This window comes from Leiobunum rupestre, chromosome 1, assembly GCF_980474605.1.
Source record: "Leiobunum rupestre chromosome 1, qqLeiRupe1.1.hap1, whole genome shotgun sequence".
Taxonomy (NCBI): Eukaryota; Metazoa; Arthropoda; class Arachnida; order Opiliones; family Sclerosomatidae; genus Leiobunum; species Leiobunum rupestre.
In genome coordinates, this window is record NC_143384.1 from 74,898,613 (window position 1) to 74,970,701 (window position 72,089).

The 72,089-nt window shown below is 37.1% G+C and overlaps 1 protein-coding gene across 1 annotated transcript; it reads right to left on the minus strand.

The window, feature by feature from the left end:
- Positions 1-7,909: 7,909 nt before the first annotated feature.
- On the minus strand, positions 7,910-36,661 carry LOC149966608 (nose resistant to fluoxetine protein 6-like). The gene is made up of 14 exons (XM_090167542.1): positions 36,370-36,661; positions 21,623-21,792; positions 20,873-20,993; positions 20,705-20,813; positions 20,107-20,219; positions 14,348-14,509; positions 14,173-14,266; positions 13,192-13,281; positions 11,975-12,140; positions 10,344-10,423; positions 9,960-10,085; positions 9,626-9,752; positions 9,224-9,553; positions 7,910-8,156 (listed from the first exon to the last, which is right to left on the minus strand). The coding sequence occupies exons 1-14, from the start codon at positions 36,659-36,661 to the stop codon at positions 8,031-8,033; spliced, it is 2,106 nt and encodes a 701-aa protein (XP_090023668.1). The 3' UTR covers positions 7,910-8,030.
- Positions 36,662-72,089: the final 35,428 nt, after the last annotated feature.

The following is a 72,089-nucleotide window of genomic DNA, read 5'->3' on the forward strand; positions in this document are numbered from 1 at the left end:
TATTGCTACTATTCTCTCGTAGCGCGTTATTTGTTTATTCAATAAAGTAGGGTAAAAATGAAATCTTTTGTTTGAAAATTACCACGGTTTCATCATTTCAAGATGGAGGGGGGGGGGGGACGATGTACTTCCAAGTTTTGGGGAGATATTGCCTTCCCTTCCGCTACTCATTTCAGGGGCGTAGGAATGTTTTAGAAAATGGAGTGGGCAAAGAGAAACGAAACGGGAATCAAGGAACTTAGCCCCCGAAGTAGAGTGAGTAATCGGTCGCGAATGTCATTAAGGCATTAACAGTAACAACAGTTATCATACGAAGTGTATTTTAGTCTTTAGAGTCGTTTATGAATTTAATAATAATAATAATAATAATTATAATCAGCTAGGCTAATACCCAAGGCACCACCTTAGGCCTAAGTCATCAAGCGACCTTTGAAGCCTTTAATTCAGGTGACCGGGTTACAATGCGTAGGAGGGTGGTGGCAAGCCCTCATGCCACGCGAGCCCACAGCTCCCTACACTAACTATTACCGGTAACCTCAACAAGTTTTTATGGTAGGGGAAACCGAAGAGCTCGGGGGAAAACCCCTTAAACCAGTGGGGAAAGAACTTGCAAACTCAACGCAGAAGGAGTTGTTCCGAGTTTTCACCAAGTGCCACAAGCTAGGATTGAACCCGGCTCCTCATGTTCCGAGGCGAAAGTGGTAACCACTCCGCCACAAATCCACAATAATAGAATGGTAATGGTTTTGAATTTTTAAAGGAGTGAAGCTTCACCGAATGCATGTGTTACTGTTTGACTACTATGTAAATTGGCGGGAAAAGACACAGTTGAGCTTCTATAAGCTTTATATCCTTTTAAATTGAGAATTTGAGCTTTTGAAGATTTCAACTGACCAAAAAGTTGAAGGGGCAATAACATTAGTTGTCCCTCAAAGCAAAATTCTAGGGAGGGGCATTACTCCCCTGGTTCCTACACCCCTGCCTCGTTCTAAATGGAGTCCATATTATTTCGTCCAATAAGCATTGTCATTTGTGAAATGTACGCAAATGCATAAGTTGAAATTTTAGATTTTCTAGGCAAAAACTACCCAGGCCAGCAATTATATTATGCAAACAAATTAGCCTTACCTTAACAACTTTAAATTCAGAAACAAAACTTAGTTATTAATTTACAAGGTTTAACGATTTGCTATAAAACACGTGTCTCGATACTTTTCAAACTTCAGTATGTTACTTTCATAATGGACGTTGTTTGGATATTTATGCGACAGTTATTGTGGTTGTATTTATAAAGTTTTGGGCGCACCTGTTGAAACATAAAGAAATATTTGAAGCTGACAAGAGAAAAAACTAGACGAGAACTCGAGCGGTTGGACTGTACACAGTCCCATAACCAATTTGGGGGCCCCTCGATGGAAGCCCCCCCCCCCCCGCATTGCAGAATCTACCGGGGCGTTATTTACCCCACTGGATTTTCTGCTGTTTCTCCTCTAAGTCGGTTGCGAAGGGGATCGACAATTATGCCTGCCCATTGCCCCACTAAATAATTGCTCGGAAGGCACACTAGTAGCATTAGATATTGTGGCCTTTGCTACATTTGTGAAATTGTGTCGAGTTTTTCGACTGAAGAAAATTAAACTAAAACTATAGTGGATTTCCGGATTATGCCAGTTTTTAAAGCAAACATTTGGAGGACGAGCCCATTTTCAATTGAGAATAAGTAAGGGTGTGTAATTTAACAGTAGAAACCCACATAGAGTTATCTGAGATAGTATAAAGATGAGCTTATATGAAGAACTAATAGTAAATTACGAAGTTTAATTACTAAATTTCAACATGCGCTAAATGTTGGTAAATAAAGTTATAGAACCGTTTAAAAACCGTTTAAAACAATAAAAAACTCGGTTCCGGTTCCGGTTTCGGTTATCATTTTTTTACAAATATCGGTTCCGGTTCCGGATACTGTTATCAAATTTTTATATTATCGGTTCCGGTTTCGGTTTCGGTTCCTAGAATTTACTCGGTTCTTCTCGGTTCCGGTTCCAGTTATCCGTTGCATCCCTAATACATCCCTATGGTAAAATTTTAAATGGCCAATGGGGAGCGCTGCGGTGCAGAGCAAGAGTACGTACTTAATGATCGGTCCCCGAAAGAGTTTTGTTAAAACCACCAAATATTTAAAATTTGTGGGAGAACATCATATTGATATAAAATGCTTGATAATCAATAAAATATTTTTTGCAAATAAAAATTTTCTTTAGAATCATTTTTTTCTTTGAATAATCCGAAACGTCTCAAGAACTCGATACGTTTGTAATTCTAATGTTGCGGGAACTTGCCGCGTTTGAATCTTAAACGTTTCAAGAACTCGACGCATTTAAATCTTACACGTTTCAAGAACTCGACGCGTTTGAATCTTACACGTTTCACGAACTCGACGCGTTTGAAACTTAAACGTTTCGAGAACTCGACGCGTTTGAAACTTAAACGTTTCAAGAACTCGACGCGTTTGAAACTTAAACGATTGGAGAACTCGACGCGTTTGAAACTTAAACGATTGGAGAACTCGACGCGTTTGAAACTTAAACGATTGGAGAACTCGACGCGTTTGAATCTAACACGTTTCAAAAACTCGACGCGTTTGAAACTTAAACGTTTCGACAACTCGACGCGTTTGATACGTAGGCCTAAACGTTTCCAGATTTCGACGCGTTCGATACGTAAACGTTTCCAGATTTCGACGCGTTTGATACGTAAACGTTTCCAGATTTCGACGCGTTCGATACGTAAACGTTTCCAGATTTCGACACGTTTAAAACTTTAACTTTTCGAGAAAATCTACCAGTTGCAAAATTAAACGTTTCGTCAAATAGACAAGTTTAAATTTTAAGCATTACAAGACCTCAGCACGTATAAACAATCATTTCTAGAACTTAACATGTTTTAAACGAAAACGTTTTGTAATTCGACGCGCAAAAAGACTTAACGTTTCTTCTACTCAACGCGTGTTGGTATAGTATATGTCTGTGAGAGCGTTGCATTTTCCCGTTTAAAAAAACGTCTAGAATTTAAACATTGTTTTTTCTGTGTAGTTCTCGCCCCCCCCCCCCCGCGCCGCGGGGACTGCGAGGGTGCTATTTACGCCACTGCTTTCAAGAGGCCACTCCCAACAATTTGAAATACGTCATTCGGTCGCCGTTCGTTGTGAAGCCAAAGTTACGATCGAATGACGTATTTCAAATCGACTAGGCCTTTCTTGAAAGTCCCTTTAACTTTGTATTGCAATAATCATGACTACATTCTGGAGTCAATATAGAGCCATTTAAATAATTATCAAGCTCTCACATTGGCGTTATATTATCTAATTGTATTACGGAGCTCCAACACTAATCGATATTCCCGATGTACGTGGCTTTAGCCCTTAGCTTCAGTCCAGAAAGTTCGTGGCGCCGGTGTATAAATCTTTCCCGCGCCCATTTTTAATGGCTTTTAGTGTTTTCTATTAACAGTTCTACAGCGCTTCGTTAGCGTGCCAACCCGTATATCATATTCCAATAGAGATAAATTTTGTTTCATTTAATGCCTCTTCCACAAGCCAACATTTGTAGTATTTAAAAAGTCGCCGAGATTTCGCGTGTTAAACGGAAAAGAAATTTACTCGTAACTCTTCAAAATATATCCATTTATGCTAAAAAAGTTAATCATATTCATATTTCTATTTTTTAAGTTCCAAAATGCAATGATACAAAGCTATCGGTTTTTATACTCAGGCAAATAAAATAAGGTTGGTGCCGATAAGCAGAAAACCCCACCCGTTTATACCCACTATTAGAACATGAATATAACATTAGACGGGTTAAGCCAGTACCAGAAATCGTGTAGGGGAATTTGGAGGAGGTGCAGGCTGTACAGTCTGTACACACCAACGTATGTCTACACTCCTACAAGTTAGCGCTATCGGCGTTCGGGCGCTGGCTTAACCTCTCTATTATGGCGTGTTCGTACGAGAAAGGTCGATTCCAAAAGTGAGTGGGTGAAAATTTCTTTCCCCCTATCCTGTGAAGAACACTTCCGCTACGTCACTTCACGCGCTCATTTCGGATTTGGTTTTGGCGGGTTACTAAGAACAATTAAGTCACTTTCCGTGTTCAAAGTCAACTTAATTGTCAGTAAAATAGATTGAAGTGTTTGAAATACAATGAGAGAAATTGATAAAAGGCCATAATATAAGCCTTATCCCATCTCTTTTCCCAGCAGGGGAACAATTTTTAAATGCATAAGTTAAATGTAGCGGGGTGGGTGGGGCCATAATATTAAAATATCTTTTTATAATTAATAGAAATTCAAAATCGTTCAGACTGAAACGACATATCTATTCGAATTAGATATTTCATGTTTGAAATCAACGTGTTTGACACCACACTTGTTTTTCTATCAGTATATTAATTTACAATGCCATACATCAAAGAAAAACTAAGTATGTACCTAAGCTGCACTGTAAATTGCCTTGTATTTACAAATAAATTTATGTATATCATATCATTAATTTGAGGGACGGAAAAACTCCCTTCGATCATTAAAATTAGTGTGGCACTGACGTAGATAGAGGGAAAGAATACCGATAGAACGATACTCCAACTAAATGTCTAGTAAGTGTCGTTAAGAATAAAGACGGTGCGCCACTTACATAGAGGGAATGACCCCGCAACTAAATCTCTGTAAAGTGCCATTGAAGATAATTTCATGTATAGCACTGTCTCATTCGAACCCTAACACGACACAGTTTCATTTAAGCGGACAACCCCCCCCCCCCCCCTCCTTAGGTCATTAAAAATGGCGCGGCACTGACATGGTTTGGTAGAGGGAACTAATACGGATAGACCAAGTGCCGTTACAGAAAATTTAATTTTTAGCGGGGTAACATTCGGAGCTAGCGCTTTATTCACTTACAGCAGCACCACCACCGCCAACGACAGCATTGAGAATAACAGCCTCTTTCTCCTCTGTAACCAAAGGGAATAAGACTTATAAAAACACACATGCAAAGAAATAAAGTTGTTCTTCTCTAAACTAGGACGTCACAAAACCCCAAAGGGTATTTTTGTCGTGCGGCCTACGAAAGTTGGGATTCAAGCATGGATGTGAGGAAATCCTTCAACAGTTTCTGCGTGAAGGAAAATGAATAACAAAATTTGGAAGGCGAAAGGTAATTGTCTAATAAAATTCATATTAGCTATTGTTAACTTACCATATTTCACATAATATTAAATTTTTCTCTTTCCCCTAACTTTTTAGGCGTTTCTTTTGCCACTCTGGAACACCAACAATGCCTTTTAAAACCGTAGGAGTAACGCCTGTTAAAACCGCAGGAGCAACGCCTGTTAAAACCGTTGGAGCAAAAACAAATCGTGCCTCGCCCCAAAACGTTGCTGCCAAAACAAATCCTACCTTCGCTACTCAACCGCCACAAACAACCCCTAACAAAAAAGCAGCCGCTCCACCAGCAAAGTACGTATTATAATTAATTTTAAATAATGAAAATAAACAATTTAAAATTAGTAGTTAATTACCTAAAAACTAATTAAATACCTAATTAAAATATATAAAGAACTAATTAAATACCTAATTAAAATATACGAAGAACTAACTAAAATAAATAATTAAATAACTTATTTACAAATGTAACGATCTACAAATAATTCATTATTTCCTAAGGAGAAACCTTTTGGAGGACCCAGCGTTCGACAGCGACGATGAATTCAACGAAATGGCCAATTTCATTCCAGTTACTTTAATGTCTGGGGAAATAGTTGTAAAATTAGGCAGTAGAGTCATTGAAATTGAAGTTGTGGAAACCATGAATTTCATTTTGGACAGAATTAAATAAAAAAATGCATAAAAAACCGCCTTTCATTCGTCTCATCTGAGCCCTCTCTCCAGCAATGCATAAAAAAGCCTTTCAATCCCCTCCCCTCTTACACACACTTTACGCGCACTGCCAGGTTCTCTATCGAAAGTCGCCTTACACACATGCTATCTAGCGATACTAGTAGACCCAGGCTTCGGACGGTTTCTACTCTCTCGCCTCTTACGCGCGCTGCGCTGCCAGGTTCCCTCTATACGCGCGCTATCTGGCTTCTCTCTCTCCCTTTATACACGCGGTCCCCTTTTGCGCGCGCTTCCAGGTCCACCGGGTGTTCACCGGGCGCCAGGCTTCGGGCGGTTTATAATCTCTCGCCTTTTACGCGCGCTTCGCATAGGTTATTTTGACGGCTTCGGACAATCACAGGACCAGCATTTTTTCCCCATAGCAGTCGTTGCTAAGGGAGCTACGCTCGCTTCGCTCAATTATCTTTAGTTGAAAAAAATATGAAACTGCGTAGTTAAAATAGTTTTTCAAACATAGGTTGAGCAAATACTTCGCTTTTCAGAATTTCGCGTTGGGGAGTGGAGGCCGGATAATGTTTTCTTTGGAGTATCAGGATAATAATTAAAATCGTATCAATAAATTAAAATGGCTTGTATTTGTCTTCAAACTCATTTTACTTCTAAAAGGACATTAATGAACTTTTGCCACTTGTTATTAAAGTTTCTCGCCTCACGGATAAAAAAACAATTGAGAGTTTAATGAAAATTATTTGGTTCAAGGAAGCATATTGTTTGCCAGATTTAAGGCTGTGTCCTTTCTGGGAGCCCATATCTCTGAAACGAAGCACTTTAGGACACATGTTAATAAGACATTTTGTACTCATAGAGACCCATAGAATGCATATAGCAAATTCGGTACTCTTATCCGTATCACCCTGTATAGAGAGAATGTTTATATTCCGTCGACTTTTACCTTCGCTACCGTTGCAGCTCTAGGATAAGAACCTGGCCCCTCCCCTTAATTAATTCAATTAATTCCAGGCGGCGCATTACTGGCTCCCTAAATATGACGTCCCATTGACGCGATTGACATTAGCGTGAGAGACGCGTTAAATAAGAACGCCTCCTTTTTCATTTCCTCCCCCCTTTAGTTGTTTCCATTGGTTCAGGATGCGTCTCGACTGACGGAATATAAACATTCTATCTATATATAAACTAGCCGAGAAGCCCGCCTTACCTCCCCCTTTCCAATGCGGGAATTTCCGTGGTACCCTTTCCCCGCGAAAATAATTCAAACTCGCAGTCATACCAAACCCCCTGTAACCAATGGCTGATGCATAAAGGCCACGGGACTAACGTACGCCGAGAGAGCCACGGGACTTTCCAATCGGAATGACCCCAAATACCCCCGCCCCACCCTGTTTCCGAAACTCACAGGCCTTCTGAAACTACCCCAAACTATCCCTCCCCCCCCCCCCCTCCGAAATTCGTGGCGGGAAGAGAGAAAATTTCGGGTGTATTGCGGGTTGGGACAAACACGGCCCAGCTCTCAGTGACGACAGATTAAGAAAATAGATAGTCGAACCACCTCAGTAACGAAGCGAAAGGCAGTCTCGGTTTCCCTCTGTTCCGCGGGTCGCTTTTTCCTCGCCGCCCCGCCTTTGGCTTCATGACAGACTAAGCACATATTCCTGAAAGCTGGGACGTACGACCAACGTACCAAGCGCTCCTTATAATATAGATAGATCAATTCTGGCTTTAAGAACTTAACAAAGCAGTTCTTTCATTGTTAAAAGAATGCGCGCCATTTGTATTTACCCTTTCTAAGAGAAGTGTAGAATACATTTAAAAAAGTTTGAACAGTGTTGAACACTCTAATTAAAATAAAATACTCTATTGTAAAATATTATTTCTAAAAACTGCCACAAGCTTTTTGACTTCCCAATTGTTGGCTGTAACAAAAAAAATAATATACAAAAGCAAAATTATGTTTTAATAAAACGCAAATTTTTCATAAAAATTTAAATTTAATCTTACGTATTTTTTTTATCAAAATACCACCTTCACCAAAACAAATAAAAACAATCTATTGTTGTGAAATAAAATCATTAGGAGTCATTTTCGCGACTAACTAAAACTCAACAAAGAAACTTTCTTTGTATCTACTTTGGTTGAGTACGTGATTTGATCAGAATCTTTTCTAGTTGAAGAAACGGCGACTCAACGGCTATATTTGCTAGCAGCGCCACCACGTAGGACACGACGATTAAGCCGCAAATAATGACAATCTTGAGGAAAATAGAAAAAGACACGTGGATTAAGTTCTTTGTCAATTGAGCTTAATTAAAAAACCTGGAGAATTCTGTTTCTCGAATCGTCACCATGGAGTGCTCCCAGAAGCAAATGAAGATTTTTGATAAGTCTTAGTCGATAGCTACGCCGCAAAATTTTCGTTTTGAAAACGAAAACATTTGAGAGAGTTGGCCGTTTTCGGTTTATCGAAATATGGCAGCCTTTCCTGCCTTCCGGCCTGTATCTCCATACCGAAAATGGCCGACGATTACGCCGCCGAAAATATTTTACTAAACTGATCAGCGGCGTTTTTTACCGTTATTTTGAATTATCGACTAAGAATATTGAAAGACGATTGTTTAAGGCGCTAGCTAAGTCAGAGCCCTCAATTTCTATGTGTGTAGATTTTTCCATTCAAAGACTTCCCCTCCATGGCGTTTAGAACCGGCGGGTAAGTCACTCTTGGATGACCTGTACACCGAGTACGGATTTTAAAGAATTCACGAACTCTTATTAGCACAGTCAGAGGTACGACAGTGTACACCGAGTTCGCGGAGTGACCAACCCCTCGTTTAGAACAGTATCTTTATAGGACCAATATATAGAGAAAACAGTTTGACAAGTCGTAAAACTGCCCCTTAGGTCTCTCAATCCAAGGAAACTCAATCTTCATTAATTTCTTATCACTATAAATTCGTGTATAAATTAGCATTTAAGTAATTGTGGAAAGATACGTTTGGAGAGCGAAAGTCTGAGTCCGAGGCTTTAGAAATGTACCTTCCTATCTTGCAAGAACCCACTTCTTCTACGTCATAACGTCGTCTTCTAATACCGGAGGGACCCCCTAGGTTTAATGCCCGTTAAGCTAATACCATATTAACGCGTCGACACTCGCCGTCGTGGCGTTTTTGCCTTTAGGACAGGATAATGTTGTGGTAGGTCAAAGAAAATCTCCACCCGCTGACTATTAGAATCAATCTATTCACTCTGACGAAATTTAAACGTTTTGAAAAGAAACGGAATTCTCAAGGAGTCATGGAAAAACTGATAAACTCCAACTTACTGTTAAATATCCTGTAATGATTACAGATTCTCTCAACATACCGCAAGCGGCTATCAGTACCATGGTATGAGTGAGATAAACCATGTACGTTAGTCGTCCAAGTGGGATCAACGGCGTTGATGACAACAGCGAATTAAGGATGCCTGCGTTTCCGGTGGCGCAGGCGACAATGAGCCAGCCAAGCCCAGCCGCCCATACAGTTTTGTTCGTGGCCATGTAGAAGACACGGAAGACTTGACTATTCGAAAGGCCATTGCTCCAACCGTAGGTCCCGAATAGAACCGCGAACGTGGACGCCGCGGACAAGCACCACAGAGCGCTTTTTGAAACCTGATTTGGAGAGAAATCAATACTCGCTTTAAAATCTAAATGCGCGCTCGATATCAACTTCAATTGACATACTCGACTTAAATTCGGCGCTTTCTCTTTCGTTAACAAATAACCCACAAAAATGCCCACACAGTAAGGACCCATTCTACAGTATGGCTTGAAATAGATGTCGTGAATGTAGCGTTTTGTCTCCATGAACCTGAAATAATTAAACGTTTTTATTGAAGCTGACAACTCTTAAACGGTTGTAAAATGTTTTAAGAGCCACAGAATCGTTTAAATTTTGCATTAATTTTTGTTAAGCTAGAAATTTTATTTGAATCAACTACCTGGTGAAAATAAATCAAGGGAATCTTTGGGCCTTTTAACTACTTCGTGGATCTTAAATGTCGTAAATTCAACTCACCCTTCCTTGCTTGGGTTCAGCAGCAAAAGAGTCGCTTCGTAGTTCCCTAAAATACCCAGAACGACTGTAGTTAAGGTTGATGCCAACAGGAAAATAAGGTTGATTGTCAAACCGACTTTCGGTTTCCTGGTAAAAAGAATATAAAAAAAATACAATTTAATTAAAAAATATCATGGTGAATTTAATTTTAAGATATTGCTTTATAAACTTTATATCTATGTTAAACTACAATATAAATTCAAAAAACGTACTTATATAATTTGTTTTTAAGTATATTTTTGTGGTTTTTAGAGGAAGATAAGTTTATTGGACTATCGTTTAATGAAAATTCTGTAGCAAATCAGACATAAAATTTGTAAATTAAGCAGAATTGAAAACACTTACTTCAGGAGGAAATACAGAATTAAAGGTGCGACCAAGTACATCTGCATGTCGGATGACAAATACCAGCCTTGTACCAAACACTGCAATTAATAAAAAAAACTCGTTATTGATATTTCAAAATAGAAATAATTTGAATTATGTGCCTTGGATAATTTCTGGCTTCTGGGAAATCACTTATAGGCGGATTAACTACCATCTGGGACAGTAGATTCAAACTTTATAAGGGCCCCTCCATTGACTAATTAACAATAGGGACGGCCCAGATCTATAACATTTCCCTATAAAGACCCAAAAAAAAAGTGTGAACGCGTTCAGCAGCGTTGCCAGGCAAATATTTTTTATCCTGGTGATTCAAACTTCATAAACTGGAAACTGATTTTTAACGGTTTAAGCGGTTGTGATTTGAATTTTCAGATTGGTGTTTACAAAGGAAACCCCAAACGTGTCTCATAACCATTATGTTATCACGTTAAATAATTATTTTAGTACAATTGGTATAGTTAAATGATACGTTTTCCACCTCCGATTCTAAGATAAATTCGAAATTATCTCGGAAATTATTCATCATAAAAAAAGGTAAACAACTATTAAGCCTTGGTACAATCATTTAAATTTATGAATAATATTATATTATGATAATAATAATTACCGTAACAAATTTGGGAATTGCTTCCAGACGGTAAGCAGAATATTTTACTATAAGCTCGACATTCTAAATTTTTACGACGATTAATTTAAAAGACTAATATAGTAGCACGGCATGGTAATCTCGTGGTTCAACTTTTAAATTCCAAGCATTCCAAGGAAGCTTCTTTCCCTATTTTCTCCCCCCCCCCGCTTATTTTGAATCACCAGCCTATACAAGCATTTCCTGTTATGCCCGCGAGTACCGATAGAGTTCTTGTTCTTTTTACTTTTATCCCGGGCCGGATGTTAAATAGTCCATGGCCCCTCCTACCTTGCTTCCTCTATCATATTGGTTAACTCGCCACTAAACTTATTGCTCTAGCTAAAAGTAAACGTTAAATTCAGAAATCGTCGTAAATTTTTTTCAAACATCGGTTTTTTACATGGCTCGTTGAAAATAAATTCAACAATAACAGGGTCCAAGATATTAACCCTTGACTTTTTCATCAGTCCAATTTCATTTGAAAACGTCATGGTGAAATACAAAAATTTATTTTGGTGATCAACGATCGCTCATTGTAAAGTACTTCTCAACTAGATCACACTCGTCGGAAAAATGTTAATTTCACGATAGTTTTAAAAAATTACGGGAAACCATAGCATCCTGCATTGAACAGTCCACCGTTTTAAACCGACAAATGTAGATTGTAAGGTCATTGTTTTAATAAAATTCATCAGGTGCGCTATTTAATAATCAGCTAGGGTAATACCCAAGGTGCAACCTTAGGCCTAAGTCATCAAGCGACTTTTGAAGCCATTAATTCAGGTGGTAATGGAAAACAATATTAGCACAAATAAGTGGCGTTTATGTTTTCCAACAACTGACTGACATTAGGAATTCTCTAGCGTATTTCAAAAAGGAAAGTCACGTAAAATAATTATTCCCAGTACGGGAAAAATAGGATTCTGATAATTTTGTTTAATTTACTCCTGAAACAACTAACCTGATCACCAACTTTGAAGAAATTGTTTATAAAGAATAACATTTTCCACCAATTGGTTTCGCAGTCAATGTAGCTATTAAGTTCTTTGTCATGCCAGTACGGTCCAGAACCAAGTAACGGGAACAGAAAGGTGAACAAAACCACAAACACCAAAGCAGGAGTCAACCTTAAAATAACATAATGATTAACATCTGAAATAAGGATTACTTTATTAATAGTGTATGGACTTTTTTCAGTCGCTCAACCGAGGACATCGACATTTTAACACAGTTATAACACAAGTAACATAATAACATAAGTACGACAACTAACAAAACTTTTCACGGGTCTCATTCCGCAGTCATTACTCAAGTAGTATTCACCCCAGCACAAAAACCCTTAGCGTCTTAAATATTAACCAGCTGAATTAAAAGGATGATAAAATTAGCAAATAAGTAGATTAGTCCATTAAGAAAAGGGATCAAAAAGCTAAACCCTTAACAAATTTGAAGAAAATTAAATACTTGCAAAAGCTCGTACCGATAGGTCTTCGAGCAAACAAAAAGAATAGGGGAAAGTGGTGGAGAATAGTGTATACGACATGTTAAGTTAAATTGACGAGTCCCAAATAGAACGAAATTGGTCTACCGTTGGAAATTCTGGCTATTTTATTTCACTCGAAGATCTATTTGGTCCGAGTTTCGCGTCTTTTTGTTTGTATTTAATTTTCTTCAAATTTCTTTAGAGTTTAGCTTTTTGATCCCTTTTCTTAATGGACTAATCTACGTATTCGCTTATTTTATAATCCTTTGCATTACAGTCCATAGGTGGTTCCTTTTAGCTGAATTAAAATACCTCCAAGGACGATAATATGCTACTTAGGTCGGTTGCAAGTTTCATTCGGAGCTGAACGAGTGTCAGCTTGGATTAATAATATGTAACATATTATTAATCCAAGGTGTCAGCGCCGGAAAGAGATTCGGTCAAAATATTAGCATTAAAACAATTTGAAGTGTCATACTTGTAATTATAACGTAACGTAAGTTATTCGTAATGAGGGTTTTTGTTTGACTATCAAGACGTACGATGGTGCCATAAAATTTTAAGTATGCTTTATGTTCAAAGAAAGGAAGCCTACCTTGCGGAGGGTGGGGCTATTGTACGTCGAGTTTATGTAAAAATTCAATTTTAATGTTTAGTTTTGTGCTGAAGTCTAAATAATAGTATAATTAACTTACCGCCATAAACGATGGCAATAGAACACCAACCAGTTGATAGGCCCATGTTGTTTGTGAATATTTATTATAACGTATGCAACTAGAAGTCCACTGGAAAAAAAAGATGAAAAATATTAGCTATTAATTGTAGATTTACAATTTATTTTAAAATTGAAATATAAAAATCTTTAGAACTTATTCACTATAAAATTAAGGCAGATAGTAAATTATTATTATAATAATATATGGCATAGAGGGTGACCAAATCAAATTAATCTACGTGTAGTTTACATTATGAAATTTCTGACAGGCAACAATCAGAATAAAATCATTCTCGGAATTCCTGTAGTAGTGAAATTTTACAAGTGGTTCATAAAAGTTTTATTTCTTAGTCCTATTATCTCTAAATAGTGATTTTCACAACGAGAAATCGTTATAACAGAGTTTAAGCAAAACTATGTAGACATTACGAATGGTACTTCAGTATGCTTATTAAAGCTTAAGACTACCAAGTTAGCAACACGAAAGCAAACCTTGACATTCCCATTAATCATGTTGGTCACTCAATCTCTATTTTTCATTACAAAAAAAAATAGAAAAATGAAGTACATTTCTTCAATACAACGACTTTTTTTCGCACAGTATACGTGAAATGTATAAGGCCATTTTTTCTACTCTAAATATGATGAAAATACGGAGAGAGTTCGGACACTCGCAAATTTTACGAATGGGATTTTGAATCTCAAAAGTTATTTCAGAAATCAGAAACTGATTTTGAGATTTCAGAGCACGATTTTAGTTTTGATTTGTTTTTAGGTGAAGTTTGAGATTTTGGAACTCATTTTCGCTCAGATTTCGGGATGTTAAGCAGATTTCACAACTTCTAAGACTCTTTATCTCTAGTTTATTACGAACGGCGTTTGACACAAACGTCTACCTCATTCAAGCTTATGATTTTAAATTTTAAATAAAGTAAATTCGTGTATTAAAAGCAAATATTACCTCATCAGATAGAATGAATCAACGGCGAGACTGCCATTAACAAAAGGTTGGAAGAGAAATAGTAGTTCTACATCGTCGAACCTTTTCTGGTTTCCTATAAATCAGTAATGGGACATTGTCTTTTATAAACTATTTATAAATATGTTTATATAACACCAGCGAAATCTCGACTCACCCAGAAGTGGCGGGGCGAAGAACAGCAAATGTCCCATGTTCACCCAGTTGATGCTGACAAATCGAATTCCGTTGAGAGCTCGCAAATGAGTCGACGTCGTCTCAGTACTGAACAGCTTCAGGGAGTTTGTGTAGATCGAGAAACACAACAGAACTTGATGAACTGTGCAAATACAAAATTTAAACCATGTCAAAGAAATGATTTGTCCAAATGAACATTATGTAAGATATCGGCTTATTGTTGCTCCTAATGATTTATATATAATAACCATGACGTTTTAATGAAAATGAAATCATTTCCTTAATCATGAAAATGTAAATAATATTGCTATAGCGGCTCTGAAGTCCAATATTTGTGACTTTGCAGTAACGACTCTGTGACATTACTTTTAAATCAACGGTGTGAAGAAAGGAAGTGAAACACTTGATGGCTTTTGAAATTAATATCCACCAAAGGCAAAATTTCTGATACTTTACTAAACGAAGAATGCTATAATTTTATAAACTCGCTAAATGATGTATTTCACCATCATCATACAAAGTCGGAAGCCTGCGAAGGAACATATTTCAAGTGAGTAACATTAGCAGGATGGAGAGATGAATTCTTCTCTCGTACACTTCTGATATGCCGTGTTTTCCTATTACGATTGCTATCTGTGTTTCTGAAGAAGACTGCGAATAACTCCCACGTTCCTACAAATCTCCTAAGAGCTTCTGATATAAAATCCACAAATACAAGATTCAAGAATATCGCTCCAAAAGATTTCATACGACAAATCAACAATAAAACACTTCAAACCGATAAATAGACAAGATATTTAATAGTACCAAAGCAAACGACCCATGAACAATGGCTTTAGTCTTTTAAAAACGGTTAATATAGATAATCTGCTCCTAAATTTGGACAAACTGCTTATTAGTGTTAAAAATACATAAAACACAAAGTAATAATAATAAACAGCTAAGCTAATAACCAACGTACCACCTTAGGCCTAAGTCATTGGTGGGCGGGCTCCATTTCAATGTAAAAGGAGTAAAGGTTTTGATATCAAGAATCAAAAACATTAAGTGAATCACAAAACCCGAAAATCGACACCATGGTCACTATTAAAGAAAGCAAATAAAATATAAAGGATTTTCTTGTTCGCGAATTGATTTTCCTGTAGACAAACTATAACAAACTCAACCTATGGCTGTATACTGTTTATTTTTACCCTCAGACTCCTGCCTTGACAAGGCCGCGGGTATATAACTTGACTCTAGTATCCCAGTAACCGTGTTATATGATTCGAAATTAAGAAAATTGAGTGGAAATATAACTTTTCGTAGACGAAATCCGAAATGCTTTCTAACATTTCAAAATTTCAAGTCCAAGTGTCAATTTCATAACGATTAAATTTCGTACGAAATAGATATATAAAAAGATGAATAGATAGAGCCAGATACGGTAGTTGGCACTCAGAAACCGTTCAAACGGAGGTAGGCACTTCGGATGTGACCTGACATTGCCCACGAAGCTGATGGTGCGAACGTTAATTCTTGTGTAAAATTCCCCATAAGCCGTTGGTTTGAATTTTACTTTTGTAATATAAATATAAATCTTTTTCTTAATGCTTAATATTTCTAGTTATTGGCGAGAGCACAATCATTGTTTCCTGGAGTACGATTCTTGGTATTTTATTGTATTGAGAAAAGTAGATTGGAGAGTACCAAAAAAGCAAAACTTCTCTACAACTCCGGAGACCTGTTTAATCATAATTCTACAGTGCAATCTCAATGTCGTTCGTAAACTGATCCCTCAATGAACGGAAACTACCTCGTTGGAGTGGTGGAGGTAAATATTTTTATTTGAAGCTCTCGATGGTATGAAACAATGTTTCTCAACCGTTTTCATAGCGGAACTTCTTACCATGCGAACGAAAATCTGCAGAACTGCAGATGTTGGGGTTGTGGAGGGGGTTCGCGAAGAACGAAACAAAATTTTAGATTAAACTAGAAATGTAAAATAAAAGAACAGATATACACGAGTAAATGTTTACGATTTATCAACACATGGAGTAGTTTTTCAAAATAATTTAGTGAAACCTCAGGAACAAGCAAACGGATCCCCGTGTTACACCACACACAGTTTGGGACCAAGTGGTATACACTCGTACAATTAACAGTGTTGGCATAAATGTATCGAGGTCTGCTTTGGGAGATAAAAAATAATATATTCAACATAACGATAATCTTATTAATTTCCTAAAATCGATTATTTCCAAAAATGAAAACATAACTGGTGTAACGGAACATTTAATTATTTCTGGCGTATAGCCTTTTCAGACGAATACGATAAACCCGCGTTTAGACTCCGTTCACTAACTTGTAAACGTCACATAAATTCTAAAATAACTCAAAACAAGTTTTTCATGATCTGAACGAGCCCGTAAATCGTAACCTATTAAGGTTTTTTTTTAGTGTAAACACTAGAATAAACATGTACGACCTTAGATTCATATGTTACTAGAAAATTTTATCCAGTACTTACGCCTTTACAAACGCTTTCTACAAAATGCACTAAGCCAAAGCAGAAATAAATATTTGAAGAACCAATTATATTTCTAGACAGCTACAATGAAGCTCGTGAATACAGACATCGGTCCTCAACCTGCGGAAGGGAACATGAAATTGCTCTGGAACTACTGCATATTGTCCTTAAATACTTCGTAAGTGAAGTCTTATGCCCTTGCAGTTAAGGTTTATTTAGAGTTTGTATTTACTCAAAATAACATAATATTATAATAAATGATTTTGGCATTTCCTTTAAAGCGAACATCAAACAAACAATAGTTTCAGTTTCAGTAAATATTTATGAAAGAGCTAACAGTAACTTTAGAATGATTTGGAAACATATCCAAGCAAGTTAGCTTTAAGAAACCAACGTCTATGCGTGATTTTCTTTTAGTGAAGATACTAAATAAACCGCTTTTCATTGTCATGTTTCTTTCAGAATCACGGCATTATCACCCGAAGACAAGCAGATTGGTGCAGAAACAGAGAGCGGTTCCTGGACGGGAGTCATGGGGATGCTACAGAGAAATGTAATATTTGTTCCATGCTACTCAGAGTCGTGGGTCCTTCATTATCTGCCACTCTGTGGAAAGAACGCGTAACTATTAATAGCAAAAGTTGTATATGGTGTTATACTTCTCAGATTGTCCACATTGGCTTTGGAAGGATAGTGCAAACAATAGCACGTTCCGAAGTGGCTGCTTTTACCAGCACATTTACTTCCGACCAAAGGAAATTTTTAGTCGGAAGAAAACCACCCATCGACACTGATACCATTTTGATTAACTTCAGCTTCTTAGAAGCTATGGATACCACGGTATATTTAGCCTGTCTTAATTATTACAGTTTTAGCTCCATCTAGTCATTACTCCTCTCTCCAAAGCTCTACCTCGTGTTCTTTGGCACCATACTTTTCCTGATCTTTTTTAGTTGGATTGTAAACTATGGTAGACCGACAGAGAGACCGATACGATGGTATAACCATGTCTGGTTGATCTGGGAAATACTTATGGGCAAAAGTAATAACTTTGAAGCTCGTTAAATATGAATAATTTTAAAGGTTATCGTATTTACTTAAGGTCCTGCCTTTTTGCCGAAAAATTTGGCCAGTCGATGCATGTTCTCGACGTGGATTCTGTGCACCTTGGTCGTTATGAATGTCTACAGCGGAGGTCTCGTCTCTAAATTCAGCTTTAAACCAGCGCAGAATTTTATTTCGACTTTGTCCGATTTCACGAAATACCCCCAAGTATATCCTGTTCTTACGAAAGGGAAAGTGGAAATTGAGCTCCTCAAGGTTTGTCAAGATTCCTTATAACACTATCTATTCACCTTTACCATTTACTTTCATCAGGCAGAATACAATTTCACAATTATCCAAAATTATCTCCGTAATCATGATCAGAGTTATTGCGCAATCATACTTTAGATAATCAGAGCACCCTAGTGGCTAAATTTACCTCACGCGAAGTATAATATTACCAAGAACAATGATATACTACTCCGATCAGTTGCGAGTTCAAGTTGCAGATCGGCGAGAGTGCCAATGTCGAAAAAATGCTCATAGAGAAAATTATCATTAAGATTTGGGAAGTTCCATACTTTCTCCTCTTATTTTACTTATGCTTATATTCATAATTTGGGAAAACTAACACGTTCTTTCTCAATGATGGACACGTTTAGGATTCGAAAAATGTGGTTCTGAAGGAGTTGTGGAGAAGAGTCCAAAAGAAAGCCAAATGGTGCATCAGAAAAGGGGCCGAGATTTACAACGGCTCTTTTACGCGAGAGTTGTTGGAGCAAGTGGAAAATGGCAGAGCCGCGTTCGCATCCAAAGACGACAACTTCAAACAGCTGTTGCTAGCAAAGAGAGGAACCAGTTCTTGCAAATTTAGGACAACCAAATCCTACGCCTATACGTACGCGTCTTTGATGGTCAGCAGAAGCCTTCCAACTTCTCTAATGACATCGTTAAGCTACAGGTACATTTCAGAGGTGCTCTACAACCACAAACTACGATTATCTGAAACGTTTCATTACAGAGTGTCCAGAATCAGTCAAACACTTTTGATGGATCGAATGCCTACAGGGACCAATGACAATTTTCATTATAGAAACTGTTTCAACGAGGAATCCGACGATGAGTCGTATATATTGAGTTTGGACCACTTTTTAGGTGCTGTGTTGATGTGGATGGGTGGCCTAGTGCTGGCGAAAACTGTGTGTTTTCTAGAAATCGTTTTCGCTAGTCTCTCAAGAGTTTACCGCAAATATAGAAGAGCAGAAACTCTCTGGTTGTACAAAGTAGCACGAGGTAGAACTGGTTCCTAACATTTTTAGTAGAGATTTTCGGTTAAGGTCGATACTCTATAAAACCCATTCGGCGATGCGCTGTGAAGTATTAACACATAGGGCCTGGACATGATGCAAGCTACTCCGTGATGGTGAACTTCGTCGTGAAAAATTAGAGTTAGGCCTAACGAAGAATTTGGACGTCGATGAGAAAAAATTGTCTAGGCGTCTAGCGGACATTTTTGTGTCAAGCTTATATTTAGAAAAATAAAAATTATTGACAAGGTGAATGACGAACTTAGTTAACTTGCTAGCAAAGTGAATCTGGTAACTGACCAACCGGAAATGTTTCAGTTAGCGATTCATTTTTTCCACGTTGGAAGGGGAAATAAAAAGGGTTTTTCAACTGAAGTGTCTATTAAGAAACCTTATGTGATACTTAATTACTGGATTACACGAACTAAAATTGAATTGGCAAATACTCTTTAAGTGAATGAATCCCGCAGCCCTAATTATTACTTTCAAATTGCCACAGAATAATTTAATAAATTATGTCTGAATTTCCTTCCCTTTTGCTTTGTAGAGGATCCGTCCAGCCCTGTTTTCGAAAACTATATCTCGGGAAAATTATTAAATTCAACCTTTTTATCAGCCCTTTAACACGTTTTTTACTCATTTTCACAGATATTGATTGGTTCTGGCAATAGGAAATGTTTTGCCTAGTATATTTGTGAACCTAAAGCGACATCGGTTTAGTGACGTCACGCAGATATAAATCAATTAAGAACCCTTATGTGATACTTGAATACTGGATTGCTCGAATTAAACCATTCATTGTATCAGTTCACTTACCTTTTTACCTAAAATACACTTTGAAGGTAAATTCAGCAAATTAATATTAAAAGTATAACTTACTTGTGGTCTTCTTTGCGGATTCCGACCAGTTGTCCTGTAACCAATTCAACCTTGACAAAATGTCGAGTGTTGTTCCCATGAATAACAGAATGCCAAGCATGCCGAAAGCGATTCTGAAAGCGAAATTCAACGTTATCAATGAAGTCCAGCATGGATAGTCGTAAGTAATATTGGGATTTTTCCATAATGAAATTATTTCGAAAGGAAGTTACATAAATTGTGTAAACAAAATAAATATAATTTAATTATTATAATAAAACTGTCTTATGCCTTCAAACGCATGTTATACAATGTATACATTCATAGATGTAAATAATTTCGTAAAACACATGATAAATAGAACAAATAAAGAGTTACTAACGCATTTAAGCGAAATGTTTTTATTTTAAAGTCTATTCTGGCTGTTGCACACCTTTATCAAAATTAAATTTTAAAATATCACAAAATCCTGTAAGCCTAACATTTATGGCAGAAGTAAAAATTGGAGATATGTTGGTTATGAGACTCAATTTAACTAGAAAAGGATCAACAAATGTCATCCACGTGCGCTCCCGTCGGAGCATGAAGGGAAAACTTCAAATGTTTCATTAAAACTTACATTGCAATTTTCTGATTCGTCGAGAAGCTTGTTGGCAGAGTTCGATCCTTGCATTGGTTAACAAAGACTTTCGTTTCCTCGTCGGAAACATTGTTATCGGAATTTCCTGCTAGAAGAAAAAGTTGTCAGAAAAATCTCTCATTTTATTTAACAAATGATAAATTGTACCTTTTAAGTAATTAGATACGGAGATTTCAATGTCAGACTCGTAGCACGTACTCGGTACGCACACGTCCCACCTAAATACCATCTCTTTCTTACTGTGGGAAAAGAAATCTCTGGAAAGAAACTGAAGAACGAAATAATAAGCTTTTTCAGGTTGCATAGAACCACGTGTAACCCAACACGATAAGTTTATAAACTGTTGGATCATCGTCAGCTAGGAAGACGCTGTTTCTCAATCGTTTGCTTAACTGTCGAAAATCCAGTTTGTTGACCACTACGTCGCTGTGTAAGTTACGAAAGTCTACGACTTAAATCTAAAGCTTTTATAATAGATCTTTCGATAAATTAACTTGGCCTTCTTGTTTAATTGTACCTCATACGTCATTGACTCTTACTTTGTGCTATATTTACCAGTAATTACGTTTTTGACTAGTACCTAAGTTAATAAACCTCTATCTTGTGACGTAAGAGCAACATATTATACAACAAATTTTTTCAATTTATTTTATAGACACTGAAGAATTAAAAAATTGTGCTTAAAAATAGAATAGATATAGAATCACAAATTATATTGACAATTCATTGAAGGAAACCAATTTGATTTTACAAAGTTTAATGCAGGCTTTGATTATAATTCATCTATTTGTAGGAAATTTTACGATACCGAATTAAAGAAATTTGTACAGGTTTTTATATTTAAAATACAAATAAAATTGGTTAAATTAAATTTAAAAAGTTAATCGTAGAGCTTACCAGTGACGTGATTTTGGGTCCAGTTTCAAATGTGACACTACAATATTTTCCATGGAACCTGGCGTCCTTTGGGTCAGAGTAGTTGATATCTAAACACTGGTCGAAGGATCCCAAGAATGTAAAATGTCCGTAGCCAACTCCAGCACCGATTTTCCCAGTGGCATCCAAGACTACAATAAAGACAAATTGATAAAACAAATCTATCAAAATGGACTTATCAATTTTGTCTCGAATACGATCACGAACTAAAAATACGTAAAAGATTTATGATAAAAACCAACACGTAAGTACAGTACTTTTTCCGAAATATAGGAATATTTCAAATGTGATATGAACACAACATTGAGATATAGGGACTTGGCAGTACCACGTCACAGATTTTTTTCAATAGTTTTTATCGTGGGGAGAAAAATGTTACGACAATGGCGGCCATGGCCAAAGCTACGGAGTGCCAAGTCTCTATTGATAGTGCCTTATTTCAAATGGTTATTAAAAATGAAACCGATAATAGACGGTAAAATAAACTCCAACGGCTTCCCGACCTCGAAAGGTTTTTGAAAGTTAGGGGTTGGAAAAAACTAGGAGGATGAAAGTGGACTTCTGGAGTGGAAATCGGGGTGCAGCATGAATGACAAACTTAAACTCTTGGACAGTTAAAAACTGACATCTAGCGTCGAAAACTTTCAACTTTTAAAGATTTTCTGCTTCGGTTCTTTTCATCGGGCTGGGAGTCTCGAACACGTGGTAATGTTTATTTGTATTTAATATTTATAAAATATTATTGGAACAGTTACTAAAAGAACAGAACTATAGTTGCTGCTTTGGAAACTTTTTACTACCCATCTTATTAACGATTAATGGATTCTACTTAAACTATTTCAACACTAATATTGAATTCATTTAAACTATTAAAATCCGTTCGCAGTTTTTGCGCGACTAAAATCCGTTACTCCCTGAGAAATTCAAAATTCCAAAGTTCAGAACAACTAGCAGACGAAAAGTAGTTGCTCTGGCTGTCATGTGATGGCGCAAAGATCGTGTGTCCACTGTCCAAAGGTTTGAGTTGCCTTAGAGAGATCGGGGAACCCGTATTGGGTGAATATAATTTTCTATTCCAGGATGCGTAGTCTTCATCTTTCTAGGAGGTCATTTCTGCTGCTTTTCACGTCCATGATGATTAATAATTGGCGTTTTAATTTTTCAAGTTCAAAATTAGAGCTAAATTTCTACTTAAACTAGTATTTTTTTAGCTTTTATAGTCTTTTGTTTTTTCAAAGTTTAAAATATGTTGGTGCATATGGCATCGAGGCCTTCACACCACAACTCCCAAAACCGTGGTTTGTCGAAATATAACGGTCAGTTAAAGGGGCTGGAAAGTGGGGTTTTGAAATCGTCCAGTGACGTAGTATCTCCAAAAAAATCCGGACCCTGCTTTATTTTCTTTATTCCCCGCTTGAGGAATTTGGCTCTGACGGAGATGTTTTGAAAATAGTGAGGAGCGACCCGAGAGAGAGAGGGACTAATGAGAGGTATTCATACGCGAACTAAGATATTCGGGCCTTCGTGGACGTGGTTTTGGTTCTAGTATTTTCATATTTATTTAATTACAATGAACGAGTTTAATTCAAATAAAAAACGGAAACGTGATGATACGAAAATATCTCTTGTTGGTGAATTAGATAAATGGGAAAAGGCAAAAGAACTGTGGTTCAGTTCTAAGGTTTATCAAAATGCTCCAGTGAAACCAAGGCCCATAGAAATTGGCTTCTATTCATCTAGCGTTTTTTTACAAAAATAATTTAAAAAATTACGAACACATTACTACCAAAAGACCTTATCGCCCAAATGAATTTTTCGTTAAACATTTGTTGTTTACTAAAATAAATCTCATTAAAGATTAACGAGTTTTTAAAACTTCCTACGAGCTCAGCTAACCCTAACCAAGACCACGCTGGATTTCGTCATAAAAAATCCCAACACAGCGGTGCCTGTTTACGTCTTCGCGAACTTGAGTAGTTCTACGCGCCAAATTTCGTTAATGACGTCACGGATGACGTATTTCAAAACCCCACTTTCCAGCCCCTTTAACTTAGATGGCGCCACGTGCTCCACGAGGGATAGTGATTTACGCGAGGATTTACGTCTACCACAGATATTTATTCTCGTAAACAGGCAAAAAACGGCCTCTGCGCATGCTCAAATATCAACCAATCCCTCTCGAGATAGCGTCCACGTTTGAGGTTATCGAAAAGGATTTATCAGCCGGGAGTAGTGGCTCACTCCTGTAATCCCAGGCGTCCGGGAGGCAGAGTTTGTGGATGGCCGTGTGAGGACGACCACCAATCCCCTAACGGGTGGTCGGAATACTTCCGCCAAGGGTGTCCCCACCCCTGTCCCCACGTATCCCCCCGTTGGCGTGGCCGTTACACATATCTTGCCCTGATTAATCAGTTATTGTGTGTGCTGGTGTCTAAGGCCTCGGGTCGACACCGATGTGTGTGTATCTCAAAAAAAAAAAAAAAAAAGGATTTATCACTCATAATTTAACAGATAGCCAAACCTTCCTCCCGAAAAACTAAAAAAGTAGAAAGCATAGTATCAGAAGCTCTAAGGAGAACTGTAGAAACGTGGGAGTAATTTTCCAAAATTAGATGAGCTAACATTAATTAGGTTCTGGTGAGTGTTATTAAATAATTAATTTTTCGGGACATTATGAACCATAATGTCCGAATGCAAACCCACGTTAAATAATAGAAGGATTTAGCCCGTCACTGAAAACGTGTAGGGAAACTTTTAGGAGGTGCAAGCTGTTCACAACAAAGCTAAATTGCCAAATAAGAAGAGGAAATGTACGTGAGTTCTTGATATGAAACTATGCTTACGAATGTAGGCCTACTAAGCGAACGCCTGGTCGGGGCAACTCAAGGCTTTTAAAAATCGTGCATGCAGTACTGGGGGCAACTAGAGCCTAGCGCCGCCGATCCAACGCCGCCGCCCAGAGATATTTTCTCTGTCACCGAGCCATTTACTTTTTGGCGCGCCGCCGCCGCCGATAAATTTTGACCCGAAAGCCAAATTGTTTTTGTGATTTTCTATGTACCTTTATTATTTTTCCTTCAAAAACTTTTAGGAATATTTTTTTTCAAATTTTCAAAAGGGCAAAAGGGGTGAGAAACTTGTGCCCCTTCGCGCTGCCGCTGCCGAGGATTTGGTGAAATCGGCGCGCCGCACCGCTGCCGGGTGATTTTCGCTAAACGCCGCCGCCGACCCAAATCAAATCGGTGCTAATGCGCTATGCTCTAGGGGCAACCACCAATTTATCCGACAGTGTATACACTCTTTTCTGCGGTATTTTACTGGGCCCGTCCATGTTTGATTTTCTCGAGCGATGATCGTTTTGTTTGTGCCGCCGCCGCCGCCGCTAAACGATTTTAAACGGCGTGCCGACGACGCTTTATAATCATTTTTAACAGGGCTACCAGATCAAGGTGTGTGGGTCGTCAAACTTAAAATCCATTTGTGGTCAGAAAAATGTCGAAGTGGTATATCCAGGTAACACTATTATTAATCCAAGATGGGTGTTTCCATAATATAAACAATATAAAATTGAAATGTTTTCCTCTTTTTAGAACTTTATTGGCACAAGTGTTTCGTACGTGGACCATAGACATAATAAAGAAATAGACACCTTACGCGGAGTTAGATTTGCCAAAAATATACGGGAGCAATAACTAGCAGACAACCGGCAGTTGTTAGGTATTCCTGGGGTACTACATGTAAAGCGGCACCTAGTGCTTAATAAAATTTATCAGACGCAAACATTTAAGCGGTAAATTTGAAAAACGGGTAGTAGGTTTATGACTTGGGTAACATGTTTTATAATTAAATACCCATGTTTTTGTGATTTTTTAAAAAAAAGTAGTAATAGTGTTTACTACTGAAAATCAAATTTTATTTGGTAATAATGGCTACAATTTGTGCTTTCACAACTTGCAATAGCTTTTCGACAAGATTAAATTATAATGGTATTTAGATAATTATTCATTCTTATTTAAAATATTTATATAACTATGCGTTTCCCTTATCTAAACCTACAATACTTTCACAATGGATAATTGCTGTAAATCGCGAAAACTGGACACCTTCAAATTATGATTTCATTTGTAGTGATCACTTTTTAGAACGGGATATACAAATTGTAAATGGAAAAAGGTGGCGCACGCAAAACGCCATTCCAACTCAGGTTTTGTTTCCACAAAACTAAATCAAGTAAAAATAGACTAAATATTTTTTTGAATGTAAAGAAATTACATCCACTTGAAAGTGAAATAGAAAAAATCGGCGATGCTAAACTTTTAAATTTTGACCACGAGTTACTGAAGCCTTTGACAAAATATCATTTCGTCCATTAGACTTTTATTTATTTTTAATTAAAAGATAATCTGCTACTTTTTATTTGGGTTTCGAAAGAATTAATTGACTTATTTACAACTTAGAATTAAAATTAACCTTATTTTAAATTCTCACGGCCCAAATATTCGCGAATCACGTCAGAGTACCTTAAAGATTACAAACACGAACACATGATGATTTTTTATTTTCTCACCTACTCGACAGGCGTCGCTTAAGCGTAGTACCCCAGGAATACGGAACAACTGCCGGTTGTCTGCTCGTTCTCGCTTCCGTATTAACCGCCCGTAGAATCTGGTGTCTATTTCTCTATTATGTCTATGGCGTGGACTTGTTATTTCAAAATCTTTATCGACTCAAGCGCGCAATCTTCAACAACTTCAGCTAGTGACGTAGAAAAAATATTTACACGTGACCTCCCCTATTTTGTAGAAACCCCTATTTCAATTTAATTATTTTTTCTCTTTATTGAATTTGTGGTTTTCTGAAACCTTTTCCAGTTTATTTAATGAATGCTTTACTTCTACTTTTATATAATCAAAATTTAAATCAAAAGTGAATTAATATTAATTTTCTATTTAATATTTTAGTCTGCTCAAATTACCTTGTAGTGGAATTGTTATAGAACCTAATTGTAACATTTTATAGTCCCGCCGATAGATTAGAAAGGTAAATGAAATTTAAAATGATAGAATACATAACAAATTATATTATTATCTTTAAAACCAAGTTTAAGTCTATTTTAATACCAGTTTTGGTCAATGACATTGAGAGAAACTCGCAATGAAAACTGGTTTCTAGCGAAAGTGTGAAAAATAATGCAGCTTATGAGAGAAGTGTTCGAATTATTATATTACTCTCGCTGACCTTTCAAAATATGTTTCCGCCTGAATACATCGAAAAATAAATTTCCAAAACGAACACGGAAAATTGATTTTCTAAATTATACACTGAAAATAGCTCTTTCTATAAAATAATATATACGCTTACATGTATAAAAAGTGTTCGCTTTGGCGCGTTTCCGGTTCTGACGTCACGATGCTCATCGGTTGCTCACCGAAGTCATCGGCTTCAAGAGGCGGTTTTTCCGATGACTGACGTCATTACTGACGTAAAACTACTGTAAATGCTACGCCATTTTAAAAAACACCGATGACTGAATAAAAGCGTTCAGCAACTTACGACGTCATTATGACGAAAAAGCTCATCGGTGGAAAATATCAAATCCATCGGGTTTTTTTCCGTTGACTGTTACTGAACGTACCCATTAACTGCACGATGAATCGAACTTAAGAGACCCCTGATTGACCCGTGCTCTTGGTGGGCCCATAGGCTTCAACATAGTCAGCCTTATGGATAACTAGCTTTAATACCAGGCTTTGCTCAGGGTCTTTTTGATTTGTACGTAATAAATTACGTGAGGTAATTTTGGCGATTGTTCGACCCCGCTCCCCCCTAAAGCTACGTTCACACTTACCCCTATATTCGCTTCGTCTAGATAACTGGTTCTTAAAACCAACGTGAGAAATCGCTTCGTGTTGGTTCGGGAAGCCACTCGTCCAAGTCGGTTCGCTTAGAATCGCTTTCAAAACGACCAGGCGGGGAAGTAAAATTGCTCGTATTTTCAAATATAATGGGGATAAAATTCTAAATAATGTCAAATAATAATACTATATGTATAGTAAACATGATTAACTAATTTTTTTGGGATACATTTTAGTATTTTCAAAATTCTAGTCATAATTTGAAATGGCGTTAAGCCTTATTGGCTATAAGCGAACCGGGGTGAAGCGATTTCGCACGTGTGAACTAACGAGGAGACTACCCGAGGTGATAATCACCGATTTTGTTGAAACTAGGTGGGTATGTAGACCTTATGGCAACATAAAATTTCACCAAGGGAAAAGTTGCAATGGGCATTAGTTTTGCCATGGCAACCGAAAATGGTTTTGACAACACAGTATGTTTATTTTCCCATTGAAAATAACATGGGAATCTGAGCGCTTCTGAGGGTCCCCCCTGTGAAAATTTTCAAAACCTAAAAAATAGATCAAAATTGACAAATGAAATTAATTTGATGATATTTTGATGAATTTTGGTCAATTTGATCAAAATATGTAAAAATTGATCAGAATCGGTAAAAATGGAGAAAAGCGAAATATAAAAATAAAAAGTTGTAATTACCAACTAATTGCCAAATCGACGGTAATAAATGAATTTTTTCAAAATTAATAAAATATAATTTAGTTGTTTGAATTTGATCAATATTAATAATTTTAATTAAAATTATTATTATTTTTTTTAGAAGTGCTCAGATTCCCATGTTATTTTCAATGGGAAAATATACATACTGTGTTGTTAAAACATTTTCGGTTGCCATGGCAAAACTAATGCCCATTGCAACTTTTCCCTTGGTGAAATTTCATGTTACCATAAGGTCTACATACCCACCTAGTTTCAACAAAATCGGTGATTATCACCTCGGGTAGTCTCCTCGTAAAAACTATCGTAGGCGGTCAAAACTGGCATACAAACCGACCTAAACTGGGTTTTAGGCTCTAGTGTGAACGTGGCTTTAGTGAGATGTCGTGAGATTTGGCTCGTCCCCCTCCCTCCCCTGTAGAGTCTTCCACTGGGATAGTAGATGTCGGAATTGTATTAGACACTACGTTAATTGGGAGAGCTATTCCGACTTTAAATTCAAATGACCGACTGAAAAAAACATTTGAATTCCTTTTACTAATTCTAACTATTTTAAGTAAACTCAACTGTTGATAACTAAACAGGACTTTAATAACGATATTTGTTAAATCGAACGGAGCTCCACTTTTCGGGGGCTTACAAATTCAAATCTAATTGACCTTTCTATAAAGTAACATTGGCCACGAGCCTTTTACGCTAAAATATTAAAGACTGAACTCCAACGTATCTCGTGACGAAAGCGATACGTATAAACAAGTTCGGCAAGCGTAATGACTTTATAGAAAGGCTTATTTAAAACTGAAAATCGTCGGAATTTTATTAACGTCGAAAGAGCGCGCGATCTTAGGGCCCGTTGCAAAAGTTCGTTCGGCTAGGATTCTACGTCACGATTCTAGCTAAATGGCGCGTGTCTAGCCAGTTGGCGATCCTAGCCGAAAAACGCGTTGCTAAAGTATATTTTCAATTTGGCTAGCGAGAATTATTCCTAGCCGATTGGCGACTGCTCCTACGCAGCCGCCGATCGGCTAGAGCGGGAAAAATGGCTGAATTTATCGCGTTGCTTGATTCAAATGAATTGAATAATCGTGGTAATGAAGCTGCAGAACCTAATTTAAGGCGCGAAAGAGTACGGCATGAATGTCCAAATTAATTAGAGCTGTCTGAGAAGGAATTTTTACAAGATTATCGTCTTCCGAACCCGTATTTTTTAAATTGTGGCCTGAGCATGACGTATTGCGCGGTCGGCCACCGTTGCATTCTGCAGCTCAGGAATGTCTTTTTTCTTAATAAACTCGATAGCTTAGAATAAGAGAAGGGTATTTATATTATTGCTTATTGATAATATGTATTGTCTGAGATCTTTTGCACGCGTGTATTGACAATGCCCAGCTAACCGTCATTTTAGGAAAGGCGTTTTCCCAGGACACTTCATCTGAATTTTTTGACCCAAAAGAGTTCATGAACAAATTTGCATTTAGCTACATTAGAAATTTACTGTTTAATTGGTGCAAATAGCTATTTCGATTAAATATTGAAAAATATTAAATTTGACGCGTTTTCCCCCCTCCTAAAAAATCCTTAAACGATGGCCCTGCGTTTGCTGCGTCTGGGTACAGAGCGTTTTGAATTTTCCCACAGATATGGAGGAGTTTGAACCAAGAATGCATTTATTTAAACGCATTTATAAATATAAATAAATACATACATTATCGCGTTGACGGAGTGCGACTAGTTCTGAAATTATGGTAATTTGGAAAATCGGTGAATTACGCGGTAATTTACCATGTTGCAGTAATTTACCGTAATTATCTTTATTTAAATATGACGTTTTTACGATTTAAACAAGGAAAACATTGAAGTAACGCTTTTATTGGGTATTTTACGTTTTAGAAATTATCACAAAAGTTAACAAGTGTGCCCAAAACTTTGCAATTTTCTTCAATTTCAGTTTCATTATGAAACCAAAGCCAACCACCGAAACCTCTGAAGCTATTTCATCCCAGCCCTTGCTGAATTCTTCGGCACTGTTATACTTATTTTCGTACCCCATGTCGCGGTTTATTAAACCTTGTCTAACTTCTAAACCGGAAATGAGAGCGTATTTTTCCCTTTCGGTAAATTTGGGTTGGTACCCTTCTCTCGGTGCCATTATTTTTTAAACTTTTAAAGTTATATTTAAAATAGAACCAAACAATCTACGCTTAAAATTGGAGAATTGGCGTCTGCTTAAAAACGAACTATTTCCCCGCGTAAATAGCATCTTCTGATTGGTTAAACAATGCGCGCGGTAAAAAATAAAAAGTAGACGAGTTTGCTAGGATCTCGTTTGGCTAGATCGCACATCGGCGACTTTTGCAACGCGTTTTTTTTTAAATCCGCCAAACGACCTAGCCGATCTGCGATCGCTAGCCAATCGGCTAGGTTTTTCAGAATGACTTTTGCAACGGGCCCTTAAATAGCCTCAAGACCTCATCGACATTCAATCAAAGGGTTCTTTTCGTGTTAAGCTAATTGATTGGGTCAAGAATAATTAACTAAATTTTTCGTGTTCTTTATCTTATATGTATTATGTGTTAAGCTAATTGATTGGGTCAAGAATAATTAAATAAATTTTTCGTGTTCTTTATCTTATATGTATTATGTGTTAAGCTAATTGATTGGGTCAAGAATAATTAACTAAATTTTTCATGTTCTTTATCTTATATGTATTATGTATTAAGCTAATTGATTGGGTCAAGAATAATTAAATAAATTTTTCATGTTCTTTATCTTATATGTATTATGTGTTAAGCTAATTGATTGGGTCAAGAATAATTAAATAAATTTTTCGTGTTCTTTATCTTATATGTATTATGTGTTATGTCTTTCTGGTTTTTTTCTTTTATTTAGAGGGCGCCACAGAAGCCTCTACTGGCTTAGGCGTATTATTATGTACCCTCTCTCTGTGACTAAATAAATAAATTTAAAATCACGCGTCTAACGCCGTTTTTTTCCTGAAATTTTATTAACGTCGAAATAGCGCGCCATTTTAAATAGCGAATTAAAAATCACGTGTCTAACGCCGTTTTTCCTTCGATATATTATTATAACGCCTTTATTCTTGTTTTATGCACAAATAATATTTCATATACATATACCTACATGCGTTTAAATTATATCTTTACAAATCTTTTTCTTTTTAACAATATAATTTTGACAGCGTTATATTTCCGAATCAATGGTACTAAATAAAGACTAAACAAAAAAGTAGTAAAATTTTTCAACATCGCCCCCCCCCCCCCTAATATCAAAAGTAAATAGGGGGAGAAAGTTTATCACTGCCTTCAGATTTTACCTTCCACCATGCTTGACACCCTTTTTAAAGAGCTAGTGATCACGTGATATTTCTAACCCCTAAGGATAGCCCATTACGCGCGAAGTAGTTCATTTGTGGTATTCCGGTCCGCGCTCAAGATGAAAATTTTGAAATTTATTCCCTGGCAGCCATGTCATCGCCTCGCGATTTCAAATAGTCTCTCTGTCAAATGCTGACCATTATTTGCTTCGATAACGGTTGATTTTAATTAATAATTACTAAATCAATTGTAAAATAAACAAAAAAAAGATCTTAGCTATATCTATTATTTCAGTTAAACTTGCAAATTGCTAGGCCTTAACATCGTAGATATACCAATTAGTCCCGATCTCTGTTCCTAGATGGCGCCACGCTCTCCACGATTTAAGTGAGCGTTTTTCTAGTTACGGTTTATTTATTTTCAAAAGTCATGTTATTATTTTTAAAAGGTCGCATTTTAGTTTCTATCATATATCTATTTTATTTAGGAACTAAATTAACCAAATTATATTAAGCAAAAGTTTAATATTCACGTATTTTAAAGGAGAACTATTTTTCATCGTGGCGGAGTACAACCAATACCTTTGTGTCCCTGTAAAGAGGCGAGGGGGCAGTCATTTTCGAAGTCCAAAAATTTTACACCTCAAATAAGACGTCGTGCGGTTGGACCCAAGTGCCAGACTTTCTACCCCTATTTATTTTTTTTAATATCACGCGATATTTTTCTACATCCCCCCCCCCCTAATATCACGTGAGATTTTTCAATATTCGTATTTTTAGTGTAAATCCGTTAAGGCCCAAACACACATACGGTTCGCCAGCGATTTCGCCTGCGAATTTTCACGCACGCGCCCATGCGCCATGACTTCCATTCTATTTAAGGCACGCGACCCAAGGCAATTTGCCAGCGAAATTTCAAGCGCGAAGGCTATATGTTCATCCGCCTTTAATCGTTGCGTTTGACTGAGTTGGATTTATTTATGCGCAAAGGTGTTATTGTGAGATTGGGTGAGATTCAGCTCGACCCTTCCCTCCCCTAAACGCCTCTCGTAACATACGGAGATGCCCTTCCCGTCAAAACCTCCAGCGGAGAGGTGAAAGTCCAAAGTCGAGTGAATTAGATATAATCAAATTGAATTAGATTAATAACCATGTCAGGTATTTGGAATTAGGCGCGTTTAGTTGGAAATCATGCCCTGAACATTGAGTTAAAATTTCAAAGCTCTAGAGCTAACCGTTCTCGAGTTTTTGGGAACATGACATACAAATAAATAAATAAATAAAAGAACAAACTTTAGGACTTATAGATATAGATGCGAAACTGAACGTTTCAGAAGAAAAAATTCGTCATACTAAAAGTGACAAAAACTGAGTCGCGCTTAGAGATACAATCTAAAACGCCACACTTGGTGGCGCTGGATTGGCGAAAAGTTTAAATTTAGATGATGCATACTGCACCCCTCTTTTCAGATTGTAGACCATTGGACCGAAATCCCATTCGTCCGAATGTACCATTCGTCCGAATGTACCATTCAACCGAATTCCAATCGACCGAAAACCGCGTTTTGCGCGGTTTTCATTCAGTATACCGTTAGTGATACATATTTATATATCGTAGGTTACGTGACGATAGTATGTCTAATTTGGACTAAACTATGTCTTAAATATTTATTATTTCGTACCGACGTGTATTTTTAGACCTTTTTCCCTTGAAATTTGATATTTTCCGGGTTTAATTTTGGAAAATAACCTTGATAAGACCCGACGTGAAATAGTTGCCTACCATATCTAACCTAACCCAACCTAACCTAACCTAACCTAACCCAACCCAACCCAACCCAACTGAACTAACCTAACCTAACCCAACCCAACCTAACCTAACCCAACCTGAACTAACCTACCCGAAGTGAAAACGAACCAGATTTAAATTTCCCATTCAACTGAATCCCGCCATGTTGGGCTATAAACGAAAATACCTTTCGGTTCAATGGGTTTCGGTCAAACGGGATTCGGTCCAATAGTATACAACCCTCTTTTCATACAACGATTTTCTAATAAAATATTAATGATTTTCTAAAGCTCTTACGGAAATAAAAAATGATAAGTAAATAACCCTAAGCAGCGAAACATCATTGGGAGAAGTAAAAATAGCGGAAAAATGTGTGCAGTGTATTCTTCCGCGGGTCGTCTGAAACCCTGCGACGTCACCATTGTAATTTGCCTATTGATAAAAAACGGTAACTGTCATGGCGGCTACTATTAACACTACAGCTGTGACGTTACTAGTTTTCAAAATCGTATCAGACAACAACACTCTATAGGAGCTTACTTCACCCAAAATAAAAGCACGTGGTAGGTAAGACGTCGGCTTATGTTATACCAGAAGTTTATAATATTAATATTTTCATTGAAATAACCCCTAACCCTCAAACGCTAAAGAATGCCCCAAATCACGACTGAAATGTTGTCGAGTGTACTATAGTCAACCTAATTTTAAATAATATTACCCTCCGGGTTAAAATTTATTTTCATAAAAACCATAATTTTCCCTAATGTATTAAAATCGTAATTTAACGATATCTTACGGATTATTACCAATATAAACCCGGTTATTACCGATATTTTAAGATTTTTACCTATATCTAATCAATTTTGACCGATACCGTTATTTTCCAATAAATGAGCATTGCCGAAGATCAAAGGTTAGTGGCGCCATTTTCCCGGTTTTTGAGAATGATACTTTTAAAATTTCGGGAAATTTTGGTATCGAGTATAATCGGTAATGGAGACGCGATATCGGTAAGCGATAACGATCATATCGGTTTCGACCCAGCACTATTTTAAAATGTTGTATTTAGCCCCCACATTTTCTTCAGAAATATATTTTCAAAAGCAGTGGGCAACTAACAAAGGTACATACTAATGATTTTAGTATCTTATATACTCCTGGTGATACGTGCCTATTTCTTCGAGGAAAGTTCATCCGGCGCAGGTGATCAGCGTAGAAGCGTGCGCTCTCTTTCAGAGCAAAACCATCAATAGTTCTTTTTATAAAATAACCTTGGCCATCTTGTTGAAATGTTGCCTCCCCGCTTCAGCTGTGGATCCGTTTTCTCTCCCACTAAAGAGCTTATGAACTCATTCTTAGAGATTGGCTGAACTATTCCAGGGCAACATTTCAACAAGTTGGGCAAGCGTAAATACATTTTATAAAATCAACAAAAGAGTGCGACGGAGTACTACAATAGGGACTTGGCAGCATGACGTCACGCCGTACCTTTGGCGATGCCCGCCGTGCTGGTATACTTTTTTTTGCCAGTTGGAAAAAGCATGGGTGACGTATTATCTACGTCATGCTGCCAAGTCCCTAGAGTGTTGTCGTCTGAAACCCTGGACGTCATCATTGTAATTTGCCTATTGATAAAAAACGGTAACTGTCATGGCGGCCACTATTAACACTACAGCTGTGACGTTACAAGTTTTCAAAATCGTTTCAGACGACAACACTCTATACCGCTGATAAGCATTTGATAGCCAGAATAAACCTTTCTAACAGTCTCTATCGTAGGGTTAATTGCGCCCAGACTATACTACATTATTTTCTAATTACACGTGTTTTGCACTTGAAAGTTCCAGGAAGTGTCAAATTGAGATTAATATCTGAGCCACCCTGGGTATTTTGTATTTTCAAATCTACGTTTATCGCTTAAATTACGAAGCGCTTAAAAATGTATTGATTAAATTCTTAATTTCACACTTTTTACAGCGCTATAAACTGGAATTATGGGCGAGAGAAAATTGGTCAATCTTCGGAGCATATTGGTTAGCATAGACACAGTGGCGTAGCTAGGGGGCAGAGGGGGCACGTGCCCCTTTCTCAACTTATTTCAACGGGAAAATATCCCTACATTTTGCATCGTCAGTGGAGAAATACACGCGGTTAATTTCGAGAAATCTGCCTCGATCTAGCGTAAGTAAATATTTCATTTAAATAACCTAAATGGATAATTTTCTAACAAAAAAGATATTATAAACTTCTGGTTTTATCTAAAACGATGATTGACAATAAATCGTGTTGAGTATCGATTCTGTGCCACTTATTACTTGTAATGTTTATGCAATAGTTGATTTTATAAAATGTCTTTACGCTTGCCCAACTTGTTGAAATGTTGCCCTGGAATAGTTCAGCCAATGCCTAAGAATGAGTTCATAAGCTCTTTAGTGGGAGAGAAAACGGATCCACAGCTGAAGCGGGGAGGCAACATTTCAACAATATGGCCAAGGTTATTTTATAAAAAGAACTATTGTTATGTTTGTAATATAAATTAAATATAAAAATTAAAAGTTCTACCAAGAAAGTATTTATTTATACTATGACTAGAATGAGTATATTGAGACATTTCGGGGAAATAAAAGTCGAATTTTCCCTGGCCACGAGAGGGGGGAGGAAATTCGTCACCGAGGTGTGCTTCAGGTCTCACCGGAAGACGTAAGCAACGATATACCGGGCTGATTTGATTTCGAAAGAAATTACTGTTAGCGCATGACGTGGATTGGGAGCAGAGTCCAAAATCGTCTCATATAAATATATTCTTGGTTAAAACAGGTGTTAAACTATACATATTTTATTGAAACGTGCTCGTACGCGTTTCTTTCTAATACCACGCAACAGTGGTGGCGGATGAGGGGGTTTAGGGGTACATTGAACCCTCTTAGATTTAAGGCGGGTGAAAAACCTACCACTACCACTGCCAAGCATTATCCTAAGAATAACTAGTCGAATAATCTAAATAGCACTCACATTTGACCGCATTGACATTGAGCTCTTCAAGTCCACGATTGAGGTTTACCAGAGAACTTCGACACTGATCGGAAATATTAGATGTCTCCAAAGTCTGCAACATGACGCCCAACAGGGTGACATCCCGCACTCGACTCAGAAAGTTGATCTGGCCGGCCATGACCAAATCCTTTCGGGGTTCATTGTTTCCGAAGAGAGGCTGGTTGCTTTTGTTGGCGCTACTGACTCGAATTCCGGAACACAATTCGAACGCGTGGAACAGCGCGATTAAAATTGCAAAACTAAAATTCATTTTCGACAGACTTCGACACATATCATTCAATTATGATATTTAGATAGTCCGAATCGACGGCTTAGTTCAAAATAGCGACGCGTTTTCCAGATTATTTAATTACTTTAATTAAAGTTCCCATTAGATTAATCTAATTGATACCGAAGAAATACTAGAACAGTCAAGACTCGATATTTTCCAATTTGGAAAAATCTCTTACCGAGGTGGACCAAACTGCAAACGCTCGTTTCTGAAGAGTGAAGAAGAGTTAAGAGCTTCGAATTCAAAGCGACGCAAAGACACGCGCTCTTTTAAATGTATTTGTAAAATTTTCCTTTCTAAAAAGAGGTGTGTCCGAATGGGAAGAAGCCCCTCCCTTTCCATTCTCGCCGGAAAAAAATATTTTGGAACCGGTGGTTTTTCTAAACGGGAGCAAAAACTTTACACCTGTTGCAAATTCCGAGAAAAAAAAGCCGTGCTGGTTGCGAAAAAGTTTTGAAGTGGTCGAATTTGGAAAACATTTCCATGGGAGATTTTCGGACACCTGCGTGTTCTGTATCTATAAACCCGTTTACATGTTTGGCGTCAACATATCGTGGAAGTAAAGTGAGTATTAGCTCCAGGATCGAAATAACGGCCACGTTAGGAAATAATACATTTATCACAATAGTTGGTTTTATAAAATGTCTTTACGCTTACCCAACTTGTTGAAATAGTTCAGCCAATGCCTAAGAATGAGTTAATAAACTCTTTAGTGGGAGATAAAACGTATCCGCAGCTGAAGCGGGGAGGCAACATTTCAACAAGATGGCCAAGGTTATTTTATAAAAAGAACTATTCTAGCTACTAATTATTGAATAATAGAGCACTATTTACAATACTATAACAAAAATTAAACTCTACATGTATATAGTTTATTTTTTGAGCCCACAAATATTAATTACAAATAACCACAAAAGATCTCAAATCTTTTTTAAAAACCGAACAAGGATTTCGAATTTCTTAAACATCCGGCAATTTTATGAAAACCCCGAAAAACATAAAAACAAACACGAAGTTTTTGAAATCATTTAAATCTTAAGACTTTTTTACGTTTAGAACAATTTAGGCAATAAATCACTGAATAATGTAGGATTATTTATAATACTAACATTAATTTTAGTATTAATTTGAATTTGAATTTGTAGTGACGCAATCAATATTTGTTTGCTCAAAAATAAAGCTATAGAACACTGTAGTGCACTTGTAAGATTGTATTTTTTTTTATTTAGGAGATTTATGCTAGCATTTGTGAAACTATCGATTGAATGACAACGACTGGGCCTAAGTTGAAATATTAACTAATTCATTTTATTTAAACAATTTATAATTCGTGATAAGAATAAGTAATCTTGGGAAAACTAACATTTGATTGTTTAAGGTTATTTCATGCACACATTAATTTCTAGTTAATCCCACATTAAATTTCAGTATCGTAAAAATTGAAATTTACCAATTATAGTTTAACGCAGTAAAATTAACCTCTAAATGTAATTCTAATAGTCATTTAAATTATTAAATTAATAATTAAATGGTATTCAATTATTTAAGTGATTACCGTCATTGTATTACAATACAATGTTATAAACGTATTTACAGAACTAAATTATATTTTTAGTGGTACTAATGTAAATTCCGAAAACCTATGAAATCTATTAAATTTCAATATTTAAAAATTAGAATGTGTAAAATTTGGCTAGGTTGCCTCTACTTCAGCTATGAAATTTTATTAAAAGGCAACGTTTTCGACATATCCCTCTACCTCTAAAAATTCTGAAACAATTACTCTGTCTCTCTTTCTAAACAGAAAATACTTTTAATTAAACCTTTTTCAAGCGTTCAGATAAGGAAACAAGTTCGTCAAGAAGGCGATAATATTATTTCGTGCCCGTATTCCATTTAAGACGGTAGCAGAAAATCATGAATTGGTAATAAACCTTAAATTTGAGTGAAATATGACTTCTGGCCATACAACGACTTCGATAAGAAAGTGACACACTTATTTATTACTTCTGACCATACACGGCTTCGATAAGAAAGTGCCACACTTATTTATTACTTCTGACCAAACACGGCTTCGATAAGAAAGTGCCACACTTATTTATTACTTCTGACCATACACGGTTTCGATAAGAAAGTGCCACACTTATTTATTACTTCTGACCATACACGGTTTCCATAAGCAAGTGCCACACTTATTTATTACTTCTGATCATACACGGTTTCGATAAGTAAGTGCCACACTTATTTATTACTTCTGACCATACACGGTTTCGATAAGTAAGTGCCACACTAATTTATTACTTCTGACCATACACGGCTTCGATAAGTAAGTGCCACACTTATTTATTACTTCTGACCATACACGGCTTCGATAAGGAAGTGCGATCTTATTTATCACTTCTGATCATACACGGCTTCGATAAGTAAGTGCCACACTTATTTATTACTTCTGACCATACACGGCTTCGATAAGAAAGTGCCACACTTATTTATTACTTCTGACCATACACGGCTTCGATAAGAAAGTGCCACACTTATTTATTACTTCTGACCATACACGGCTTCGATAAGAAAGTGCCACACTTATTTATTACTTCTGACCATACACGGCTTCGATAAGAAAGTGCCACACTTATTTATTACTTCTGACCATACACGGCTTCGATAAGAAAGTGCCACACTTATTTATTACTTCTGACCATACACGGCTTCGATAAGAAAGTGCCACACTTATTTATTACTTCTGACCATACACGGCTTCGATAAGAAAGTGCCACACTTATTTATTACTTCTGACCATACACGGCTTCGATAAGAAAGTGCCACACTTATTTATTACTTCTGACCATACACGGCTTCGATAAGAAAGTGCCACACTTATTTATTACTTCTGACCATACACGGCTTCGATAAGAAAGTGCTACACTTATTTATTACTTCTGACCATACACGGCTTCGATAAGAAAGTGCCACACTTATTTATTACTTCTGACCATACACGGCTTCGATAAGTAAGTGCCACACTTATTTATTACTTCTGACAATACACGGCTTCGATAAGTAAGTGCGATCTTATTTATTACTTCTGATCATACACGGCTTCGATAAGTAAGTGCCACACTTATTTATTACTTCTGACCATACACGGTTTCGATAAGTAAGTGCCACACTAATTTATTACTTCTGACCATACACGGCTTCGATAAGTAAGTGTCACACTTATTTATTACTTCTGACCATACACGGCTTCGATAAGTAAGTGCCACACTTATTTATTACTTCTGATCATACACGGCTTCGGTAAGAAAGTGCCACACTTATTTATTACTTCTGACCATACACGGTTTCGATAAGTAAGTGTCACACTTATTTATTACTTCTGACCATACACGGCTTCGATAAGTAAGTGTCACACTTATTTATTACTTCTGACCATACACGGCTTCGATAAGTAAGTGCCACACTTATTTATTACTTCTGACCATACACGGTTTCGATAAGTAAGTGCCACACTAATTTATTACTTCTGACCATACACGGCTTCGATAAGTAAGTGTCACACTTATTTATTACTTCTGACCATACACGGCTTCGATAAATAAGTGCGATCTTATTTATCACTTCTGATCATACACGGCTTCGATAAGTAAGTGCCACACTTATTTATTACTTCTGACTATACACGGCTTCGATAAGAAAGTGCCACACTTATTTATTACTTCTGGCCAAACTCGGCTTCGATAAGTAAGTGCCACACTTATTTATTACTTCTGACCATACACGGCTTCGATAAGTAAGTGCGATCTTATTTATCACTTCTGATCATACACGGCTTCGATAAGTAAGTGCCACACTTTCTTTTCTCCGCATATTTTCATTTAGAGGTTACTTTGTCGGACTCTCTAGAATTTCCAACAGAAAATTCACCTTCCTCGAGCCATTACGAGCACTACCAGCTAACCGTATTATCTTTCTTCGTTTTCTCCGCAAAACGTTTTTATAGATTAACCGATCCTGCTCTTCGGGATTTGGAGCAGAAAGCCTGCCTTTGCGACCAATACGAAGTGACTGATTTCCAGTTTTCTCCGCCACTTTCTCTTTCATAGAGGTTACCTGTAGACCTCTATACAATGTCGAACGGTTCTATCCCGCCTTTACGGGCACTACTAGCTAACCATCTATTTGTTCTACTATTGAGTAAACTCAAAATTTCTTGCCCCCCCCCCCATAATGGGGTCACGAAATAAAAAAGATAATTTCAACCCCGGTTTCAACCAAGTTTAAACGTGGTTACCATCCATTCTAATATTTAGTTCAATTTATCTTTGTTTAAAGCTGGGAAACTGTTTTCTATATACGACGGTCAAAGGCATTTTTCTTAACCTTTACTTGGTCTTAATCGACGGCGTAGAAGTCCTTTGAATCCCGGGGAAATGACGCCCACAGCCGAACCACCTTCCCCCGGGGGCTGTTTCGTGGGCAAAAGTGTTCCTCGAGCGAGCGTAGCGAGCATAATTAAATAAGTCTTCGGGCGTTGGGATTTTGGCACTTATTAGCGATTATCTCAAAAACTATGAATTATAGCAATTTGAAACCAATTTTATTTTTAATATTTTACTAATATCTTTCATACCTAGGTCTTGATTCACGTGTAGCATTTCCACATCCGCCGGAAACGCCAAATATTGTTTTTGACAACTTTTTTAATAATGATGTTACGCCCCTGAAACCCAAGGTTCTTACAAGCGGCACTATAAGGTTGGCGCATATAAAAGTGGCGGGAAACTAGGTTTCGGCAACAGCGCGGGAGGGTGGGTTTCCCCTAGTCTGGTGACGTCGTTGGTCAGAATAAAACGAAACAAGACTCCGCGGGAAATGATATTGGTTATAGCAACACTGCGCAGGCGCCAAAGTAAAAAAGGGAAAATTCCAGCTACAGGTCTTTCAACTTATCGTTATAGTAGCCCAATTTGGCTATATACAACAAAACATTGAATTTTTATTTAAGTTATAACACTTTGTATTTAACAGCACTATTTTGTTCGTTGTTCGAATTTTCGAAAAATGACTATATCATTCTGTATTTTTAAACAGATTAATTTAAGGTAGTAGAGCGAAACTTTTATTTTAATTTATTTCATTTTCTTTGGCGGTATTTATCATAAAAGGCATTGGGCCTGGTTCATGGTTATTATTCGAGATGGATCTGTTCGTTTCGTTTATGATTCTTTACCAAACACGTGGCCTCATTTCCTGTTAAAATTGTGTATTTTGTAAGTAATGTTTTAATTTACAATTAAATTTCATTACACTACGGAAATCTTTAACTTTTTCTTTCAAAACGTATATATTTTCATATCAATGCTGTATATTATGCCGTATTCTTAAACTAGCTCAATTCATAAAATTTATTACTTAGAATGTTGGGAAAATATAATAGAAATTATGTACATAAGTTTATGTACTATTTTTATATGCATACACAGGTAGATATTTGGAAAATCGATATAATTTGTGGAGTTAAAAAAATTTCCTTTAAAGTTGGAAAGAACTTTACTATATATATACAGGAATTCATACCTCGAACTTGGAATGGTTATTCCCCCGTATTCCCTATGGTAAGATCTCGGGGACCATTTTCGGTGACGTGTATGAGAAAAAATTCGCCCCCTCGCACGCGTCTCCCCTCTTTAGGAGTTTTTACCCCGCGAAACCTCCCGTTTTTACAACTGTAGTTTTGTTGTCGTCTGCTCTTCAAGTTCATAACCCAAAATGTTACCTAGAAGTTTATTAAAAAAAGTTTCTTTTATATCAAAGTACATTATAAAATTATATACATACTTACTTACAATTCCAAATAATCTGTTCAGCCAAAGTTACGCTACCATACCCGTAAAAATTTTGCCTTTTTATTATTTACTATAAAATCATGAATGCATTTTTCCCACAAAGCTTTGTATACAGATTCGAACGTTATTTCCTTATTCTCATTGAATTCCAATATCTTTTTGTGGCTCTCCATGAAATTAAAATGACAATTCCCTATCCCACGTTTTTGTTCTAATTTAACAGATTTTAATTTTTGTTTCAATAGGTTTAGTGTTACTTTCGACTCCCCAGCCATTTCGAAATTTAGGGTTAGGTTTGTCCAGATTATCTAGCAGACGACTATACTTGGTACCTGGAGGGCCAGGATATTTTTGGTAGGAGAATTTTAAGCCAATGAAAATCGTAAGAGAAAACACGTACGCTCTGACGTCAAAATGTTGAAAAAAACCGGTCCCCTAGATAGAGACGGAAATCGGCCGAGATAACCATTCCAAGTTCGAGGTATGAATTCCTGATATATATATATATATATAGTAAAGTATATCGATTTTCCAAATATCTACAAAATTAATAATAATTCGCATACCAGAATGAAACGCGACTTAAGAGACAGACGAAGATAGAGACAAACGTAACCACCCTATAAATCACTCTCTTGAAAATCTAGCCAGTGACGTCACTGGTCAGATGCCTCGCTACCTCTCTCTCTCTGCGTTTCGATTTTCTCTCCAACAAGTCGGCCCAGGCCGTAATATTAGTTCCACATCAGTGTATTCGAATGGGCAAAGCCATACACCCTTAGTAGACACAGGTAGGCAAACTAATACAAAGCTTTTGAGGCTTTGTGATTTCTTATCGTTGGATATATAAATTGCCACCCTAAGTGAAAGGGTGGATGCCGCCCACCATCAGGAGACCCGGGTGGGCAAACTAATATAAAAACTGTTGAGCCCATGTGATTTCCTATAGTTAGATATACTATTTACCATCCTATGTTAAAGAGAGGCCACCGCCCACCCTCAGGATACACGGGTGGGCAAACCAATTCATAAGCTGTTGAGGTCATTTATTGACTTAACTTGCAAGGTAATTTGACAAAAAGCTATATTTTAAATTTCGATCTATTTGTGGTAGAGCTATAAACGGGTAGTCTTTACGTGAACTTGTAAGTTAATATACCTAAGTTTTTCGAATGGTATACGGCAAAGATTATCGAAATAAAAATTTACCTTCATAGATATAAAACTACATATGCCCGAATGCCCCTAGTTTTTGGATGAGTATGGGAGTCCAATAATTAATAATGGCGGTACGTAAGTGTGTGAAGGGAAATAGAGTCTTCAATGCTTTAACTTTTTAAGCGTACGTGTGTTCTTAATAATATAATACCTTCTCCCGATAGTGACTTCAATTTATAATTGTTTCTCTATGGTTATATTGCTTTTATTACCCAAAAGGAAGTTCGTCAGTGTGGATTGAACTCGTAGTTTGTCTTGAACCTTTTGTTTGGTGTAACGAGTGATGAAGTTTTTTAATGTCTCTTGTTGATTTATTTAAATAAGAAAATAAGTATCTCATTGTGGGGCTTTTAGAGCATTTATAAGTACATATGGGGAAGAGGGCATTTAAAATTTTCGAGCTCGTTTATTCGAGTACTCACTTTCGAGCGAGGCATCTTAAGCGAGTATGCCCACCTACCACTGCTCACCACCCGAACATTTAAAATTGTCGAGCTCGTTTATTCGAGTACTCACTTTCGAGCGAGGCATCTTAAGCGAGTGTGCCCACCTACCACTGCTCACCACCCGAACATTTAAAATGTTCGAGCTCGTTTATTCGAGTACTCACTTTCGAGCGAGGCATCTTAAGCGAGTGTGCCCACCTACCACTGCTCACCACCCGAACATTTAAAATTTTCGAGCTTGTTTATTCGATTACTCACTTTCGAGCGAGGCATCTTAAGCGAGTATGCCCACCTACCACTGCTCACCACCCGAACATTTAAAATTTTCGAGCTCGTTTATTCAAGTACTCACTTTCGAGCGAGGCATCTTAAGCGAGTGTGCCCACCTACCACTGCTCACCACCCGAACATTTAAAATTTTCGAGCTCGTTTATTCGAGTACTCACTTTCGAGCGAGGCATCTTAAGCGAGTGTGCCCACCTACCACTGCTCACCACCCGAACATTTATAATTTTCGAGCTCGTTTATTCGAGTACTCACTTTCGAGCGAGGCATCTTAAGCGAGTGTGCCCACCACCCACCGCCCACCACCCACCACCCGACGCGAAGTTTGAGGTTCATTTGACCTTAAATTTCGGAAAATATACGTAAAATAAGGCGTAAAAATGGACGAGAATTTCGACAACTTAACTAGCCAACTCCCCCCGAGCCGCTAAAACTAACGAGAATACAGTAGAAGTTCTGAACTAATTTGGGAAGCTTCCAGTGGCCGAGAGCGTAAAGGCGTCATTGTTCGGAATTTTTGACTGTGAGTTCGAATCCCGGTTTCGCCAAAACTGCGAATTATTTTCGCAGCGCCATCTGCCTTGTCGTTGCTTTCCACACCAAAGAAACAAACAAACACACAACACTTAACGACAATCCGTCCATAGCAATAGTCCCACTTCGATATATATATATCTCGATGTGGAACTAATAACGAGTATCAGAGTTGCGCCCCCGTTGCTCTCTTCTCTCTCGTTCCGTGCCGTCTAAAGCCACGATCACACTAGTGCTTAAAACCCAGTTTAGGACGGTTTCAATGACGATAATTCTTTGTTCACACGTGCAAAATCACTTCACCCCGGTTCGCTTATAGGCAAGGCCTAAAGTCATTTCAAATTATGACTAGAATTTTGAAAATACTAAAATGTATCCCAAAACAATTAGCTAATCATGTTTACTATACATACAGTGATATTATTTGACGTTATTTAGAATTTTTCCGAGGGGCTAACCACTTCCTAAGATTCTGTACACCGATTACGGGAGTACAAAAATGAGTACAGCCTTTGATAGTGCTAAATCTGTAATCAGTTACGTAATCATTAGTACAGTCAAAGGTACAGGCTTGTACACCGATTACAGAGAGTGATCAACCCCTCGAATTTTTCCCGCCTTGTCGTTTTGAAAGCAATTCTAAGCGATCCGACTTGGACCAGTTGCTTCCCGAACTAACACGAAGCAATTTCTCATGCTAGTTTTGAAAACTAGTTATCTAAAAGACTAAAACCGAGCGATTTTAGGGGTAAGTGTGAGCCTGGCTTAATTCAAGTTAACCGATACTGCTCTGCGCGATTTAAACCTGGAAGAGTAGGAAGTTTGTCACCACTACTAGGTTACTGTTTCCCATTTTCTTTTTCTCCTCACCTTTTCATTCATAGAAGTTACTTCGTCGGACTCTCTACGATTTCAAACAGACAATTCACCTTCCTAGAGCCTTTACAAGCATTACCAGCTAACCTTATTATTAGCATTTTATCTTTCTCCGTTTTCTCCGCAGAACGTTTTTATAGGTTAACCGATACTGCTCTTCGGAATTTGGAGCAGTAAGCGCGCCTTTGCGACCACTACGAGGTGACTGATTTCCAGTTTTCTCCGCCACTTCTCTTTCAGAGGTTACCCGTAGACCTTTCTACAATGTCGAACGGTTCTCTCCCGCCTTTACGGGCACTACTAGCTAACTAACTACTTGTACCACTATTGAGTAAAAGGTCATATGTAATTTTCTTGAATTATTACTACCTATTAAGATGTAGACTTGGTTATTTTTGACCAATACACTTAGCAAAATCTTCAAAAACATTCTAGAACAAGTAATTCTACCTTCCCTTGCGATAACATAAAAATATTGTAAAAACGCCCCCAAAAAGTAGGAATATTATCCTATATCTCACCTAAGACCATTTACACCTGGACTACAATGCCAACGTTATAACTTCGATTTCTGAGTGTCCGCTACAAAACACCACCGAGTGGAGAAAATCCGCGATAGTAATCCACAAACATGCAGCAACCCCCCTTTTTTACCCCCTTTCTTTAGGAGGCGAACGGTTCGCGCTCTCTCTCTCTTGACGCCGTAAATAACGGGCGAAAATTGGTCAGGACTCGCGGGGCGACCGAGTAAAATGTCGGGAGAGGAGCGCGAAGTGCACGCGTTTTTTCAGCCCGTATTGCCTAGTGGACGAGAGTTGCCTCTAAATAACGATGGTGGCGTTGGTGTAGCGGCGACACTAGCCTAACAACAACGCCTACCTTCATTGCTGTAGATCTGACCAAATTTAAATATGCAGTGCCGGATTTAGACTACTGGAGGCCCTGTGCTTAACATACTTATAGAGGCCCCCCCATTAAGGTCCAAGTCGTAGAGCATCAGCGGCGTTAAAGCAAGTCGCGGCTTTAAGAAGATGTTTCAATATTATACAGGGTGTTTAATATTCAGTACAGAAAATTTGAGGTGTTGTAGGGGTTGAGTAAAGATGTGTAACTGTCTTCGTGGCGATCCTCTGCAACGAATTGGACAAGCGCCTGAAGACGCCTAATAGTAGGTTACCACACGAACAGAAGAACCCAGATATGTAAGCCGATTTTAGGGGTAGGAGGGAAATGGTACTTTATAAAATAAAGGAGCAAAAAATTATCGTGTGCGAAACGTTATTTTTTTTAAGCTCAAAATGTCGTCCTCCAACTCTTAGAAAAGAAGGCAGCGGCGAAGAAGAGATGAACGTATGTTTCCTATACAAGATCTTTCATCCAGCCCCTCAAGAAAAAGTCTAGCGGCTTTAGATCTTGCAGGTCTGGCGACTGGACCTCCTCGACCAATCCATTTCTGTGGAAATTGTTCGTTGAGGAACACACAAACCCGCAAGGAAAAGTGAGCGGGAACCTCGTCATACTGAAACCACATTTATCGTAAAATTGCTAACGGGGCATCATCAAGAAGGTCAGGTAAGTCATCACGCAGAAAAGCATTGTACGTCGTCCCATTGACTCTTGGCGGCAACATGTAAGGAACAATCGAAACGTCTCCGTTATTCAAGCCCAGAAGTTAACAGAATTTTTTTAATGATAACCATAGGTAAACGTCGCATGATGATTTACATGAGCTCATTCGAGCTGGTTGTGAGTGTTAAAAATACCCACCCTGGAAAATGTGTCTTCGTCACTGAAAAGCACAGTGGTTGGAAAAACGGAATGTTGGACGTTCTGCAAACCATCGCGCAAAAATCCACACTCACTGGGAAATCGGTCGCTGTAAGATCTTGCACCTTTTGCCGATGATGAAGAGCACGCGAAGCAGAAAAATGATTGTATCCGAATAAACGTGATACAGCACGTGTGCTAGTCCACTGATTGTCATTAAAGGCCTGTAAGACATTTGTTTACCTCTGGGGATTCCGAATATCCCTTGGGTGGCCTCTGTCATGATTGGCTGCGAACAGTGCGTGATCACAAACTCACAGTTGGCCGTGTCGCTCTTGAAGAGAGCGCTGGCCTACTGGGTGGATGGTATACTGAATTAACGTAATTGACTATTTCGGATAAAGTAATTTAACCCTGGCTTTTTCTGATTGGTCAAAAGTAAAAACTAGATTCTAGAATTTTCTAAGTTGGTTGTAGTGAAGTGCGAGGCCTTGCTGTCAGCCTGCCGGTTTCGTCACTTTCATTTAACTTTTGAATCGTGTCGTGGCTCGCGCGCGTAAGGTTAGATAGTCCTAACCGAACTTTCCGAAGTAAACGAGTCTATATCAATCATATCCTATTTGGGAAATTGGATTGAAACTTTGAAAGGAAAGAAAAAAGATCTGATTTAAAAAGGTAGGGGGGACTCGGGGGAGCCATGCGCTAACTAAACCTTGATAGCGCAAGGACTCAGAAAATCAGCTACCTTTCGGAGGAGAGGGGAAGCCTAGAAGCGACGAGGCCCTTCAAATCGCAAGGCCCTGTGCTGTAGCACAGTTAGCACATAGGTAAATCCGGCACTGTGAACAGGTAGGCCTATATTTAAGGACAGTTAAGGATATACTTAAATGGGAGTGTGCTGTTTGTTCAAGGCTTATGTTTTTAAACGGGACCAAAAAAATGTCAGTGGATGTGCAACTTTGATACCGCAGACCAATGCGTTAGTTACGCAAGGTGAAAAACTGACGCTCTGTTGAACGTGTTTTGAGAGTGTACGCAAAGTGCAAACGCCAAAACTAGCAAAATCGAACGGATTTTTATTTCCTGATGTACCTGATTTTGTTAAACGCTTAACCAAAATAGAAATTCGTCTAGTTTCTCCAAGAATGGCGTTCATGCAAATAGTGCGTCTAGGTTGCGATCAGCAACAGGGCGCTAAAAGGGGACTAGTAAACGTCCCGATTAACGTTGACAAGTGTGTAGCTGTTCTCCCTCGCTTCCCAAGTGAGACGCAAACTATTCAGATCCAGCTCTTCCGAAGAATGGAGTATAATCGGCCTATACTTCATGAAACAGTTCGACCAAGATGTATTCTAGAGGCTCTCAGATATTTAGTGAAGACGCCTCTCTATATTAAATATGGCGTTAGTTTATCGGAAGGCTTGCTTGAAGATTGTGACGAAAACCTGAATTTTGTCATTGACGAAAGCGATCGACGTCCAATTGATGTTATAGATCCCTGTCAGGTTGAAACAATGGGCTCTAATAACAATAAAGTCGACATTGCCGCTTCTAAAAAAAATGTCCCCGACGACGACAGTGATGCCGAATGGTCTGAAGAAAGAGAAGAGGATGTAGTGAATTGCGGATCTCGTGATACTTTATTGCTGTCCGATGAGGTTTTTGTTGATTCCGCTATTCAGTGCATAAAGATGGCTCCAGGAGAAGGAATGAGAACGGTTTCTCTCTTGTATGATGAAAACGCCGAAGAATTAAGTTTCCCCAAAATTTATGGCGGACAGGAAATTAATAATTCTGTGAAGTATACTCACGCTGACAAAATTAAATGAGAGCTAATGAACCGCGATCGGCGTTGCGCTAAAGACCCCGCAAAATTGTTTTATTCGTATATATAAATGGAGACATACAAGTCAGCAACGCTATACAAATTTGTATGTGAAAGTCGAAAACCAAGTCTATAACCGTGGGTTTTTTGAGATCTGAAGGCGGTTTGGATTTATTGGTGAAGCATGACGACGGGTTCCGTATTTTGGAGACAATTAGGTCAAGTCCAAGCTATTGGCAGCACAGACAAAAAGAATTGTTGGCTATGCTTAGGCAATTGGGTGTCCATACCTTTTTATTTCATTGCCTCACATATGTGGCAAAGAAATATTGGAGAGGGGTCTTGAAGGGAAAAGGGGGACCACAATAGACCCCGACGCCGCGAAATTTTTGTCAGCGGCGGCGGCGGCGAGAACGGCGTTCACCGATTTTTTTATCGGCGGCGGCGTTGACTTAAAATACATCGGCGGCGGCGGCGTGAGCCGGCGTTTCTTTAAAAATATTTTGATACTAGAAAGTAGAAATCAACCTACTTGTGGTCCTTATCCCTGTTTAATTTATTCCGAGTATGGGCTTATTTTATTTACGCTAGTGTAGTAGAATAATTAACAGCATATGTAACATAATTACTTATAAGTATGTCACTGTACCTTTATTCCATTCAAAAATCTTTACTAACGGTTTGATTCACCACGAACCAGTAAAAAGGTGGACTACGTTAGATTTTAACCTTTTTATTCATCCTAGTAATTTTGGGAGTCACACTATTGGCCCCTAACATATGTATTTAAGCCAATGGAAAACCTCTAAATTGAGAAGGAATTTTTTGTGCCGGAATTTTAGTTAGCCCAGTGAAGCTTTATTGAAATTTATAAGCTCGATCGGTTTGTGCGGATGAAGTTAAATAATGAGTAGTTCAGAAAAAGAAAAGGTTGGGGAAAATGACCAATACGGTTCAGAGATCGCTTTCCGAAAATGGAACAAGTCGATGTCGAAGTGGGATGTATATTCCACCAGCGTTACTAAAACCATAAGCCTATCATAAGGTCCCCATAAGCAAAGGTCTACCATAGGGTCCCATGTTAACAGCGTTGTCCTGGAGATAAGAAAATTAACGTACGACGATAGGACAGTAGTGACATCTTCTTTTAAAAAATTCTTACATCTAAAATATTATTTTAGCCGCACTCGGGTTGATAAATGCCACACAAAACGCGTCTAAATCTCAAATTAGAAAAATTAATACCTTCAGAAACAAGTTATCTTATTTCTAAAAGCCAGTTTTAGGGTCTGATGAATCATTTTGCAACGATATGTGTTATTTTTAAGTTTGAAAGAGATAAAATTGTGAATAAGCCTTGGCTAAGGTGCTAAGGGCTGGCGGCTGAGATTTCTCCCGCCTGGTTCTAAGTTTAAAAACATTCGCGCAAGCTTTCTGCGCATTCATCATGCAACGCGCGAAATTCATTTGGGGAAATGCCTAGTTGAGAACCTAACCACTAGGAGGTGCAGATTTTGAATACCTACCTCTTAATAACGGGTATGTGATCGTCAAAAATTTGGCCTAGACCGGCCTTTGCTTATGGGGACCTTATGATAGGCTTATGTTAAAACCCATACCAAGCCTAGAAACGTTAGGCCTAGGCTCAAAAGAATCTGCAAAGACCCCAATCTTGTAGATGCCCCAGAAAAGCTCAACCTAAATTTAAAATATTTTTTAAGGTAAACCTGCTTTTTTTATTTGACCTTGGATTATTAATTTATTAATTAATTTATTTATTTATTAATTTATTAATCCAATGCAAATTTATTTTAGAACCTGAGTTTCTGATTAATTGCATTAACAGCACGTGACAATATATTGTAGTTAATTTTAGCTCTTAAGCCTTGACTGTTCAAACCTGTTTGTTTACTAAAATAATGGTCGTCGGCTTATCAAACGTAGAGCTAATTGTGCGTCGGCATAATCGGCATTTGAGATTCGATGACGTGAAATATGACGTCAAATATTACGTAGGATACGGATGACGCAATATCTGTGAAACAAACCGTTAGTGAAGAAATAGAGCTAGTGGCATACTTGTGTGAAATTATGTTACATATGTTAACAGCATATAATAATTCCGTCTTCATAACGTTGCAATTGTCCAAAGTATTTCCAAGCTTCGCTACTGCTGAAAACGCCAAAAATCGCGTGGCAGCATTTTAGGCAGAATTAATCGGCGTCGCGCTGGAAAATAATCGGCGGCGGCGTTGAAAAAAAATCGGCGTCGGCGGCGCGTACTTCGGCGGCGTCGGGGTCTAGACCACAAGGGAGGATCCCCTACCAGTTATAACCAGATAACCAGAAAAGCCCATTTTTAAAAACCGGTCTTTAACGAGATTCGAACTCACGGCCCTCCACTTAACCGATTTTTTAACTCTCGCCTTTACGATCTACGCCATCCTCTAGCTTGAAAACTTGCTTTAAAACTTGGATTTTCTGGCTATTTTATTTTATTTAATTTAATTTAATATAATTATTCACTCGAAGATCTATTTGGTCCAAGTTTCGCGTTTTTGTTTGCTCGAAGACCTATCGGTACTAGCTATTAGTAACTTTTTAAATTTCTTCAAATTTGTTTAGGGTTTAGCTTTATTGTCCCTTTTCATTACGGACTAATCTACTTATTCGCCAATTTTAACATCCCTTAAAACTTCTAGTGTAGAATTGTTATAGATTGGAAGACCCAATTAATAGGTGGCGCGAAATACCATCTTGACCGCGAAAATTTAAATACCAGTTACTGTAGGCGATGCTTACAACGTATGACCTGAAGTAACAAATAAGTGTGACACTTATCGGAGGCCGTTCTAATATGAACAAAAGTAACAAATAAGTGTGACACTTATCGGAGTAATACGCGATGCTAACAACGTATGACCTGAAGTAACAAATACGTGTGACACTTATCGGAGTAATAGGTGATGCTTACAACGTATGACCTGAAGTAACAAATAAGTGTCACACTTATCGGAGTAATACGCGATGCTTACAACGTATGACCTGAAGTTACAAATAAGTGTGACACTATTCGGAGTAATACGCGATACTTACAACGTATGACCTGAAGTAACAAATAAGTGTGACACTTATCGGAGGCCGTTCTAATATGAACAAAAGTAACAAATAAGTGTGACACTTATCGGAGGCCGTTCTAATATGAACAAAAGTAACAAATAAGTGTGACACTTATCGGAGTAATACGCGATGCTAACAACGTATGACCTGAAGTAACAAATAAGTGTCACACTTATCGGAGTAATACGCGATGCTTACAACGTATGACCTGAAGTTACAAATAAGTGTGACACTTATCGGAGTAATACGCGATACTTACAACGTATGACCTGAAGTAACAAATAAGTGTGACACTTATCGGAGGCCGTTCTAATATGAACAAAAGTAACAAATAAGTGTGACACTTATCGGAGGCCGTTCTAATATGAACAAAAGTAACAAATAAGTGTGACACTTATCGGAGTAATACGCGATGCTAACAACGTATGACCTGAAGTAACAAATACGTGTGACACTTATCGGAGTAATAGGTGATGCTTACAACGTATGACCTGAAGTAAAAAATAAGTGTGACACGTATCGGAGTAATACGCGATGCTTACAACGTATGACCTGAAGTTACAAATAAGTGTGACACTTATCGGAGGCCGTTCTATTCGCGGCTTGGGCGTGGGGACTACACAGCGTGGGCTTCTGGCATTCAGAAGGTCGCGGGCTTTAATTTAAAAACACTATAGTAAAAACTTTTTTACCATAGAGTGTTGTTAAATTAAATTTTAAAGAAACCAATTTAACACTGTTAAACTTGATATCATAGCCTCTGGGCTTCAATGCCCTAGGTTAGGCTGGGGCTCGCGAGCGCAATCGCTCTTCTTTTGTATATTAGAATGCCGATCTCTGCTTGATATATAACGGTTCGATTGATAGCCGGGCAATGAAATAATATTATCGCCTTCTTGGCGAACTTGTTATTTTCAGAACTTACTCTTGAGCTTCAAGATCTTCGTTTTCGAGACTAAATTCCACACTTTCACTCGACGGATCATAAGATGAACCAATGTTGGGAGAGTGAGAAACTTCACTAAAACTCGAAAGTGACAATAATGGAGAATTTATGGGTTCTGCCACTGGTCTAGGAGTTATAAACGGACTTTCATCACCCTCTGAATCATAAAAGATGTCTTCAGTGCGACTAGATTTACTTGACTTTGTATGAGAGGAAGTTGAGCTACTCAAAATATCACATTATGTACTATTCGACAATCCTAAATCTAATAAAAATTAATTTTTTTAAAATTAAGATTACTATGCAAATTTCTAATACTCTGATTATTTTACCAATTGTATTCACCTGAACAGCAATATTAGAGGATAGCGCCGCCGATCAAACGCGGAGTCTGCCGATTATTTAGATAACGCCGAAACGCCGCCGCCGATAAATTTAATTTCGGCGGCGCCGCCGCCTCCGCCGAAACATTTTCATTTCGCCGCCGAATTAATTTCCATTATTAAAGTATAATAATTACGTTTTGAGATCTAAACTACATAGAGTTTTCTTTTGGTAGTGCTACGATTCCTAGGCTGTTGGGTGCACCGTACTAGCGTTATAAAATTAAAAATAATTAATAATTTCCAAAAGATCTGGCACCACTGCACCGCGCGCACCAAGATTTTCTGCAGCAGATAGCTGGGATAGGAGAGAGAGAAACGAAAACGGCTTTGGAGTTGCCTCGCCTCGTATTTTGTAATAAGTACAGAAACGTATCAGCTGCATTGGCTGCATTCAGCAATAACTATTCTATTATATTTTAAAAATTTCTTTGATACAAAGATAAAATAATTTGTGATAATAGACTTAAATGCGCGGGGAAAAACCGGATTTGGGGGGATGAAATTTATGCGGTAGAGGGCTGGCTCGTTGGTTGTCTATACGATAATGGCGGCGCCCAGCAAAAGTTTCTAAAAAGAGTGTATAGATATTAATACTAGTGAAATGGTAGTTAATTAGTACAGTATTGTTATTACTAGCGTAAATGTTTTAGTTTAATAGTATCATATGTGACATAGTTACTCATAAGTGTGCCTCTGTTTAACATATCTGTATTAAAAATTTAAATGAGACCTTGTTTCACAGCCACCAAATACTATATAAAGCTACGCGTAACTTTATATAGTCTTTGACAGCCACCAAAGAAAATACAGCACTAACGTCGCGTAAAACTGGTTTTAACTTCCTTCCCCCCCTACGCGAGAACTAGTTTGGATGACGATAAAACCGTCATCGACCTGGAAGTGACGTCAATAACGTCATATCCTTGCAACAAGGTATCATTATGAAAAAATTCTTTCAGGCACACTTATGATTAAATAAGTTACATCTGATAGTATGTAACCAAAGTTACTTCTTCTTTGTTTTGAAAACAAGTGGTTCCTATTTTAATAAAATACATTCTATTAAACATGTTTTTTTTTTAATGTGTTTAACAATTTAAGTTCTAGCGGTCTATTAAAAGGCTGGCGCTATTTCTGAGGGGGGGGGGGCAGTTTTCCCCCACAATTATTTAAATTAAAATTAAAATTTTATACCGGGCAGGGTTTGAACCGAGAATACGTTTTTCGTAAATAACTCTGAATTGCGGAGATATCTTTGGGGGTCGTGTCGAGAAATTAATACCACTAGGGACCATTCTTCCGAGGAGAGGTATATTTTGGCTTGCCAACTTGTTACCCCTGCCTGAGCAGAATATGAATTTGCCTTCTTTTGTAAATAAGTAGAAACTCCTCAAAAATAATAAACAAATGTGGTCAGGTTCAGGAACATTGTTAAATAGCTTTCTCAACTGTGAACAAAGTTGAATAGTCCGAAAAACTAACAAATATCAAGGAAATAATGTTTTGACCAACCAAATAATAAAAAACTTTAGTAAAATCAAGGATAATCAGTTTTTTATAGCCGAATAATCTTATATAGGTCAAATTTATGGCCCTCCACCACTACAGTTTTTTAACCCTTTTTAATTTTTAAATTAAATGTGCGTTATTCCTATTTTCCTCTAGCAGCGGTTTTCTGAAGCTTGAGTGTAGAACATGGTGAAAAAGACACATGCATTTTTCATGCAAAATAAATAATTTAGAACGTTAAAATGCCTGGCAACACTTTTGAAATAGCGTCTGCTTCACCATGTTCCACACTCAAGCTTCAGAAAACCGCTGCTTGAGGAAAATAGGAATAACGCCCATTTAAATTAAAAAGGGGTAAACAAATTTAAAACTTTTGACAAAATTTAAGAAATATTTGCCACAACAAACCCAAAATTGGGTAAGCCCCAAACAGTGTTAGTCCAGGGTCCCCAAAGTTAACGGTCCACCCCTGCCAAGCTGTGAAGGGGAGTCAAAAGAGGTAGTAAGAAACAAATGCACTTGCCATGCTTAGTTATGTTACTTATGCTGTCGAGAAAATAGTTTCGTTACAAATACACGAAAATTTAACAAATCAAAAATCTTTCTTACCATATATATACTTGATGTTCATGGTATGAAGGTTTTGTTAATCCTGACGACTAATGCCGAATTAACTTTTCCAACAAATGGGACCTCCATTTTATACCCGGACTTTAGAGGTCAACGAAAGTAGGGTGGAGCTAGAGCTTGGCGAAACAGATAAATTAACCGCTAAAGTTTTGATTAACCATAAAAATTACGATTAACTGTTTATCCATGGATATTATCCACGGCTATATAGCAATTTAACATGTAAAATAATCGTTTTTTCCCGGATAATTTTAATTTGTGGATAAAAATATATAAAGTGATTATTTCTTGTCCAAACGCCGAGCTCTAGGTGGAGCAACCAACGTGGCAGAATCTGCTCAAAATGCACAGTGACACTGAAGCTAGAACCTCTAGCGCGGTCACGCCCCTAGTGGCGAAAGCTTCTTTTTAGATCCCCATTCGCTAACTACGTATAACCATGAATGTATTACTTTCAACCATGGATATTGAATTTATACAGTCGCGGGGATAGAAGGAGCTTCGTTGGTCATGCGCCGCCGCTCAAAAATGGTTTTGAAACTTGTCTTATTTATTTCCAGGGCTTAAATCTATTTAGTGAATCGAATCTTTTTGGTGGAATGAAAATACGTAAAAATGATAAAAGCAAATTTTTCTAAGAATTACTAATAAATTTCTTGGCTGATTTCCTGTATGCAAGTTATCTCCTAACAATTAAAAAGGGTTTTCCCGTTCCTAAAAAGCTTGTTGAGGTTAACGTTTGGCTCTCCTGGCGTGAAGGGTTTGCCTGCACCCTCCTACGCATTGTAACTCGGCCACTAGATTTAAAGGCATTAAACGTTGCTCGATGACTTGGTGCCAAGGGTATTGACTGATTAATAAAAATTACCAATTTTCATTGTCACATATTTTATCAAAAAATGGTTCTTTTTCAACGGAAGAAACGATTTCCTTATATTTTCTACGATGCTATACCAATATTGCATTTTTGTTACACCACCCTTGCGATGACACCTTTATTTTCGAACTTTGTAATTCTTATCCAGAAATTGTCGACAAGGAAAATGAAATCCCCTCTTTACTACGCTCTCTATGATGTTATTTGAATATTCCTCAATCGATGAAACCTATTTATACGACAACGACATTTTCGCTTTCGTGGCTCCAAACAACGAAAATGATCGAAAATGTCTTTATCACAAATTGGGGGAAACTGACGGTAAAACTTTCGTTGTTAAATAAATATTACCACAACACTGGCCACGTTAATGTTTATTCGTAAAAATTCGCGTCTTGTGCGTTTTAATGGAACAGCGAATCCACTCTCGTAACAACAAAAATCATCAGTAAAATTGTATTCGTTTCCGCCCAAAAAAAGTACAAATAGAATTTGCACAAACGAAGACGTATTTTATACTGTAATGTAAATTTTGCCAAGGAATCAATAACAATCCATCCATTATAGTTTCGCAACTCACTTAAGCAAATAGGCAAAAACTGTATAACGCGTCTAACGTGTTGACTTTCATCAATCAAAACACCTTTTACCTTCCAACCTCTCCCTCAGGAACACAAAAGGAAACAGAAAATATTTGCGTTGCATCGACTAAATCGAACGGCATCAGAAATAATATCCCCAAATGGAAAAGTGAAACATTTCAGAACTGATATAGGGTGACTCTTTCAACTAGATAACGTTTATTGGAAATGTTGTAAAGGTGGTTTTATACGAGTAAATTAGCTGACCAATCATGGATTTGGTATGCATATTTATTTGTAATTCAGAGAAATTAATAAGCAGCAACTGAAGAAATGCTTTCGAAGGTTGTGCATGGAGGAGTAAGTATTATGCTAAATTATTATTATGAATAATTAATAATATATATTATATTTAATCATTCTGTATGTTGTTCTAACGCATATACATTAAAATAACTTAAATGAAAAGAAAAACCACTGTTGCATAGTGAAAAGGTTTAAAATATTTTATTTAAAAATATCATCGGGTGCGTACTGGACAGTAAGAAAGAGCGCCGTTCAACTCTCTTTAATCACGTGTTTAAAAAATTGGCCAAAATAGAAATGGAACCATCGTCTCTTACGTCTATTTTTTAAAGTTATCTGTTTTACAAATGATTGTACTTTCATCGAACCAGATATTATGGGTAGGATTATTTTTATGTTCAGCTAGGGCGAATGAATAATATTTGCTGTTTTTAACCTCCTTTTTATGCTAGTTTAGGCGGAATTTCAAATAACGTTTTGTTTGGCCAATGTATACACTGTTAGAAATTGTTAATTACAAAAAACCGGGATACTACGGCCACGGGTGTCCCCACCCCTGTCCCCACATATAGCCCCGTTGGCGTGGCCGTTTCACTTATCTCACCCTGATTAATCAGTTATTGTGTGCTGATGTCTAAGGCCTTGGGTTGACACCGATTCATGTATATAAAAAAAAACGTTGTCCAGTACACACCTGATGATGTTACCGTACGGTAACGAAACTAGTCGTGTTGATATTTTTAAATAAAATATTTTAAACCTTTTCACTATGAAACAGTGGTTTTTCTTTATACTTAAGTTATATAATAATTATTATTATGACGCTAAGCTAGCATTGTGCTAACAGTCCACACCGGTCTTTAAAATGTTTTGGTAAACCGTATAGTTTCCCAAGTAGCAATTGTCTCTAGTCGGGCTCAGAGTGATTGATATATCGGAGCTTGGGACCTTTCTAGGTGGCCTTGCTTCTTGTAGCTAATTGGCATTAAACCCTGAGGCAAACTACCTTAACAGAACAGTCTTTGGAAACAAAATCTGAGCAGCACCATCCATAATAAAAATATTCTTAGGAATGTTTAAAAAAAGTAATGGGAAAATCCCTAAAAACATCTTAGGGGTTTTTCTTGGGAATCTTTGATAAATTTGGCACCTTTTTCCCAAAAAGATTCTGAAGATTTTCTAAGGAAATTTTTCTTAAGAGTTTTGCTAACGCATTCCTTTAAATATCCTTATGAGTTTCCTTTTTGCATTCCCATGGCTTTTCTAAAAGGGTTTCCCTTCCGCAAAACTCAAGGTTTTTCCTCAGTGATATCATATCGTATACCCTTGAAACGTTTCGTTAAAATTGTTGTTAAAAGCCTTTTGAAACGAATAGAGTTATAAAACCTTTAAGCGGCCCTTAAATTAAGTAATTATTATTCAAAATATTATAATTGCTAATTTTAACTTCACCAGTTTAATCATTATTAACAAAGAATTCAATATTTAATTTGTATAAACATCACAAATGGTTCTGATAGATTAAAGTAAAAATTGTACAAAAGTTAATAAAGATTTTGTAATATATGAAGATATAATTTTTTGGCCAACCCTAAAAAATTGTAGAGATTCTTAATTATGTCCAACAGCAATTTCGAAAGAAATTAATTTGGAAATATTTCAACTGAACTTTCTTAAGAAAATTACAGAAACCTTTCTTAAGGATATATACAATTGGAATATCTTAGGAACAATCAAACCACTCACATATAGTGTAAGGTTATCAGTGAAACCTGTTAACACATGCCATGTCTTGTAATCGAGGCAGGCAAAAAACAATTTTGCTTAAAGATAATGTAAAATATCTGGAAAAAAAATAAGTTTATACTCTAATAAATTTAAAAACAACACCATCGCTCTTCGGACTATATTAAATCACGCTTCAAAAACAAGTTGGCCCGTTAGGATTAATGTTTCATGCGCTTCCATTAGGCCTTCCACTCTATGTGAGTTAGTTACTCTAAGGGAACATTATTGGGAAAATATCTTAAGAGATTGTTGTCTTAGAACATTAGTGAATTGACATCTAAGGGCAAATTGTCGTTTGAAACCCATTCCCTTAGGTGCCTTCAATATCCCAAGAGTTTTTCGAACGTTTCTTAAAAATGTTTTAGTAAGGGGTCTTTGTTAACAAAATCTGAGCAACACAGCCTTCGGAAAGAAAATCTGAGCAAACCAGTCTTCAGCAAACAAAATCTAAGCAAAACAGTCCTAGGCAACTATATCTAGGAAACAGTCCTAGGCAACAAAATCTGATCATTAAAATAAATTTTTTTTAAATCTAAAAGGATATATACGAAGGTTGTGTCTCATCTTATACTCTGTTGTGGACCTACATGTCATGAAATGTTTATAACTGTATACTAATTATCGACTCTTAATTTAGTCATTTGAGACGTTTTTCAATTTTTCGGAGGAACAGCGTCGCTATAAGCCATCGTCACACGAGGAGCCTTCATTATTGGGAGACATTCTCAATTATGTTTTCTTTTCGAATCAAAGTGCTCTGTGAGTCATGGCTAACTAGTTTAATATTTATTTGAAAAATCACGCTTTATGGAACATCTTTTTCAGGCCAAAAATTACGAGTCGTAAAAGTGACAGAACGTACGATAAGATGGCATTAAACAACGTAAGAAAATATTTGGACATTTTGGAATAAACAACTCTTTCGTTTATTTTAAATATTTTAAAAGCCATGGCGTTATAATTAAAAATGAAGCAAACTTTTATAATGAAGAGTCGAGATACTTCAGGGCTAAAAAATTTTTTTATGTAAATAAATAATTATAAAATTTTAGCCATGAAGTATCTCCACTCTTCATTATAAAGGTTTGCTTCATTTTTAACTCTTTCGTTGTTTATGTCCTGAGCCAGACACTTTGCTTTAGGGTTTCTTAATAATCATGATTAATTGGCATAACATTTTATCAAGATTAAATCATTTATATCACGATTTTACTATCGATTACGTAATTTTAATCTCGATGTAATAATTTCAATCTCGATTCAATAATTTCAATCTCGATTAAATCAGTTCATTAGCGATTTAATCATTTACACCGTAATTTACCACTCACCCCATATAGTGACAAACAGCTATACTAAAACCTTCATATTGTTTCACCCTTTATTTATTACTCTTGGCACCAAATCGTCGTGAGCCTAAAACCCATGGTTATACTATTGTTTATATCAGTGACACTTAATCATATGAATTCGTTACTCCCGCCAATCTCTGGAAATATGATTGGTGATCGCGAGGTACGAAAGTTTATACGCTTCCAGAAATGAGGGTTGAATATTTCAAATTATTCTGTGACTTTTTAAGGTTTCAGGAAGTTCAAATACCTTTGTTGGAGCGGGAGGGAGTTGAAGTTATTAATTTTCAAGTCAGCGCTTCGAAGGAAGGAGCGCTTCAAACCTGCGACCTTGGAGGAACTATAGCTGCGACCTCGTGCAAGCGGCTGGGGGCGCCAGGCACTGTAAGAGCATGGGGATACCCAGCGCAATACATTTTTACAAATAAGTTATAAAATTATTAAATCTTTATTGCAATCTATACCTTTCTATCAAATTATCTAACAGTATAACCTTTTAGAAGGATTCCAATACTAAAATGTCAATAGAAGACGATCTTAAGCGTTCTATGTTTATGTATTAAATTAGAAACAGGCGATGTATAGATATCTAAAGTTTACCGTTATGTCTGGATTACTTAAATACCTGCAGGGTGTCGCGGTAATAATCTTTCTTCTAATTACTTCAATGCACAGGAAATCGACGCGGTGGCGTACCCTTCGAACATTTTAAAAGTGAATTTATCCGCGTGGACATTGACCAACGCAATAATTGAATTGCATTTTCATATTTATTCGGGGAAGATTTTGGGTCTCTCTCACGATTTGTGGACTCTCTCAAATATCTTTGACTTGAAGGTAAACTAATAAATAATTCGATGTTTATTTAAAATCTGCGAACTCAACGTGTAAAGGCAGTAGAACAAAGCCGGGCCAAGTAAAACTAGATTGATGCGCCATCTACTGTCAGAAAAAAAATTAATGTTTTTTCTCCAAAATATAATCAAAAACCACCGAAATAAATACTGAAGTGGCGTAAAATAAATAAAGAAATGTATATTTAAGCAAAGGGGTCGCACATTGGTCTTATTGGGGTAAGAGATTAGGTTTGCCATTAGTTCTGATCAGGTTTGAAGTAACCCGAACACCGAACCGAACTCGTCGGTAAGCCTATAGTCCTAGTCAATACTAAGCCGCCAAATATTAGTTTACTTCCATCGAATTTTGGCGGGAAAACGAAAGGAGGCCGTTTCAGGTGTATTTCAAACAAAATATTCTGAATCTGTCATCACTGCTGGCCGTGTATTTTGTTTGCTTGGCAGCGCTGTTATTCCACACTAAAAAAAAATAACCAAAATATTTTCCTAAACTGATCGGCGGCGGCTTCTTCGAACGTTATTTTGAATTATTGACTTAAGGGATTTTGTATCCTTTTTAAAAATCACAAAAAGTGTAATATTTATGAGAAGGAAAGTCTAGGATTTGGGATTTTAATTTTTAACATTGTTCAAAATTTTGAAACTCCTCGGCTTTTACAATTTTCTTGTTTATACATTTTTACGTTATTTCTATTTTGAAAAATACAGGGTGTTAGGTATAAGTTTGTCTTAACATTTAGGACGCTTTCTTTTGGTCCTAATGAGTAAAAAATGTCCTAAGATGCTTTGTTTCAAAAATAGCGAAATAGCAGGTAATGTGCAGTTCGGTATTCCTCCTAGAGCCAAATTGTTTTCATTTATTATTCATTTGTTTTTTTAACTGGGAAAGAATAAACGCCGGGGATAGCAAATGCCAAAAGTCCATTATGGAACTAGGAGAAGTATGCTAAAGCCCACAATGATTTTATCAATGCCAAGTTCCATTAAATCAAAGAATCGAGTTAATTAGATAGTGTTAATCTTGATCAGAATATTTTCCCCGGTGGATGTTGTGAAAGTGCTTCTTATTTTGGAAAGCGCACTAGGGCAAAGTACAAGTGTTAAGGAAACTGTTGACGACACGGAATGGTACTGATATGGTTTGATTTGCGTAAATTCTGACCATTAGCCTAGGTGGAATCAAACAATTACACTAACAAAACCACGCCGAACGTTCTTGCCTAAGTTGTACTTAATGAGACCTAACACTTGTTGTGTATGTGTTATCTAATTTAATCTTTAATTTCAATATTAGTCACTTTTGAAAGTCAGCGAGGCCCTCTAGACTTTGTTCTTTACTATTAAAAGTAGGATGTTTTTCAAAGAACAAAATAAAGCGCTGTATGGAAAATTCATTATTTTGTATCCAAATTTAAGATAAGTATGACGCATTGTACTGATTCTATGTACGCGGATATGCACCTAATCTACGGATTGGCTTAGGGAAATAGTGTAGAATACCAAAAGATTGTACCGAGTACAGTTCCCTCAAAAACCTTTACCATATCGACACACATTTAATTGAGATTACACGGACAAATTCAACCAGGACAAATTCGTGGTTAAGTGCAAAACGTACCAGAAGTCCCTGAGGAACAGGTGCTTACACCAATTTCATACAACTAGTTTTTGATTCAAACTTGTTATTCGAGATGATTCGTCTTACCTTTTAGTTAAGTAAATTACTTAACCAAAGTAGATTTAAATAGTAATTACTTATGGTTTTACCATTGTCGAAAATGATCCTGGAACAAGTACCTGGCGAGTTGGCAGACAGTTGAGTGTTAATCCCGTTATGATTTGGTGAATTCTGCATGGTAGTCAATTTCACCTGTTTCACCTTAAAAAGGTTCAAGCTCTCAACGACTCGGACTATCCTAGGCGAGTTGACTTTTCACAGTGGTTTGTTGACAGAGTAGGTCGTGACCATCAATTCTCAAGTATTCTGTTAACCACCGATGATGGTCAGGCATACTTACAATTTCTGCAAGATAATTTACCCGAGCTACTCGAAGACGGCACGTAAGAAACGAGAAGGCGCATGCGGTTTCGGCACGATGGAGCTAAACCTCATTTTAGCCGCGACGTATAAGAGCTCTTTTCTTTTAAGGTGGATAGGTCGTGGTGGACCAGTTGTGTGGCCAGCACTATCTCCCGACTTAAACCCATGTGACTTTTTCCTCTAGGGCTATCCAAAAGACTTAGTTTACAAGACTGAAGTTCGGGACGTAGACGACCTGCGACAACTCATAATTGATGGCTGTGAAACTATCCGCATTTGCTTTTGTGTTTATCACTTCACCGTTAAATAACAAATGAATAATAAATGGAACAGTTGGGTTCAAGGCAAAATGCCGAACTCGACATTACTGGCTATTTCTTGGTTTTGGTGCCCAGTTTTTGTGGGTCTAAAACTCTGAAATAAAGCATTTTCGAACTCATTGTCAAAGAACATATTTGACTCATTAGGACCCAAATAACATGTTCTTAAATTTATGACATAATTATACGTAACATCCTGTATAATTTAAATAAAATCTATATTCCGAAAAATGACTTTCTCAATTTTTTTTGCATTTTTAATTGGTGAAAACGCTCAAATTTAAGACATCTCTGCTACTTTACGGACTTTTGGCTGCTTCATCTCTATTGTCCAGTATTTCCGAATTACGTTTAAACATTGGCAAAAGAAGCACTCCTGGCTTAAACGTTATGGGGAAATTTCAAATATGGCGACGACATTTCGAAGCATTGAGTCTCATGATGTTGTTTCAAAGTAAGTCATTTCACCGATGCAAAAGATTGGTGAAAATAATGTTTTTTACTTCATGCTGGGATCCCCGAAAACGTTGACAAAGTTCGCAGTCGACGTAACAGAAATTTACTGCCTACCGCTTGGTTGCTTTCTGTTACAATTGAAATGGATAATTGAGTCTATTGAACGCGTTGTAACAAAAATTTATTTTAGTGGTCACAATACACAATTTGAAAAATTCGACACGAATTTTTCTTGACCCCTCCTCGTGATAACTATCCGACCAATCAAATTCTGGGTATTGGGACGGAAACAGAGCAAATTTCCACCCCCCGTCTCCTATTGGACATCCTGATTGACAACTCGGGCAGCTAGAGTGATTGCTCGGACTAGTTTGTCCATTGTACCTTACCTTTTTCATTCAAAAACAATATAAGCCGTTAATCAAGCTGTCCAAGATGTAACTCGACATGAACTGGAATTTGGGGCTAAAAATTCACTTGAGCACTCTAACACTAAGCTTAAAAATGGCATAAGGAGCCCGTCCAGTGTACCATTCGTTCTAAATTGACTATAAAAACGTTAAAATAGTCTTTAACTACCGCTTTAAAACCGGGGACCAGAGAGTAATGATGCAGATGAACATTCTTGGCATTAATTAATTGATTTTTCAGGTATTAGACCAAGTCCTCATCGCAGCGTGAGCAGGCTGATATACGGGATATGGTGGTTGGCTTCCATCGTGATTGTGTTGCACATTTCGACGTACTTTATCAACGTCATTACACTCTGCGGTAAGCCGAAGCGAGTGGAAGTTTTGAATGATATTTTAAAGCATCCGAAAGTTAGGCCATTCATTCCAAGCTACTTTGAGGAGTTGTTTAAGGTGCGTATAGTGATTCACAGACTGAGACATTTTTATGTTTAAAAAGTTTAAATCATTTTTGTATGGCAATTTACGAGTGGAAATGAATAATTATTTTAATTCAAATTTGTAGAAAATAACTGAACAGAAGCAATACAACTTGGTATGCATCTGACTAAAGTTTTTCGGATTATAAAATAACTTTTTATTTTTTAACTTTAATAACCAAATTAGCATTATACTTATAATGAAAGCTTGGACAAAATCTGCACGAAGTATAAAATTGCGCGCAATGTTTACTCACTTCCGATTAAAGCAACATAAATCATAAAATGAACCACCGCAATACACAATCTCAGAGTAAAAGGTTGAGCCGGCTCCAATTTACAACAATCTTAAAACCTTATCTGATCAAAGATGGCTGTTTTCAGTAGAAACTTGTTCGATTATGTGCTCAATGTTAAAAGACATTTTGACAGGATCGCCCCGGTAGCATTAGGGTGTCGGTCAAGAGTCGGGTATGGGTCTAAAAGTCGTTTTCAGGTCGACGACCGTATGCCGACTCAAATTGTTCAATTTTTTTAAACCCCAAAAATTACAAATTTCCATTTTGAGACTTTATAAAGTCGGCAAGTCGACTTTAATGTACAGTCGATATGCCGACTTGATAAGGACCACACATGTATTTTTTTCATATTTTTAATATAATTGTATTTTATTGTATAATTATACTTGAAGTAAATTTTTACTTATTATGATTAATTAATTTTTAGAAATTAATTTGCATAAGAAATTACTTCCCCTGTAGCAAATTAGAGTCGGGCCGACGTCGGCAAAAGGTACTAAACACGAAAGTCGGCCGACCTTTGGATTGAGGGTCGAAATGTCGTAGGGGTAAAATGGTCGGCCGACTACAAAACGTCGACTCTTTACCGCCAATTAATAGACCTAAGAACCGACTCCGAAAGGACGTCGGGCCGACTTTATATTAATGCTTATTTCCGACCCAAAACTGATCTCATTATTAGATTTTCGAATACAAATAAGTTTGAAGAAAAAATAAAAGTGAATAAAAAATTCATCATCATCAAATAGTCAGAAAATAATTAGAATATCCCCTTTTCCTAAATAAATATGGTCGGTTTCATAAAGTTAATGTCGAATCCAATAATTAAATGTAAGGTCTATTTTAAGTTGGATAATGGTCGGCATACCGACCATAAATACAGGGCCGTGTTTGGGGGTGGCGAGCAGGGCGGTCGCCCAGGGCCGCTAAAATTTTACCATAGGGATGTATATACCGAGGGCCGCTACAGCCTACAACCAGTTTCACCCATGCATTTCGCCCGGGGCCGCGATACCTCTAAGCACGGCCCTGCATAAATAGTCCCAAAAAAGGATTTACGGTTTTAGTGTCGAAAAACGTTTCGACGTTTTTAGGTCGGCATTTGGTCGTCGACTATAAACCTTTGAATTGGGAATAATACTGCTAGAATTAAAATTACCATTCCAGTTGCAATGGTTACGCGGGACCTATTCTGATAAGACTGTACGAAATTCATCTTTATAATTAGGCGGTAGCGCCATCTATATTTTGTAAAGTTATATGGCTAAAAATAAATAATTATTAGCTAACTCACCGTAACTTGAGTTAAAAAGAATCGTGTTGACAGAATAAAATTATTTTTAAACAACTTCAAAGGTTTGTTTGTTACGAGAAATCATAGATTTCAATTTCCCATCAGATTCGCGAAAAAATTCAATTGCAATAGTTGCCACCAATAGAGACAGATGCTCCCACGGTAGAACGATAAAGTTGATAAAGTCTCCTTATGGAACGAAATTGGTCCCGCGCCAGCCAGATTTAGTTGTACCTCTATTTATTCCCAACTCAATGCTATAAACCGACTTTTCGACCGTACCCCGACTCTAAACCAAAGACTATATATAAATAGATTGGCGTGTTCAATGGCTCAACTTGCATACGATAGCAGACGCTGGTCAAAATTTTCCCCACGCTTCAGAGTGCTACTAGTGGCGCCTCTAACGGCTGGTCAAAGGCTTCTCCCGGGTTTCGAAAGTGTTAACAGGTTTTTGTATGGAGACGCCTGCCTAGTAAGCGAAGCGTATATAGTCTTTGATCTAAACCGACTTCATGTGTTACAGGGGTTTGCGGTTTACGATATTATTTCAAAAAATAAATTCCTGATTTTTATTGATATTGATTAATTATACTCTAACTAGATTAAAAAATTTAAAATGTATTAATAAATAGGCCTATTGATACGAGCACAAACGTTTTTCAAACGCTTCATAGTTTAAAAAATTCAAAAGCACGCGCCAGTTAATACTTTCGCAGCGCCATCTCCGGACTAGCAGCAAGTTTATTTACGAACTCGCTTGAGATGAGAGGTGTAATTGTTGACTTGTGCGCTTAATTTTCTATTAAAAATTAATGGAAAAATCATTGAAATCTTGAGAAATACATTAAATCTAAACTAACAAAGTAAGTTTTTCAATAATATATCAATATAAATAATATCTATATCAATTAATTATAGCTTTGTGAACAATGTTTTGCATGAGCTGTTAGGCCTTGGCAATTACAAGGTCATGTGTTTTATAAATAACATATAAAATAGACTACAACATCAAAAGATAATGATATTTGTTAAAAGTATTTGAATTGTAAATGTTTTTACGTATTAAAATCTAGAAGCTTAATTAAAATGTTTTTTTCTATATAACTACTATATTAATTCTATGTACTTCGCCAAAAGATTTTCAGACTTGTATATTGTTTGGATTAGTTCTATTAATATAAATAGCTCATTTTTATTGAAAATTATTATCGATTCAATCTCAGCTAAATTACTGTTAAGGCATCAAATTGGTATTAAGTGGGAGTTCCGAAGTGCGATTTAAATTGACGTCGGCACAACGTCGTTTCACAGTCGGAATTGTATGTATATGAAGTTAGCCCAACGTCGTTTCCGAGTCGGAAATATGCCTTTTTGAAGTCGGCTCATAGTCATTTCTGAGTCGGCCCATAGTCATTTCTGAGTTGGCCCATAGTCCTTTCTGAGTCGGCCCATAGTCCTTTCTGAGTCGGCCCATAGTCCTTTCTGAGTCGGCCCATAGTCCTTTCTGAGTCGGCCCATAGTCCTTTCTGAGTCGGCCCATAGTCCTTTCTGAGTCGGCCCATAGTCCTTTCTGAGTCAGCCCATAGTCCTTTCTGAGTCGGCCCATAGTCCTTTCTGAGTCGGCCCATAGTCATTTCTGAGTCGGTCCATAGTCATTTCTGAGTCGGTCCATAGTCATTTCTGAGTCGGTCCATAGTCATTTCTGAGTTGGTCCATAGTCCTTTCTGAGTTGGTCGGAAGTGAGTCGAATTTTTTTGTCGATCGACGGTCGGCCGACTACTTTTCTACTAGGACATTTCGACCTTTCAGAGTGGGGTGGCCCGACAGTAGGCCGACTTTTCTGTGTTAAGACACTAGCCGACGTCGGCCCGACTCTAAAATGCTTCAGGGGCGGCTGATCAAGATTTAAATCATTTAAATTTTAAAAAATCATTGATTTAAATCACACAATGTATTTCACTGGAAGATTGTTTGGAAAAAAATAGGTTTTTTAAATATTAAATATATAGAAAATCTTAGCAAATATTCAATAGTAATTAAATTTAATTAAGATTTCATTTAACTGATAGAAGTAAAATATCCGGTAATGTTACAGGAAAAGAACCATTAATAGTATACAAAAAATTAATTCAATAAAATCAAAAGTTAAATTTGATTTTAATTAAAAAAATTAAAAATTATAACCCTTCTTTCTGACCAAACATTAAACGTAAGAAACTTTCAGTTCAAAGCTGGCGCTGTATTTCATCAAAGGTGGTTTGTTATATGTTTCAAGTTGGCCAGTTTAATTTTGAATTTTAATTGATCCGCAAAATGACCCATGGTAGAAATTCTGCATTAAAAGTAAAAAACATGCGTTTTCTAAGAGATTTTGCACACTAGTTTGCACAAAATGGTTCCGATTTTTTAACAGCGCATTTTCGAAAGCAAGGACTCATTGTGGCGTGCTGTAATTTCTTATTTGAAACCCTTGCAGTTAGAGTTCGAAGAAGGGAGCTCGGAATTGTGGCGTCGCGCGAAGAAAATGAAATCGGTGATTAAGAAGGTCGACCCGTTCATCAACGGCGCGAAACTATTGAAGGATGGTCAAGCCGTGATAATATACGAATACAATTACTCACTCTTGACAATTTCGAAAAATGGGACGAATGACATATATGTCAGCAAAAGGGCGTGCTACAAAGATATTCGAGCTCTACGAATTAGAAAAACATTGCCCAAGCTCGTAAAAGAAAATATTAATTCCAAGTAAGGACATACAATTAACTGTTTCTATATCAAGGAGAATCTCGTTTTAAAAGAAAAATACAATATATCTCTCGCGAAATGAAACAATTACCCTTAGTCAATTTTTAAAGGGCTTGAATTTCACGTAACAACCGTGAGAGTATACACTTTAAAAAGTGTAATACCGCGCCTACAGATGTAAAATATAAAAAGGATTTTTTTTAAAGACATTTTCTTGTTTATAAACAATGCGATTTTGTAATGACATATAGCTCACTTCCCACTATATTTGTTACATAACGTATTTAAAATAGTCAGCGTGGTCTTCTGAAGGTACATGCTTCAAGCGAATAACATTACCGGTATAAAATGAGATGGGTACGTTTCTCTTAAAAGATGTATTAGATACTTATGTTTTATATTTGTGTCACCAACTAAATTATGTCGTTTTGTCAGGATTTTAGTCTTTATGGAAAGTGGTATACCAAATTTAGCCACGACGCTGTTGGATCGACGATACAGGAGGTATTTTGTGGAAGATTCATACATCAGCGCACCATTCGCTTTACACAACGTCGCTCCAGCATTTTACATCTTGATTTTCGGCTTAACTCTGGCAGTTGCAGCTCACGGAGTCGGTACTTGGCAGGCATAGGAGTCGGCACCAGCCCCATTTCAAGGATCGCACGAAAACAGACATTGCTGCTATGTTGTTTGATAAAAATTATAACATATCTTAATGATAAATAAGTAATTTATGTGTATGGTACGCGATAAGTATCCATCTAGGTTATAAACATTAAACGCTTACATTGTCAGGCTCTAGGCAGTTTCCAATAGGCACGTTTAATATAGAAAACGCGTACGGTATTTAATTTTTTTAAATCATTTTTCTCAACGAAACCAATTATTAATTCCTGCACTACTTTTCTTCCGGGTTGCATTTCGAAATATTATAGCTAGGAGCATGCTTGTTTCAAACGAATAACATTAGTAGTATGGAGATACTATTAATGTTATTCTTAAGAAGGATATGATATACTGCTGATAAAAGTTATCATTGATGGTTTTATTAAATTCCCTTTGGCCACAAGCACCTAAGTTTGTCTAAAATGCCACTGCATGGAAAACAAACATGTAAAACGTGTATTTCACTTACAATAAATCGAATATATTATATTTGTTACCCAATTTCATTTAGTTGGTTTTAAGGCAAGAGGACGTTTATTTATACTTAGGGAAAACGAATATGTTGATATGCTTGTTAGTGTTGCTACCAATTAAACCCCCCCCCCCTTGCTCGAAAAGTAAGCTCCTGCCCCCTAACCACATCAAATTGGTTCTTTTAAACTGACTAAATATGATTAAAATCAAATCTGTAATTTTGTAATTATTAAAATTTTTGGCATTAAATTTTGACTAAGAACCATTTGTATGTATCCAAGGTAACCTTTGAAGTAGGTAATCTAATACAAAGTGGAAGAATAATTTTTTGGGTGAAGTTAGCTTTTTAATTCCAGCTATTTCAATACTGCAAGGTCGGGAAAAAGGGCAATTTTTAGGCTACAACTTTGAAAGGGCGTGAATGATTTATACCGTCTATTTTTTTGGAACAATCCAATTTTAGCACTTGTTATTTCAGTCATATAATAAACTGAGTTTTCATTCATTTTCAGTTTTCAAGGGTTAACTGCGGTCTATGATTGTCAGTTCGTTTTTTTAGCTTATAATTTAACATTTGGTAGAATAATTTGAAAGAATTTGCTATTTGGTCTAAATTTTTAAACACCACAATTTCATAAGCGTTTATTAATTGAAACCTTTTGAAAGTAAAATAATAAAATTGGAACGTATTAAGGGTTTTAAGGGTGTCGCGCGAGACTGGGCACTAGAAAAATTAGGATTTGTTGAAGAAAATGTTTGTTGGGAGATTTCGGGCATTTTCCGAAATGAACTAGCCTCACAAACTGGTCAAATTTAAACCTATATTTTAGTAAGGCTTTTCCTTTGCAACCAAAATAAAATTATCTGACGTTTCCAGGTTTTCAACGCGTCCAGATATTGAGGCAAATTAAAAGTTATAGTTTAACGCCTTAAACCTTATAAATTAATGTATATTCTATATTTAGGAAGACTTTCGCGCGTCAATGTCCTTTCGAACTAGGCTTCACTTACTTTATAGCAAAACATGGAACAAGTTGCAATTTCACATCAGATTTTCATTTG

Bases quoted from the DNA above. Each gene is read 5' to 3' on its own strand.
- LOC149966608 (XM_090167542.1), bottom strand. From the start codon at position 36,661: ATGAATTTTAGTTTTGCAATTTTAATCGCGCTGTTCCACGCGTTCGAA. The intron at 20,814-20,872 runs GTACAATTTATC...TTTTTCTTCTAG, and splicing joins CGTATCTAATTACTTAAAAG to CAGGAAATTCCGATAACAAT. The intron at 14,510-20,106 runs GTAAGTTATACT...GTATTTGCACAG, and splicing joins ATCCGCAAAGAAGACCACAA to TTCATCAAGTTCTGTTGTGT.